General features: G+C 41.0%; 1 protein-coding gene, 1 non-coding gene and 1 pseudogene across 2 annotated transcripts; all 3 read left to right on the forward strand.

The window, feature by feature from the left end:
• The first annotated feature begins 13,008 nt into the window (after positions 1-13,008).
• Positions 13,009-17,749, forward strand: LOC147005113 (uncharacterized; annotated as a pseudogene).
• A 1,966-nt stretch (positions 17,750-19,715) lies between these two features.
• LOC147005114 (uncharacterized) lies at positions 19,716-42,385 on the forward strand. The gene is given in 6 exon segments (XM_085836216.1): positions 19,716-19,901; positions 35,122-35,146; positions 35,764-35,815; positions 36,400-36,495; positions 39,348-42,303; positions 42,305-42,385. Coding segments are annotated over 6 exon segments (3,297 nt in total). The 5' UTR covers positions 19,716-19,766; the 3' UTR covers positions 42,338-42,385.
• On the forward strand, positions 29,729-29,835 carry LOC147005115 (U6 spliceosomal RNA). The gene has a single exon (XR_015047058.1). It is a non-coding gene; the product is annotated as a U6 spliceosomal RNA (small nuclear RNA).
• Positions 42,386-72,089: the final 29,704 nt, after the last annotated feature.

Raw genomic sequence — 72,089 nt, forward strand, 5'->3', positions numbered from 1 at the left:
TCAGGAAGCTGAGAAAAGATCTACCTCAAGACCTAGCTGTACCACTCGTGGGCACATAACCAAAGGACTCTACATCCTACATATAGACACCCACTCAACGAGTCTCATTGCTGCTCTGTTCATAATGCACATAATTGGAACCAGCCTAGATGTCTTTCTTTTTTTATTATTTTATTAGATATTGTCTTTATTTACATTTCAAATGCTATCCCGAAAGTTCCTGCTCACTTACCCACCCACTCCCACTTCTTGGCCCTGGTGTTCCCCTGTACTGGGGCATATAAAGTTTGCAAGACCTAGGGGCCTCTCTTCCCAGTGATAGTCAACTAGGCCATCTTCTGCAACATATGCAGCTAGAGACACGAGCTCTGGGGGTATTGGTTAGTTCATATTGTTTTTCCACCTATAGGGTTGCAGACCCCTTCAGCTTTTGGGTACTTTCTCTAGATCCTACATTGGGGGCCCTGTGCTCCATATAAAGATGGCTGTAAGCATCCACTTCTGTATTTTCCAGGCACTAGCATAGCTTCATATGAGATATCTATATTAGGGTCCCTTCAGCAAAATCTTTCTGGCATATGCAATAGTGTCTGTGTTTGGTGGCTGATTATGGGATGGATCCCCGGGTGGGGTAGTCCCTGGATAGTCCATTCTTTCATCTTAGCTCCAAAATTTGTCTCTGTAACTCCTTTCATGGGTATTTTGTTCCCTATTCTAAGGAGGAATGAAGTATCCACATGTTGGTCTTCCTTCTTCTTGATTTTCTTGTGTTTAGCAAATTGTACCTTGGGTATTCTAAGTTTCTGGGATAATATCCACTTATCAGTGAGTGCATATCTAGTGACTTCTTTTGTGATTGGGTTACCTCACTAAGGATAATATCCTCCAGATACATCCATTTGCCCAAGAATTTCATAAATTCATTGTTTTTAAAAGCTGAGTAGTACCCAATTGTGTAAATGTTCCACATTTTCTGTATCCATTCTTCTGTTGAGGGACATCTGGGTTCTTTCCAGTTTCTGGCTATTATAAATAAGGCTGCTATGAACATAGTGGAGCATGTGTCCTTATTACCAATTGGAACATCTTCTGGGTATATGCCCAGGAGAGGTATTGCTGGATCTTTCGGTAGTACTATGTCCAATTTTCTGAGGAACCGCCAGACTGATTTCCAGAGTGGTTGTACAAGCTTGCAATCTCACCAGAAATAGAGGAGTGTCCCTCTTTCTCCACATCCTCGACAGAATCTGCTGTCACCTGAATTTTTTGATCTTAGCAATTCTGACTGGTGTGAGGTGGAATCTCAAGGTTGTTTTGATTTGCATTTCCCTGATGATTAAGGATTTTGAACTTTTTTTCAGGTGCTTCTCAGCCATTCTGAATTCCTCAGTTGAGATTTCTTTGTTTAGCTCTGTACCCCATTTTTAATGGGGTTATTTGAATTTCTGGAGTCCAGTGTCTTGAGCTCTTTGTATACAGAGCTCTTTGCATATTAGTCCCCTATCAGATTTAGGATTGGCAAAAATCCTTTCCCAATCTGTTCGTGGTCTTTTTGTCTTATTGACAGTGTCTTTTGCCTTACAGAAGCTTTGCAATTTTATGAAGTCCCATTTGTCAATTCTTGATCTTGCAGCACAAGCCATTGCTGCTCTGTTTAGAAATTTTTCCCTTGTGCCCATATCTTTGAGACTTTCCCCCACTTTCTCCTCTATAAATTTCAGTGTCTCTGGTTTTATGTGGAGTTCTTTGATCCACTTAGACTTGAGTTTTGAACAAGGAGATAGGAATGGATCAATTCACATTCTTCTACACGATAACCTCCAGTTGTGCCAGCACCATTTGTTGAAAATGTTGTCATTTTTCCACTGGATGGTTTTAGCTCCCTTGTCAAAGATCAAGTGACCATAGGTTTGTGGATTCATTTCTGAGTCTTCAATTCTATTCCATTGATCTACCTGTCTGTCGTTGTACCAGTAACATGCAGTTTTTATCACAATTTCTCTGTAGTACAGTTTAAGGTCAAGGATGGTGATCCACCAGAGGTTCTTTTATTGTTGAGAATTGTTTTTGCTATCCTATGTTTTTTATTATTCCAGATGAATTTGCATATTACCCTTTCTAACTCAGTGAACAATCGAGTTGGAATTTTTATGGGGATTGCATTGAATCTTTAGATTGCTTTTGGCAGGACAGCCATTTTGACTATATTAATCCTGTCAATCCATGAGCATGGGATATCTTTCCATCTTCTGAGATCTACTTCAATTTCTTTCTTCAGAGACTTGAAGTTCTTATCATACAGATCTTTCACTTCCTTATTAGAGACACACCAAGGTATTTTATATTATTTGTGAATATTGTGAAGGGTGTTGTTTCCATAATTTCTTTCTCAGCCCACTTATTCTTTGTGTAGACAAAGGCCATTGATTTGTTTGAGTTAATTTTATATCCAGCTACTGCACTGAAGCTGTTTATCAGGTTTAGGAGTTCTTGGGTGGAATTTTTAGGGTCACTTATATATACTGTCGTGTCATTTGCAAATAGTGATATTTTGACTTCTTCCTTTCCAATTTGTATTCCCTTGATCTCCTTTTGTTGTCAAATTGCTTTGGCTAGGACTTCAAGTACTATATTGAATAGGAAAGGAGAAAGTGGGCAGCCTTGTCTTGTCCCTGATTTTAATGGGATTGCTTCCAGTTTCTCTCCATTTAGTTTGATGTTGGCTACTGGTTTGCTATATATTGCTTTTATGATGTTTAGTTATGGGCCTTGAATTCCTTATCTTTCCAAGACTTTTATCATGAAGGGGTGTTGGATTTTGTCAAATGCTTTCTCAGCATCTAAGGAGATGATCATGTGGTTTTTGTCTTTGAGTTTTTTTATATAGTGGATTAGGTTGATGGATTTCCATATATTAAACCATCCCTGCATTCCTGGGATGAAGCCTACTTGATCATGATGGATGATCATTTTGATGTGTTCTTGGATTCGGTTTGCGAGGATTTTATTGAGTATTTTTTGCATCGATATTCATAAGTGAAATTGTTCTGAAGTTCTCTTTCTTTGTTGGATCTTTGTGTGGTTTAGGTATCAGAGCAATTGTGGCTTCATACAATGAATTGGGTATTATACCTTCTCTTTCTATTTTGTGGAATACTTTGAGGAGAGTTGGAATTAGGTCTTCTTTGAAAGTCTGAAAGAACTCTGCACTAAACCCATCTGTTCTGGCCTTTTTTTTTTTTTTTTTTGGTTGGGAGAGTATTAATGACTGCTTCTATTTCTTTAGGGGAAATGGGACTGTTAAGATCATTAATCTCATCCTGATTTAACTTTGGTACCTGCTATCTGTCTAGGAAGTTGTCCATTTCATGCAGGTTTTCCAGTTTTGTTGTGTATAGCTTTTTGTAGTACGATCTGATGATGTTTTGGATTTCCTCAGGATCTGTTGTTATGTCTCCTTTTTCATTTCTGGTTTTGTTAATTAGGATACTGTCACTGTGCCCTCTAGTTAGTCTGGTTAAGGGTTTATATATCTTGTTGATTGTCTCAAAGAACCATCTCCTGGTTTGGTTGATTCTTTGAATAGTTCTTTTTGTTTCCACTTGGTTGATTTCAGCCCTAAGTTTGATTATTTTCTGCTGTCTACTCCTCTTGGGTGAATTTGTTTCCTGTAGTTCTAGAGCTTCTAGGTGTGCTGTCAGGCTGCTAGTGTATGCTCTCTCTAGTTTCTTTTTGGAGGCACTCAGGGCTATAAGTTTTCCTCTTAGGACTGCTTTCATTGTGTCCCATAAGTTTGGATATGTTGTGGCTTCATTTTCATTAAACTCTAAATAGTCTTTAATTTCTTTCTTTATTTCATCCTTGACCAAGGAATCATTGAGTAGAGTGTTGTTCAGTTTCCACGTGGATGTTGGCTTTCTATTATTTATGCTGTTATTGAAGATCAGCCTTAGTTCGTGGTGATCAGATAGGATGCATGGGATAATTTCAATATTTTAGTATCTGTTGAGGCCTGTTTTGTGACCAATTATATGGTCAATTTTGGAGAAGGTACCATGTGGTGCTGAGAAGAAGGTGTATCCTTTTGTTTTAGGATAAAATGTTCTGTAGATATCAATTAAATCCACTTGTTTCATAACTTCTGTTAGTGTCCATGTGTCTCTGTTTAATTTCTGTTTCCATGATCTGTCCATTAGTGAGAGTGGGGTGTTGAAGTCTCCCACTATTATTGTGTGAGGTGCAATGTGTGCTTTGAGCTTTACTAAAGTTTCTTTAATGAATGTGGCTGCCCTTTCATTTGGAGCATAGATATTCAGAATTGAGAGTCATCTTGGAAGATTTTACCTTTGATGAGTATGAAGTGCCCCTCCTTTTCTTTTTTTATAACTTTGGTTTGGAAGTCAATTTTATTCGTTACTAGAATGGCTACTCCAGCTTGTTTCCTCAGACCATTTGCTTGGAAAATTGTTTTCCAGTCTTTCTCTCTGAGGTAGTATTTTCCTTTTTCCCTGAGGTGGGTTTCCTGTAAGCAGCAAAATGTTGGGTCCTGTTTGTGTAGCCAGTCTATTAGTCTATGTCTTTTTATTGAGGAATTGAGTCCATTGTTGTTAAGAGAAATTAAAGAAAAGTAATTGTTGCTTCCTGTTATTTTTGTTGTTAAAGTTGGCATTCTGTTCTTATGGCTGTCTTCTTTTTAGGTTTGTTGAAGGATTACTTTCTTGCTTTTCGTAGGGTGTAGTTTCTGTCCTTGTGTTGATGTTTTCCCTTTATTATCCTTTAAAGGGCTGGATTCATGGAAAGATATTGTGTGAATTTGATTTTATCATGGGATACTTTGGTTTCTCCATCTATGGTAATTGAGAATTTTGGTGGGTGCCTGGGCTGGCATTTGTGTTCTCTTAGAGTCTGCATAACAGCTGTCCTGCTTTCATAGTCTCTGGTGAGAAGTCTGGTGTAATTCTAATAAGCCTGCCCATATATGTTACTTGACCTTTTTCCCTTACTGCTTTTAATATTCTGTCGTTGTTTACTGCATTTGTTGTTCTGATTATTATGTGTCGGGAGGAATTTCTTTTCTGGTCCAGTCTATTTGGAGTTCTGTAGGCTTCTTTTATGCTCATGGGCATCTCTTTCTTTAGGTTTGGGAAGTTTTCTTCTATACTTTTGTTGAAGATATTTGCTGTCCCTTTAAGTTGAAAATCTTCATTCTCATCTATGCCTATTATCTGTAGGTTTGGTCTTCTCATTGTGTCTTGGATTTCCTGGATCTTTTTTGAGTTAGGATCTTTTTGCATTTTGCATTTTCTTTGTTGTGCCCATGTTCTCTATAGAATCTTATGCACCTGAGATTCTCTCTTCCATCTCTTGTATTCTGTTGCTGATGCTTGCATCTATTGTTCCTGATTTCTTTCCTAGGGTTTCTATCTCCAGATTTGTCTCACTTTGGGTTTTCTTTATTGTTTCTACTTCCCTTTTTAGGTCTTGGATGGTTTTGTTCAATTCCATCACCTGTTTGGTTGTGTTTTCCTGTAATTCTTTAAGGACTTCTACCTCTTTAGCAGTGTTCTCCTGTATTTCTTTCAGTGATTTATTAATGCCCCTTTTAATGTCCTCTATCAGCATCATTATAAGAGAGGCCCCTTGGTCTTACAAACTTTACATGCCCCAGTACAGGGGAACACCATCCCCCAGTACAGGGAAACACCAGTGCCAAGAAGTGGGAGTGGGTGGGTAGGGCAGCGGGGGTGTGGGTGGGGAGGGTATGGGGGACTTTCGGGATAGCATTTGAAATGTAAATGAAGAAAATGCCTAATAAAATATTGGGAAAAATAGATATGATTTTAAACCTGAGTCTTGCTTTTTGGGTGTGTTGGGGTATCCAGGACTGGCTGAGGTGGGAGTGCTGATTCTGATGATGGTGAGTAGTCTTGGTTTCTGTTAGTAAGATTCTTACTTTTGCCTTTCGCCATCTGGTAATCTCTGGTGTTAGTTGTTATAGTTGTCTCTGTTTGGAGCTTGTTCCTCCTTTGATTCTGTTAGCCTCTGTCAGCAGTCCTGGGAGTCAGTCAAGCTCTCTCCTGAGTCTCAGTGGTCAGAGTTCTCTCTGCAGGCAAGCTCTCCTCTTTCAGGGAAGGAGCCAGACCTGCCTCCTGGCTGAAGATGAATGCCCGAAACAGAGCCTGTCCCAGAAGATGTGTTGCCTCTGCAGTTCACGAACTGACCTGCGCAAACTGGTCTCTAAGGGACCCAGGACACAAGATGGCTCCCTCACCTCCTCCGGCAGTCAGAGCCCTACCAGGCAGACACCTCTCCTCTGGCAGGGAAGATGTCTGGATGTCTGAAGCCTGAAACAAGGTCTGTCCCAGAAGCTGTGTTGTTTCTGCCTGTCCCAGAAGCTGTGTGGCTTCTGTAGTCTGCACTCGTACCTGCGCAGACTGGTCTCTGAGGGACCTGGGGCACAAGATGGCTCCCTCACCTGCTCCCGCAGTCAGAGCCCTCTCAAATTCATTTTTAAATATGATATGAAGTAAAGGCCCAACTTCATTAATTTACATGTGGTCTTCAAGTTGTGCCTGAACCATTTATTAAAGTGAATTTATTTATTTTTTTCATTGAATGGTCATGGTGCCTTTGCAGAGAATCAGCTGATTTTCAGTGTTAAATTCCATTAACCCTAAAAGTCTGTCCCTATGCCAGTTGTACAAATATTTTTGATTACTGTAGTTTGTACACAGTTTTAAAAACAGAAACTGAGTTTTTAAAAATTTATTTATTATTATACTTAAGTACACTGTACCTGTCTTAAGACGCACCAGCAGAGGGTGTCAGATCTAATTATGGATGGTTGTGAGCCACCATGTGGTCACTGGGATTTGAACTCAGGACCTTCAAAAGAACAGTTAGAGCTCTTACCCTCTGAGCCATCCCACCAGCCCCCAGAAACTGAGTAATTTAACTATTCTTTTTTTTCAAGATTTCTTTTTGGCTCTTGAGGACCTTTGTGATTCCTTTATTTTTAGGACAGGGTCTCATTTCTGCAAAAAAGTTCATTGGTGTTTGGAGAGGTGGCCAAGCCCCTCAGTCAGCCAACAGGCTCTCCAGCGCAGGAGTGAGGATTAAAACGGAAAAGACAGTTAGACAACATTGTAACATGACCCCAGTCAATCCTGAGACTGAAGACAAATTTAATGTTTCCAATCCACTTTTATACCATTTTATTTTCATGCAAGTTTTAAGGGTGAGCAGTACAATAAGGAACTAGCAAGGCAGTAAGCAAAGTCCTGTGATTATTCCCGAGACAGCTGTTTAAAGGGGGCTAGTCATAATGATCAAAATAATTGAGCCCACTTCCTTGTTCAAACCCCAGATCTTGCCTGAAGCCTACTTCTTTTGTTTCACTCTAAGATTAAAATTCCTGCCTTAACCTACTTCTCTATTATAGCCTAAAGTTAAATGCTTGCCTAAACTTACTTCCTTATCATGCCCCATGTCAGATTCCTGCCTGAGCTTACTTCCTTGTCATGTCCAATGTCAGATTCCTGCCAAGTGGCACCCCAAAAGGCTCTCCACAGATAGGGATTATACAGCATCCCTATAGAATCTATAGATTGCTTTGATACTCTTGCAATTTTAGCATCAAACCTTCTAATCCTGAACAATGAACATCTTATTTACTACTCACTTTCTACAGCATTTTGTAGTTTTGCATCTCATGCCATAGCTAACTCCCACTAACCTACTAACTCCATTAACTACTGTTACCTTGTGGTTAGGATTACAACACTGGACCCAAGGCATGTTGAAGGAAGTTGTCTGGTATTTCTGATTTGTGAGTGTCTTTTTAAAAACCATGAATAGATGTTATAACTGGTGAAAGTGCCGATAATAATGAGCTTCTGAGAGCTTATCACTAAATAGGACATCTATATTACTCCCCTCAAGGCTCAGAAAACACTGTAGAAAAGGGGCAGAAAGAATGCAAGAAGTAAGAACTGAAGTGTTGCAGAATATTTTCTTCCAGACAGCTACCGCTATTGCACTCTTGTACTTTCAGGAATGAAAGTGGGGTAAGAAAGGGTTGTAGGTTGTAGAAAGGGGTCTTTTCCTGCACCATTGCTATGGCCATGGCAGTTCTCTGCTTTATTATTATGGTACAATGTACTGGTCATTATGTTAGGTTTAGACCATCATGCACTATTTTAATTTCACTGTGTAAATCTACTGTATATGGCACTGTGTTACAGGAGAACATTTTCAGATGTTAGGCTGAACATTGAGCTCAGATCCCCATTCCTCCCCACTTTGCTCCTCCTTTCTCCCCATTAGTTCCATTTACTCTTCTAGGTAATTTCGCTTCTACTTCAAAGGTCTGTTGACATAGGTGATTTTACACATCTATATAAAATCTAGGAATTACAAATGAGAAAAATCATTTGATGTTGGTATTTCTAAGCTGGCTTATTTTCCTTAATATGAGCTCCAGTTGCATCCCTTTCCCTGAAATGGTGTGACTTTGTTCTTCTTCATGACAGAAAGAATCCATTGTGTATGCACACATGTTTAAAATCCATTCCTCCACTGTTGTGACATAGTTGATTCTATAGCATAGTTTTGAACATTGCTGGAGTAAACGCTGACGTGCTGGTGTAGTTCGTCAAAAGACCCTTACTCACAAGGACCACAGAGACCACCGCCATCGCTGCAAAATGCATGAGGATTTTTATTGATCCAACATGTTGGAGACTCCCCTCTCAGCACACAGGCCAGAGGAGAGACCCAGAACAAAGAAAGAACACACTTTTTATACCTTTGTAAGGGGCAGATTTGAGCAACAGGGTTTTCATTGGTGTAGCAAGTAACCCTTTCAGGCATTGGTTGGTTTGTATAGTAACTAAGTAACCTTTTGGCCTAGTGACTCACTTTGTTTGCCCCCATGGTGGGTTATTATGATTTGGTCAGCAAAGTAATAGTACATTTTGAATTTATGGGTCAGTCACAGCTATTAATGTCACAGGAATTCTTGCAATAAGGTCAGGGTGGTTTGTGGAATTTGTCAGAATTCCGTGTGGGGTGGTGGTGGGGGGGAGGAGAATTGCTAATCTTGTTGTGATTATTTCTCTGAGAACAGCTAATATTGTTTTGGTAGCTTCAGGCTTAATCATTTTGACCGCTAAAACTATGTTTTTACATTTGTTTAGTCAGCCAGCTTCCTTATCTGGCTCTGTACTTTGCCTGTTAGTTCAGTTTGGAAAGTCCTTTTCGAAGGGGAAGGTACTGGGTGGTCTTGAATTCATTTTGGATATTACAGTGCAAGTTGCTGTCATAGCAACCATCCAAAGATTCTTTGAACGAATCCCAAATATTTATAATCATTGTCATTCTGTAAGTTCTGGCCATCCCAAAGTAGGTGTACTGTGTTTATGCTTGATGAAAATTTTCAGTTGATGTTAAATTTTTTAGTAGTTTCACTGTCTAAATCCAGATAGGCAGTTGTTTTCTTTTAGCACATAAAAGAATGTTATTCTGTTTCCTGGTGCCCAGTATTTCTAATAGCACACCAGTTCTTTGCCTCCTGCTCACTTGGATATGATAACTCTTATTTGGGGCAGGCTTTAGAACTCCTTTCCATACTTGGCATTTTTTAATGTACTTAATTCAGTATTTTGGGGGCTTCTGCAGTCATAACACTGACATATCAATGCTTCTTAGTTCTCACAACTTTCTAGTTATTAAGTCAAAGAACAGACTGCTTCAAAGTCATTTTAAGGGATGAGAAGATATGTCAGTTGGTAAAGTACGTGATTGCTTTGCAAGCATGAGGACCTGACTTTGCTCCCTACAGTTATGTAAGAGATCTGTGTTCTGAGGCACACACCTGTAATCCCAGCACCAGGGGTAGAGGGTAGAGACAGGTATTCTTGGGGTTCACTGCCCAGCCAATTTAGACTTCCTGACAATCCCCAGACCAAAGAGAGACCTTGTCTCAAACAAACAAACAAACAAACGGATGTGGGTGGCACCTGAGGAATGACACTTGAGGTTGACTTGGACCTTCGTGTACACAGGCCCCATAATCAGGCATACCTCTGCACATGTATCCTAACATGCAAACACACACACAGACGTGAAACTGACCAGTTTTTACATTCATGGGAAACTGAGCAGACAGTGCTGAGTTCCCTTATATTCCATTGTTACTGATCTGCAAGTAAGGTCTGGCTACATTCTCCCCTCTCTTTCCTTCGGGAGTTCTCATTACTGTATCTTCTGGGTTTTGGCTCTATTTTTCCTCTCCATCTACACACCATCCTTAAGATCTTTCATCACATGGAATTGAACAGGAGGCACTTTCGAGATGTGCTTTCATTCAGTAGCCCAGGCTGGCTGGAAACTTAGATATCCTAAGCTGGCTTTGAACTCATTCTAGTCCTTTTATGTCAGCCTCCAGAGTGGAGCACTTACAGGCACGCACCACCACAATCTGGTCTTGTGGTGGATTTGAAGCCTAAGATGTTAATCAAAGTATTCCCTTTACCTTTAATGATGGGACCATCAATCCAGACACTAAAATTTAAGGCCTGAATGTGTTTGAGGACCTCTTCTGATGTGAACTCAACACTATCAACAGTCTGCTAAGAGATAAACGTGCAGGTGTGCCTGTGAGGGAGAGCCTGGGTTCATTGAAATGGGAAGACCCACCCTAAATCTGGGCAGCATGGCTCCTTGGGCTTTGAGCATTAGAAGGAAGAAATAGAAACTGTGAACCACACAGTCAGCCTGCAGTTAACAGATTCTGGGGACACCCCTTTAGTTTTTATACTTTCCAGTGTGAAGGCCAATGTCCTCGCATTTCCCAAGGGCTAGAAGTAAATGGCAAATTTGCCATTTGGAGCTTCTAAGTGAGCATGTTAGGGGATGTCTTCTCCTGGATTGAAAATGTTATAGCTCAGTGGTTAAGAGTACTTGCTGTTCAAGCAGAGGACCCAGGTTCAACTCCCAGCATCCTCATGGTGGGTCACGTCCATCTGTAAATCTAGTTCCAGGGGATCTAAACCCTCTTCTAGATTCAGCACCAGGCATGCACGTGGTGTGCACACATACAAGCAAATGCTCACACATCAAAAAAGTTATGTTATGCCGGACAGTAGTGGCACACGCCTTTAATCCCAGCACTTGGGAGGCAGAGGCAGGCAGAGTTCTGAGCCTGGTCTACAGAGTGAGTTCCAAGACAGCCAGGTCTACACAGAGAAACCCTGTCTTGCAAAACCAAATGTGTGTGTGTGTGTGTATGTGTGTGTGTGTGTATAAAGTTATGCTATTATCAAATACTCATACATATTTATGGAACATAACAGTTTATTTATGCATTGTGTAATAGCTAAATCAAGCTAGCTAACACATTTTTCACTTTAGGTTTTTTTCATATATATGATGAGAAATTTAGATCGATTCTTTTAGCATTTATAGTTTTCAAAAAAGTTTTAATTAGTTAATTGTCCAAGGTGGTAAATATTTTTCTTTGATATTTTGTCTGTTGTAGTTTTTCACATTTGAATTCTTTAAAATTCACACTATTTTTCACACTTGAATTCGTTACACATTTGGTTTTTTGAGACAGGGTTTCTCTGTGTATCTATGGCTGTCCTCGAATTCATTTTTAGACCAGGATGGCCTCAAACTCAGAGATCCGCATACCTCTGCATTCTCTGAGCTGGAATTGAAGGCATGGCCACAATTGCCTGCCCTCGCTTAAATCCTTTTTATTTAAGGTTTATTTTTATTTCATGTGTATGAGCTTTTTCCTGCACGTGTCCATGTGCACCTCATGATGTCTGGTGCTTCCAGGGGTCATAAGAGAGCATCAGATCCTCTGAAACTGGAGATATAGTTATAAGCCACCATATGGATGCTGGGAACTGATCCTAGGTCCTCTGCAAGAGCAGCCAGTCAGTGCCCTTAACTGTTGAACCATCTCTCCAATCCCCTCTCATTTGAATTCTCAGTTCACTGAGAGTCCATCTCTGAGTCCCATATTGAGTAATTGCTGTCATCTTAGTTTCTTTTCTGTTGCTGTGACAGAACACCCTCACTAAAGTGACTTCACTGGAGGAAGGGTTCATTTCATCTCACAGTCATTCAAAGGTATGGTCTGTCAGGCCACCGTGGCAGGGGAAGAAGCCACAGCCGTAGGAGCTTAGGGTAGCGAAACACGGTTCATCCACAGTAAAGAATCACAGAGCATCGCGAAGGCCCGCGGTGGGTGTTGACGCGATGTGATTTCTGCCCAGTGCTCTGAATGTCAAAGTGAAGAAATTCAATGAAGCGCGGGTAAACGGCGGGAGTAACTATGACTCTCTTAAGGTAGCCAAATGCCTCGTCATCTAATTAGTGACGCGCATGAATGGATGAACGAGATTCCCACTGTCCCTACCTACTATCCAGCGAAACCACAGCCAAGGGAACGGGCTTGGCGGAATCAGCGGGGAAAGAAGACCCTGTTGAGCTTGACTCTAGTCTGGCACGGTGAAGAGACATGAGAGGTGTAGAATAAGTGGGCGGCCCCGTCCTCTCGTCGGGGTCGGGGTACGCCGGCCTCGCTTGCTGAAAGGACCCTGATATAGCTTTCTCTTGTGAGACTAGGCCGGGGGCCTAGCACAGTCAGCTTTTGTAATTTTTCTTGTGGGGCATTCACCAGAGAAGACTGGATGGACATGGCTGTAAGCCAACAGAAAGTCTTTATTAGCCACCAAACAACTCCAATGGATGTTCTTGATCCCAGGGTAGCCCCAAGCCTTTTCAGGGTAACCTTTAAAGCAAAAAACCATGTTCTGGGTTGACACACTTCAGTTATCAAGAACAATTAGCGAGAAGCAGAAGCCAAAAATTGAGGCTACTACATTTAGCGACTCCCAGAACTGTGGACTTTGATGGATTAGGCCTTTGTTTTAGTTTTTGGCAGGTGGTGCTATGTGGTGAGTTTTATGGCCTGAATGGCACTTCAGTCATGGAATGAGTTGTGCTAAGGTCTGGAGCCCTGCTACAACTTTAATTCCTGAGACCCTGGTGGAAAGTAAAAAACTTGGTAAGTGGACCACACACCATTATGCAGTAAAATCTTCAGATGTGAGCCTCAACTCAAGTTATTCTTTCCCAGAACCTGAAGGGCTGACGGAACAGCAACAAGCCTCAGAAGCAAGGGTGACCTCTGACACTTGTCATCAGGTCGAAGAATCTGCTGTGTTGTCATCAGTAGGAGTGACTCCAGCACCACTGAGCCAAACCTCAGAATCTATGGAGATGAGCTTACCACCACTCCAAAATACCCTTGAACCTAGGACCCAAGTTGTAAAAGACATGAAGGAAACTCCAGAATTACAAACTGAAATTAAAGATATTCTGAGTTGCTACCAGAATTAGAAGTGCCAGCCATAAACCCAGAAGTGATGGCCCCAGAACCACAGCCCGAGGATGTGGACTTTGCTCATGTAACGCCAGAACCATATTTACAAGTTACTAATTCATCAGAAATGAGTCTGTATGAATACACAGCAAGCACCAAATTGATATTGCCTAAAGTTGATAATACCCAGGGGACCATTGTAGAATCATATTCAGAAATGGGATCTCAGGGGTTGAATCTAGAACCAAGAGTGCAAATTGAGGAATCAGAGTCACTGGCAGAAAAAAAATTTGAAGAATTAACCCCTGAACCATCTGTACCAGTTGTAGAACTTACAGAGTTAACTACAGGACCCACATCACATATTAAAGATGTGATCCCAGGCCCATAGCTCCACAATGTAAAGTCTATGCAAATAGATACAGGATTAGAGTTACAAAGTGAGTTATCTGCAGATTTAGTACAACAGTCATCTCTAGGAGTGGTAGATCCTGAAAAGACAAAACCAGAGCCCAGTCTACAGAGTTTATCACCAAAGGAGTTGGTTGAGGAAACACAAATTCCAAGTGTGAAATTTGTGGATTTGAATCTGGGCCAAGAGATACCAATTGTCAAATTATGATTGATTCCAGGGCCACAACTGCCAAGTGTCAGATTTCCAAAGTTATATCAAGGGCTACCTCTTCAAGGGGAAAATCCAGCAAATTCTTTCTGGGGCCCCAATATTATAGTTTAAAATCTGATGAAGCAATATCATATTCCCCAGTGCTAGAATTCAGGTCATCTGGTTTTATTCCAGGGCCAAAGTTTCTAGAAGCACATCTACAACATGTGAAATCTATGGAAGTAAATCTAGGACCATGTTTACAAGATGTGAGATTTTCTGATTTGATGCCAAAACCTTAGCATCATGGCTTCAAATATACACAGTTCATACAAGGATTTCCACTTCAAGAGAGGACGTCTCAGGGATTTATTTCAGAATCACTTTGCCATTAAGCCAAGGGCCAAAGTTCAAAGATAGGAAGCTTGTTCTGCCTACACAAGGATCAGAGTTTCACAAAATGAAATTTACAACACATGCCACTGAACTAAACATCCACATGTGATATCTGAGGAGGTCAACACAGGACCTCGGGAACAAGATACCAAATTTTCTGAGCCTGCTTCAAGACTGAGACTTCAAGTGTCAAATTTGGGGAGCAAATCTCAGGATTGATGTGTGATAGTGGAAGTTCTATGACTCTAGAGTTGGGGATGCATGACCCCAAATTAGCAAAGATGATGACTGCAGGGCTACAGGATACAAGGCAAGTGAGCTTTAACTCAGGGCCATGGCTTCAAGATGTCAAATTTTTGGATGTAATACGAGGAACTCCACTTCAAGGTGTGGAAACTTCAGAGCTAAACTCAGGGCCACATTTAGAATGTGTAAAAAATTTTGAGTTGGCAACACAGCCAGAGAGGCAGGGGATGAAGCCAGAATTGATAGGACAAGAGTCCCCATTTCATGATGTAAAATATGTCACAAGGAATCAAGTACCAAGCTTTGAAGACAAAATGTCTTATAAAATGTTATCTGAGTCACAGGTGCAAATGGCGGAAACAATGAAATGGCTCCTGGGAGACACTTAGGAAAGGCAGATCATTCTGAGTTGATCAGAAGACCAGAGACCCAAGGCAGAGCATCTTCTGAATTGATAGAAGGACAACTTTTGGGACATATAAAACCTGTGGAGAAGAACACAGTCTCAAAGCAAGAAGCTCTGACATCTGTGGAATTAACACCAGGGCTACATTTGGGAGACATTACATCTACAAAGGTAAAGTCAAAGTCAGAGTAGAAGCAGGTCAGATCTACGCTGTCAACCCCAGGGATACAGGCAGGAGATAGAAAACTTGAATAGCTGCCTCCAGGCTCAAGTTCCAAGGTTATTACCTTCAAGGCCAAAAATAGAAAATATGAAATCTGTGATCTTAACTGTAGAAGAGTGTCTCAAGAGGATAAAATTTACTGTGGTATCCCCAAGTAGTTCCCTGAGAGGAGATATGAAGTCTGTGATGTTGATTCCAGGTTCAAGAATTCAAGAATTGAAAAACAAGGTGTTGGCCCGTAGTACACATGCTCAAGATGTAAATGCCATGGACTGGACACTTGAACTAAAGAAGCAAGAGGAAAGTACTGAGACTTTTGTACCAAGGATGCTGTTTCAAGAGAAGTCTATGGAGGTGTTTCAAGGACCTCAGCTGCAAAGTATAAAACCCAGGGAACTGACTTCACAGCCACAAATACAAGATAGGAAACCTGTGATTGCCCTATGTTTGAAAAAGCAAAGTCTAAAACATGTAACTGTAGCCAAAACACAAGGGGTCCAAGGAGTAAAATTGTAGATTTCACCTCAACACAACAAGGGTGTCAAGATACAGCACCCATGAACTTAACTCTTAAGTCTAGACAGGATGATCAGATAACTGTAAAGTCAGTAGTGTGAACAGGTGGGATTTTTGACCATAAAAACAGCTTTTATCTGAAAGTACATCGCCCATGGAGTCAGATCAAGAACCATCAGCAAATATGAAACCAAGAGATGATAACAATGCTAAGGTATAATTCAATGGTACAACCTCATTTGAATTGTCTACTGAGATGGTTGTTGAAAGTGTAAAAGCTGAAGAGTTCTGAAACAAACTACAGGTGCCAAGTACAAAACCTTGGCAGTTTACTCCAGGACTTCCAGATGCACTAAGAGAAAGCCTTGGAGGCAATGTTGGAACCATAGCTCCAAGGTGTGGAAACTGTGGCATTAAGTATAGAACCCCAACTGGGAAGCACCAAGACTTTCAATAGATACCAATATTTGAGTTTCAAAGTGAGAAAGGTATAGGGTCAAACTCAAGGTCACAGTCTCAAAAAGCCAGACCTACAGAACTGAAGCCACCTGTGCTATGGAGAAGTGTGAGGTCATCTGAACTGACGGACAGGTCAAAAATTCAAGGAGAAAAATCTGTAGCATTTCATCTTGTGCCACAGTTACAGGGAGTAAAAACCTCTCCATTAGCAATAGAGTTGCAGGAACCCAAAATGTTTAACTTGATTTCAGAGCCATAGCCTCAAGGAATCAAAACCAAGAAGATAAGTAAAGAGACACAGGCTCAAAAGTGTAAGATCTGTCCAGTGGATACCTCAACAGGAGTTCCCTGGTGTGAAGTTTTTAGGATCCAATAGTCGGTCACTATTACAAGGTGTCAAATGGACAGAACAGAAACCCTCCAGAAAATTGGGAGGAGGAAAGCCATCAGATGTGACTCAAGGGCCAAAACTACACGGGAAAATATCTGGGGATTTTAACCTCAGGCCACAAGGAGAGTGTGTGAAGATCCTCCAGTTGTCACCAGGACCAGAGCTACAAAAAGTGGGAATCTTTGCATCATCAACAGAACCACAGTCTCAGTGTGTGGAAACTGTGCCATTGCACCATGGACCACAGCTTGAAAATACAAAATCTGTCTTTTACAATAAGAAATATTTGCAGAATCTTGGGTTTCAGCCTCAAGGAATCACATCCAAAGAGTTAAAACCCTCAGTACAAGAAAGGGATGTGAAGACATCTGAGGAGTTGTTGATAAGGCTCAAGTCAGAAGGTAAAAAACCTTCTGGGTCAGCCTAGGAATACTTGCCTCATGGGTTCCAATCTATTTATTATAAATCTGAGATTCCATTAAGAAGTATGAAAACATGTGACCCAACCTTAAGTTAATGATCAGTAATATAAAATCAATGCCATTCAAAGCCAGATTCCATATAGATGACAGGAGCTCTCTTGATTTGACAGCTGGGGAGAGTCACAAGAAGCAAAACCCTTAAAGTCATCCCCAGGAATACAGCAGCTTCAAGACGTGACATCTTCAGTGTTTAAACAAGAGTCACAGTCTTCAGAATAGAAATCTGGGGTATTAGATCAATGGTCACAGTCACATAACAATAAAATTATAGGACTGAAAAGTGAAAAATCCTCTAGGTTGGCACTTCAGACAAAGTCTCAAGGTATGAAATCTGAGATGAAGTCTAAATACCAGGGGCAAAGTGCAAAATGTTCTGACTTGACACCTGAAACAAAGTCCCAAAATATGAAATTTAAGTTAAGTCCCAGCCTATCGTTGTAAAGTAAACCATTTTCTAATTCAATCATGGGGATCAAAATTCAAAGGGTCCAGCTAGACTCTGTACCTGGGCCACAGTCCCAAGTTATAAAATCAGATTCAATTCTGAAGTCAAAGCCTCAAGAAATGGAGATGGAAGACTGTGAATCAGGGCCACAATGACCAGATCTGAAATCGTTGAGGACGTAATGATCCATCAACATAATCCACTACATAAACAAAATCAAAGAAAAACCCCACATGATCATCTCATTAGATGCTGAGAGAGCATTTTGCAAAGTCCAACACCCCTTCATGATAAGTCTCGGAAAGATCAGGAATTCAAGGCCCATACCTAAACATAGTAAAAGCAATATGCAGCAAACCAGTAGGCAACATCAAGCTAAATGGAGAGAAACTTGAAGCAATCTCACTAAAATCAGGAACTAGATAAGGCTGCCCACTCTCTCACAAAAGAACACACATGATATTCACTCACTGATAAGTGGATATTAACCCAGAAACTTAGACTACCCAAGATACAATTTACAAAATACATGAGACTCCAGAAGAAGTAAGACCAAAATGTGCATACATTCCTTCTTAGAATGGGGAACAAAATACCCATGGAAGGAGTTACAGAGACAAAATTTGGAGCTGATATAGTAAAAAGGACCATCCAGAGACTGCCCCACCAGGGGATCCATCCCATAAACCACCACCAAACCCAGACACTATTGCATATGCCAGCAAAATTTTGCTGACAGGACCCTGATATAGCTATCTCTTGTGAGGCTATGCCAGTGCCTGGCAAATACAGAAGTGGATGCTCACATTTATAGGATCGAACACAGAGCACCAATGGAGGAGCTAGAGAAAGTACCCAAGGAGCTGAAGGGGTCTGCAACCCTATGGAAGGATCAACAATATGAACTAACTAGTACCACTCAGAACTGTGTCTCTCATTGCATATGTAACAGAGGATTGCCTAGTTGGCCATCAATGAAAGGAGAGGCCCTTGGTATTGTGAAGATCATATGCTCCAGTACAGGGAATACCAGGGCCAGGAAGCAGTAGTGGGTGGGTTGGTGAACAGGGCAGGGGCAGGGTATAGGGGACTTTGAGGATAGCATTTGAAATGTAAATGAAGAAAATATCTAATAAAACAATGAAAAAGAAAGAAAGAAAGAAAGAGAGAGAGAGAGAGAGAGAGAGAGAGAGAAAGAAAGAAAGAAAGAAAGAAAGAAAGAAAGAAAGAAAGAAAGAAAGAAAGAAAGAAAGAAAGAAAGAAAGAAAGAAAGAAAGAAAGAAAGTGTGAATAGTGGGGAAGGGGAGACTGCTCAATGGTTAGAGCACTGGCTGCTCTTGCAGTGGACTTGAGCTTAGTTCCAGCACCCACATAGCATCTCACAACTGTCTATAACCCCAGTTCCAGGGCATCTGATGCTGTCTTCTGACTCTCTTGAAAATACATGTGGCACACAAACATACATACAGGCAAAATATACTTCAACATAAAATACATTTTTAAAAAGAGATATTAAGGATAGGTGAGAAAGGGTAAGTGGTATTTACTGTTCTATTATTGCAGCTTCTGTGGTTACTCCAAAATAAAAAGTATAAATAACTTGGCAGTCAGACAGTAGGTCCTAGGATAAGGTGTTTCTACTACTCGATTTGATGCATCCCAGATCAACAACAACTAGGGAAAATGGAGACCTGTGGACTTAGAAAACCAAGCACCTCATAGTGTATGAGGGCTCCCATTCCAACTGTTCTAACTCTCTCTGACTCTGCTTGACTCTGCTTTCTAACCTGCAGTTTGAAATGTATGGCATGGGACCTAATCAAAACTTAGAACAGTGGCCAGCTCCAGAGAAGGTGACTCTGAACAAGCCACTTTGGAGGACTTTGAAACTTTGCCTCATCACTCCTTCCTTATTGACACTTTGTCAAGCTGAAACTCAGGAGATTTATAGATGGATTCTTCCCTGAGATTTGGGATATAAGGGCTCTGAGAGCCAGGAGCAACCCCAGGGAAGGTCATTGGCTGGAATGTACAATGACTGGCCTTACCTTGAAGTAGCTATTGTGATGTCATGTGGAGAAACTCTGGAGACAGAGACTCTTGAGTTGAGAGTTGAGTTGAGAGTTGAGTTGAGAGTTGAGTTGAGTTGAGTTGAGTTGAGTTGTTGTTGAGTTAAGTTAGTTTAGTTGGGATTGAATAATGGACCCATTTTGTGTCCTAGGTATCCCACTGCTGGACAAGTTCAGCCTTATTCTACTTACTTTCTTGGTTGGTAGCATCTGGGTGTTTTTTTCTAGGTATTGGAGTTGGACACAGGTGGCAGCCAAGACAGAGGTATGTGACAGCCATTCTCTCTCAAATCCCACTTCTCTCTGTGCTGGGCCCCTATAGGTTTGTATAAACGCTTAGCCTCTGGGCCATCTGAGGGAATGAGCTGTGGGTAGGGGGAGTTGATACAATTCCCATAGATGTCTTTCTCTTAATTCATTTCAAGCTTTAGGCCGGACATGGTGGAGCACACCTTTTATGTCAACTTGGGAGGCAGAGGCAGGAGGATCTCTGTGAGTTCAAAGTCATCCTGTTACACATAGTGAGATCCAGGAGAGCAAGGACTACTGTCTCATAAAAGCCAAGAAGGGAAGAGGAAGAGGGAAGAAATTAAAGAAGAGGGAAAGAAAGAAGAAAAAAGAAGAGGAATGAAAAAGAAAAAGTAGAACAAGGAGGGGGAAGTCAAGAGGAGGAGGTGGTGGTAATATTAGTAGTAGCTTTAGGATCATATTAAAAAGACACTGAGGAAGGGTGGATGAGATATTGAATAAGTGCTGCCCAGGAACTTTAGCTGAAGGGAGACATTCAGACTGACATACATAGAACTTTGGGGGAAATCATGTGATAAGAGTTAAGAGGGGCAGGGATATTGTCCATCATGTGGGAGGCAGAAAGCCAAGGGAGTTCACTTTGCAAAGAAAGATTTATACTCATATATGACAAAACAATGAAGATCTTGGGACATCAATTGCAAGTGGCAACTTTGTTGGTGTGGATTTTTATTTCCAATAGAAGAGGAATTATTTGCAGACATGATGCCCATGGTTAATGTTAGTAGGCCATGCCTCTTTTCTGAGTTTCCTCTCCTGTGAGTAGACCATGAGTGTCTGCCTCCCCATAGTCCTGTCATCTTGCCCAGACTTGACATGCCCACCTTTTTTTCTTTTAAGTCATTCCAGTGAGTGTGTTATATCTCCTTGTGGTTCCATGTTCATTCCCCCATGACTAGAAATGGTGAGCAACTTCTCACATTTTCTATCCATTTGGAAATTCTCATGTAAACTGCCTATTCAATTCATCTGTGCACTTTTAATTTGTGTATGTGCATGCCTGTCTGGATGTGTTGATGCATTTGGCATTGTTCACATGTGGAGGTCAGAGGAGAATTTTGTGGAGTTTCTTCTATTCTTTTATCTCTATGTTGGTTCTGAGCTCAGGTCACCAGGCTTGGACGGCAAGTGTCTTTACCTTCTGAGCCATGTCACTTGGTTGTCCTAATGGTTGGGTAGTTACTGCTTTATACAGTGATTTGAAAGACCTCATTGAATATTACAAACAGGAGTTCTCTGCTAAGTATAGATATTAGATAGCACATAGGAATTCTTTAATTTCATATTTACATCTAAGATTCATATCAAGTTACTTTCTGTGGATGCTGTGAGGTAGGAATTGAAGCCCTTCCCAAGTTCTAGTTAGCTATTTAGTCTCTCTAGTAGAGCAGAAGGGTAAGATGAGTGAGCCACTTAGACACTAATACAAACTGAACACACACACACACACACACACACACACACACACACACACACTCATGTTCTCACGCAGGGAAAATACTTGTACCCATAAAATAAAAATAAATCATTAAAAAAATTAAAACAAAGAGATAGAGTCTCAGGATCCAAGCTAGCTTTGATGTCACTATGGATCCCAGGTTGGCCTCAAATTTGTGACCATTCTGGGTCAGGTTGCTGCCTGCAGGGATTCCATCTGCATGCCATTGCACCCTGCATCCAACCAGAAATCTGAAGTGCCATGCTAATTGTTTATTTGAGGTTTTGATTGAGATTCACATGGAATTTATGTTTCAGATGAAAGATAATTGACATGCTAAGAAAAGAATCTTCAATTCATGGATATCTTTGTTTCATTTATTTTGATTTTCTCTCAAATATATTGATTTTATTTATTTGTGTGTGTGTGTGTCTGTGTGTCTGTGTGTGTGTGTGTGTCTGTGTGTGTGTGCACACCCTAGGAATCCAGAAGAGGTTGTCAAACCATTGGAACTGAAGTCACAGGTGATTGTGAGCTGTCTGAGATGGATACTGGGGACTGAACGCAAGACTTCTGCAAGAGCAAAATGCGCTGATAACAACGGAGTCTTCTTTCTAGCTGTATTGGAATTTCAGTAACATTTAGCTCTCATTATATAAAGTTTGTCATACATTTTATTCGTGTATGATTATGAGAGAAAGATACAGAAAAGGAAGTGGAAGTCAAGGAAAGAGAGATGAAGGGAGGGAGGGAGGGAAGGATGGAAAGAGAGAGAGAGAGAGAGAGAGAGAGAGAGAGAGAGAGAGAGAGAGAGAGAGAGAGAGAGAGAGAATCTCGAAGTATGTAGGGATAGAAGGATAGAACTCAGGTGGTCAGACTTAACATCAATGTTCATTGAGCCATCTAGCTGGCTCCAATATATAGTTTTAATTACAGAGAGTTTTGAAGCTATAGCAAGAAATGTGTGTGTGTGTGTGTGTGTGTGTGTGTGTGTGTGTGTGTGTGTGTATTAGTTGGGGATCAAATTCAAGTCATTTCTCATGCTAGGCAAAGCACTCTAATACTGAACTACATCTCTGGTCCATTTTTCTTTGATTTTTATTAAGGACAATTTCAGGCAAATCAAAGGCACATATAATTGGTAATGCACCTAGCATATGCAAGGCACTATGACCTATTCTCAATATCAGGGAAGAAAAGTTTGTCTGATGACTCCTCACTGCCTGTCACTCTCTTTCATCCCTTGCTACATTATTTAAAACAAACCACAGATAATTTCATGATAAATATTTTAGTGCATAGAGTTTGAGTTTCTGCCTCCACTCTGCAAGGAAAAAAAGAACAAGAACGATGGATTATTATAATATCATTACTACATGTAAAATGTAACAACAAAATGTGAACAGTTCCTTAATACCTCACACACACACATCTGTGTTTAAATTCCAGTAGTCATGTAGTGACATGAATTATTATTTAGCAGGATTCAATATCACATGTTGAGATTAAACGCCATGTTTCTTGACTCCTTTAGTCTACAGATTCTCTCATTTTCCCTTCTATTTGTTCCATTTATGTAGTAGAAAAAAGTGTCATATCTCTAGATTTCACAGTCAACATTTTGTTGATCAAATACCCATGATGGGTAGTCATGTATATAAGGGTAGTGCTAGCTGGGCTTAGAGGATTATCAAAGAAACAAATAAAACATGAAATTGGAAGGTGGACATTTGTGGGGGGTGTGGGAAAAGCATGGAGGGTAGGAGAGTATGGTTATATTTTATTGTATACATGCATACAATTTTAATTAGGAAAAAATATAACACCCCCTTCACGTGATTTGACACATTCTGCTGCCTCTGGTACTTCCTGTGAGTTGGGATTTCTCCAAAACTCTTCTATAAATGCATTTGCCAGGGGAGCAGGATTGGAAAAGTGTAACCTTCAAGAGAGACTAATTGTTCTCTTTCTAGACTGGGTAAGGTCTTGCAGGCATGGCTCCTTCCTCTCTGAGGACCAGGTTAGCTGCCACAGGAGTTGGAATCTCGTTGTCTTACACATCCATCCACTGGTTCTTCTGCCTCTGCTCTAAGCTGAAGCTATGCAGAGACCCCATCCAGAGCTAAGGACATGCTAGCACTAGGCTTTTAGGCTTCCAGAACCATGAAGTCAAATAAACCTCTTCCCTTCATAAATAAGCCGATCACAAGTACATGAACATGAATCAGGAGGAAGTTGGATCTAAGATTTACCAGAATTTGTTTTCTGATGGGAAAGGAGGCCATATTTCATAGAAGATGATAATCATCAGGAAGTATAGAATGTCTGGGTTGGCTTGACATTTTACTTTTTCTATTTACCTATTTAACTTCTGTCTGTCTGTCTGTGATTTTCTTTCTTTCTTCCTTTCATTCTTCCTTTCGTTCTTTCTTTTCATCTATCTAACTTTCTTTTTTTCCTATTTTTATTAGGTATTTTCTTCATTTACATTTCAAATGCTATCCTAAAAGTCCCCTATACCCTCCCTGCCACCCTGCTCCAAAACCCACCCACTCCTGTTTCTTATCCCCGACATTCCCTTGTACTGGGGCATATGATCTTCACAAGACCAAGAGCATCTCCTCCCATTTATGGCCAACTAGGCCATCCTCTGCTATATATGCAACTAGAGACACAGCTCTGTGAGAGTACTGGTTACTTCATATTGTTGATCCTCCCATAGGGTTACAGACAGTTTCAGCTCCTTGGGTACTTTCTCTAGCTCCTTCTTTAGGGGCCCTGTGTTCCATCCAATAGATGACTGTGAGCATCCACTTCTGTATTTGCCAGGAACTGGCATAGCCTCACAAGAGATAGCTATATCAGGATCCTGTGAGCAAAATTTTGGTGGCATATGCAATAGTGTCTGGGTTTGGTGGTTGTATATGGGATGGATCCCTGAGTGGGGCAGTCTCCGGATGGTCCTTTCTTCCATCTCAGCTCTGAACTTTGTCTCTGTAACTCTTTCCATGGATATTTTTTTTAACAATTCTAAGAAGGAACGAAGTATCCACACTTTGGTCTTCCTTGTTCTTTTTTTTTTTTTTTTGGTAAATATTTTATTAATATTTTCTTTTTTATTATACATTTTCTTCCTTTACATTTCAAATGCTATCCTCAAAGCCCCCTATACTCTCCCCAACCGCCCTGCTCCCCAAGCCACCCACTCCTGATTCCTGGCCCTGGCATTCCCCTATACTGGGGCATGATCTTTCTTGAGTTTCATGTGTTTTGCAAATTGTATCTTGGATAGTCTAAATTTCTGGGTTAATATCTGCTTATCAGTGAGTGCATATCATGTGTGTTCTTTTGTGCTTAGGTTACCTCACTCAGGATGATGTCCTCCAGATCCATCCTAAGAATTTCATAAATTCATTGTTTTTAATAGCTGAGTAGTACTCCGTTGTGTAAATGTACCACATTTTCTGTATCCATTCCTCTGTTGAGGGACATCTGGATTCTTTCCAGCTTCTTGCTATTATAAATAAGGCTGCTATGAACATAGTGGAGCATGTGTCCTTATTACAAGTTGGAAAATCTTCTGGGTATGTGCCCAGGAAAGGTATTGCAGGATCTTCTGGTAGTACTATGTCCAATTTTCTGAGGAACCGACAGACTGATTTCCAGAATGGTTGTACAAGCTTGCAATCCCAACAGAAATAGAGGAGTGTCCCTCTTTCTCCACATTCTCGCCAGCATCTGCTGTCACCTGAAGTTTTGATCTTAGCCATTCTGACTGGTGTGAGGTGGAATCTCAGGGTTGTTTTGATTTGCATTTCCCTGATGATTAAGGATGTTGAACATTTTTTTCAAGTGCTTCTCAGCTATTTGGTATTCCTCAGTTGAGAATTCTTTGTTTAGCTCTGTACCCCATTTTTAATCAGGCTATTTTCTGCAGTCCATCTTCTTGAGTTCTCTCTCTATAGATAGATAGATAGATAGATAGATAGATAGATAGATAGATAGATAGATAGATAGATAGATAGATAGATATAGATATTATATATAGATATTAGTCCCCTATCTGATTTAGGCCTTTTGGTCTTTTTTGTTGTTGTTGTTGTTGTTTTGGTTTTTTGAGACAGGGTTTCTCTGTTTCTCAGCCCTGGCTGTCCTGGACTCACTCTGTAGACCTGGCTTTCCTCGATTTAGAAATTGCCTGCCTCTACCTCCCAAGAGCTGGGATTAAAGGTGTGGGCCACCACTGCCTGGCGGCCTTTTGTCTTTTGCCTTACAGAAGCTTTGCAATTTCATGAGGTCCCATTTGTCGATTCTCTATCTTACAGCACAAGCCATTGCTGTTTTGTTCAGGAATTTTCCCTCTGTGCCCTTATTTTGAGGCTTTCCCCCACTTCTCCTCTATAACTTGCAGTGTCTCTGGTTTTATGTGGAGTTCTTTGGTCCATTTAGACTTGAGCTTTGTACAAGTAAATAAGAATGGATCAATTTGCATTCTTCTACCTGATTACTGACAGTTGTGCCTGCACCATTTGTTGAGAATGCTGTCCTTTTTCCACTGGATGGTTTTACCTCCCTTGCCAAAGATCAAGTGACCATAGGTGTGTGGGTTCATATCTGGGTCTTCAATTCTATTCCATTGATCTGTCTGTCACTGTACCAGTACCATGCAGATTTTATCACGATTGCTCTGTTGTACAGCTTGAGGTCAGGCAAGGTGATTCCCCCAGAGGTTCTTTTGTTGTTGAGAATAGTTTTTGCTATCCTAGGTGTTTTGTTATTCCAGATGAATTTGCAAATTACCCTTTCTCAGTGAAGAATTGAGTTGGAATTTTGATGGGAATACATTGAATCTGTAGATTGCTTTCGGCAAGATAGCCATTTTGACTCTATTAATCCTGCCAATCCATGAGCATGGGAGATATTTCCATCTTCTGAGATCTTCTTCTAATTCTTTCTTCAGAGTCTTGAAGTTCTTGTCATGCAGATCTTTCACTTCCTTAGTTAGAGTCACACCTAGGTATTTTATATTATTTGTGACTGTTGTGAAGGCTGTTTTTTCCCTAATTTCTTTTCACCCTTGTTTATCCTTTGTATAGAGAAAGACCACTGATTTGTTTGAGTTAATTTTATATCCAGCTAGTTCACTGAATCTTTTTATCAGGCTTAAGAGTTCCCTGGTGGAATTTTTAGATTCACTTATATATACTATCTTATCATCTGCAAATAGTGATATTTTGACTTCTTCCTTTCCAATTTGTATCCCCTAAATCTCCTTTTGTTGTCTAATTGTTCTGACTAGGACTTCAAGTACTATATTGAATAGGTAGGGAGAAAGTTGGCAGCCTTGAAGTGGGATTGCTTCAAGTTTCTCTCCATTTAATTTGATGTTGGCTACTGGTTTGCTGTATATTGCTTTTATGATGTTTAGGTATGGGCCTTTAATTCCTTACCTTTCTAAGACTTTTATCATGAAGGGGTGTTGGATTTTGTCAAATGCTTTCTCAGCATCTAAGGAGATGATCATGTGGTTTTTGTCTTTGAGTTTGTTTATATAGTGGATTACATTGATGGATTTCCACATATTAAACCATCCCTGCATTCCTGGGATGAAGCCTACTTGATCATGATGGATGATCATTTTGATGTGTTCTTGGATTGGGTTAGCGAGTATTTTATTGAGTATTTTTGCATCGATATTCATAAGGGAAATTGGTCTGAAGTTCACTTTCTTTATTGGGTCTTTGTGTGGTTTAGGTATCAGAGTAATTGTGGCTGTATAGAATGAATTGGGTAGAGTACCTCCTGTTTCTATTTAGTGGAATCGTTTGAGGAGAATTGGAATTAGGTCTTCTTTGAAGGTCTGATAGAACACTAAACCCATCTGGTCCTGGGCTGTTTTTGTTTGGGAGACTATAAATGACTGCTTCTATTTCTTTGGGGGAAATGGGATTGTTGAGATCATTAATCTGATCCTGATTTAATTTTGGTACCTGTTATCTGTCTAGAAATTTGTCCATTTTATCCAGTTTTTTTTAGTTTTGTTGAGTATACCTTTTGTAGGATCTGATGATGTTTTGAATTTCCTCATATTCTGTTGTTATGTCTCCCTTTTCATTTCTGATTTTGTTAATTAGGATACTGTTCCTGTGCCCTCTAGTTAGTCTGGCTAACGGTTTATCTATCTTGTTGATTTTCTCAAAGAAGCTGCTCTTGGTTTGGTTGATTCTTTGAATAGTTCTTTTTGTTTCCACTTGGTTGATTTCAGCCCTGAGCTTATTTCCTGCTGTCTGCTCCTCTTGGGTGTATTTGCTTCCTTTTCTTCTATAGTTTTTTGGTGTTCTGTGAAGCTGCAAGTGTATGCTCTCTCTAGTTTGTTTTGGAGCCACTCAGGGCTATAAGTTTTCCTCTTAGGACTGCCTTCATTGTGTCCCATAAGTTTAGGTATGTTGTGGATTCATTTTCATTAAACTTTAAGAAGTCTTTAATTTCTTTATTTCTTCCTTGATCAAGGTAACATTGAGTAGAGTGTTGTTCAGCTTCCACGTGAATGTTGGCTTTCTATTATTTATGTTGTTATTGACGATCAGACTTAGTCTGTGGTGATCTGATAGGATGCATGGCATCATTTTAATATTTTTGTATCTGTTGAGGCCTGTTTTGTGATTAATTATATGGTAAGTTTCTAGAAGGTACCATGAGGTGCTGAGAAGAAGGTATATCTTTTTGTTTTAGGATAAAATGTTCTGTAGATATCTGCTAAATCTACTTGTTTTATAACTCCTGTTAGTGTCCATGTGCCTCTGTTTAGTTTTTGTTTCCAGGATCTGTCCATTGATGAGAGTGGGGTGTTGAAGTCTCCCAGTATTATTGTGTTAGGTGCAGTGTGTGCTTTGAGCTTTACTAAAGTTTCTTTAATGAATGTGGATGCCCTTGCATTTGGAGCATAGATATTCAGAATTGAGAGACATCTTGGAAGATTTTACCTTTGATGAGTATGAAGTGCCCCTCCTTGTCTTTTTTGATAACTTTGGTTTGGAAGTCAATTTTACTCAATATTAGAATGGCTACTCTAGCTAGTTTCTTGGGACTATTTGCTTGGAAAATTGTTTTCCAGCCTTTCCCTCTGAGGTAGTGTCTATCTTTTTCCCTGAAGTGGGTTTCCTGTAAGCAGCAAAATGTTGGGTCCTGTTTGTGTAGTCAGTCTGTTAGCCTATGTCTTTTTATTGGGGAATTGAGTCCATTGATATTAAGAGAAATTAAAGAAAAGTAATTGTTGCTTCCTGTTATTTATGTTGTTAGAGTTGGGATTCTGTTCTTACAGCTGTCTTCTTTTAGATTTGTAGAAGGATTACTTTCTTGCTTTTTCTAGGGCATCATTTCCATCCTTGTGTTGTTGTTTTCCCTTTATTATCCTTTGAAGGGCTGGTTTCATGGAAAGATACTATGTGAATTTTGTCTTGTCATGAAGTATCTTGGTTTCCTCCATCTATAGTAATTGAGAGTTTTTCTGTGTATAGTAGCCTGGGCTGGCATTTGTATTCTCAAAGGGTCTATATAACATCTGTCCAGGATCTTCTGGCTTTCATACTCTGGTTAGAAGTCTGATGTAATTCTAATAAGTCTGCCTTTATATGTTACTTGACCTTTTTCACTTACTGCTTTTAATATTCTATTCTTATTTAGTGCATTTGATGTTCTGCTTACTATGTGTCAGGAGGAATATCTTTTCTGGTCCAGTCTATTTGGAGTTCTGTAGGCTTCTTGTATATTCATGAGCATCTCTTTCTTTAGGTTAGGAAAGTTTTCTTCTATAATTTTGTTGAAGATATTTACTGGCCCTTTAAGTTGAAAGTCTTCATTTTCATCTACTCCTATTATTCGTAAGTTTGGTCTTCTCATTGTGTCCTGGATTTCCTGAATGTTTTGAGTTAGGACCTTTTTACATTTTGCATTTTCTTTGATTTTTGTGTCTTTGGTCTCTATGGAATCTTCTGCACCTGTGTTTCTCTCTTCCATCTCTTGTATTCTGTTGCTGATGTTCGCATCTATGGTTCCTGATTTCTTTCCTAGGGTTTCTATCTCCAGAATTGTCTCCCTTTGGGGTTTGTTAATTGTTCCTACTTCCCTTTTAAGATCTTGGATGGTTTTGTTCAATCCATCACCTGTTTGGCAACAGGCATCCGAACCTACTGAGCCATTTTGCTGGTTCCCACGTGATATCTTATTGTTTAGGTGGCTGTTTTCCTTACTAATGCATGTCTCTAGAGTACAGGGTTCATATTTATTGTTAGGCTCAGTATGCCACACAGTAATCTAGAACTTAGTTTTTAAAAAAACACGTAATCGTGCTTGCTTCGGCAGCACATATACTAAAATTGGAATGATAAAGAGAAGATTAGCATGGCCCCTGCACAAGGATGACAAGCAAATTCGTGAAGCGTACCATATTTTTACAGATGTTATACAGACACTAAAAGAACACAAATTCCAGCCCAGGCTACTATACCCAGCCAAACTCTCAATTAACATAGATGGAGAAAACAAAGTATTCCACGACAAAACCAAATTCACACATTATCTCTCCACGAATCCAGCTCTTCAAAGGATAATAACAGGGAAAAAACCAATACAAGGACATGAACCACACCCTAGAAACAACAAGAAGGTAATCCCTCAACAAACCTAAAAGAAGACAGCCACAAGAACAGAATGCCAACTTTAACAACAAAAATAACAGGAAACAACAATTACTTTTCCTTAATATCTCTTAATATCAATGGACTCAACTCCCCGATAAAAAGACATAGACTAACAAACTGGCTACACAAACAAGACCCAACATTTTGCTGCTTACAGGAAACTCATCTCAAAGAAAAGGATAGACACTACCTCAGAATGAAAGGCTGGAAAACAATTTTCCAAGCAAATGGCATGAAGAAACAAGCTGGAGTAGCCATTCTAATATCTGATAAGATTGACTTCCAACCCAAAGTCATTAAAAAAGACAGGGAGGGACACTTCATACTCATCAAAGGTAAAATCCTCCAAGAGGAACTATCAATCCTGAATATCTATGCTCCAAATACAAAGGCAGCCACATTCATTAAAGAAACTTTAGTAAATCTCAAAGCACACATTGCACCTCATACAATAATAGTGGGAGACTTCAACACACCACTTTCACCAATGGACAGATCATGGAAACAGAAACTAAACAGGGACACAGAGAAACTAAGAGAAATTATGAATCAAATGGATCTGGCAGATATCTACAGAACATTCTATCCTAAAACAAAAGGATATACCTTCTTCTCAGCACCTCATGGTACCTTCTCCAAAATTGACCACATAATTGGTCACAAAACAGGCCTCAACAGATACAAAAATATTGAAATTGTCCCATGCATCCTATCAGATCACCATGGACTAAGACTGATCTTCAATAACAAAATAAATAATAGAAAGCCAACCTTCACGTGGAAACTGAACAACACTCTTCTCAATGATACCTTGGTCAAGGAAGGAATAAAGAAAGAAATTAAGGACTTTTTAGAGTTCAATGAAAATGAAGCCACAACATACCCAAACTTATGGGACGCAATGAAAGCATTTCTAAGAGGAAAACTCATAGCTCTGAGTGCCTCCAAAAGGAAACTAGAGAGAGCACACATTAGCAGCTTGACAACACACCTAAAAGCACTAGAACAAAAGGAAGCAAATTCACCCAAGAGGAGTAGACGGCAGGAAATAATCAAACTCAGGGGTGAAATCAACCAAGTGGAAACAAGAAAAACTATTCAAAGAATCAACCAATCAAGGAGCTGGTTCTTTGAGAAAATCAACAAGATAGATAAACCCTTAGCCAGACTCACTAGAGGGCACAGGGAAAGCATCCTAATTAACAAAATCAGAAATGAAAAAGGAGACATAACAACAGATCCTGAAGACATCCAAAACACCATCAGATCCTTCTACCAAAGGCTATACTCAACAAAACTGGAGAACCTGGATGAAATGGAGAAGTTCCTAGACAGATAACAGGTACCAACGTTGAATCAAGATCAGGTTAATGATCTAAACAGCCCTATATCCCCCAAAGAAATAGAAGCAGTCATTAATAGTCTCCCAACTAAAAAAAGCCCAGGACCAGATGGGTTTAGTGCAGAGTTCTATCAGACCTTCAAAGAAGATCTAATCCCAGTTCTTCACAAACTATTCCACAAAATAGAAACAGAAGGTACTCTACCCAACTCATTCTATGAAGCCACAATTACTCTGATACCTAAACCACAAAAAGACCCAACAAAGATAGAAAACTTCAGACCAATATCCCTTATGAATATTGATGCAAAAATCCTCAATAAGGTTCTTGCTAACCGAATCCAAGAACACATCAAAACAATCATCCATCCTGACCAAGTAGGTTTCATCCCAGGGATGCAGGGATGGTTCAATATACGGAAATCCATCAACGTAATCCAATATATAAACAAACTCAAAGACAAAAACCACATGGTCATCTCCTTAGATGCGGAAAAAGCATTTGACAAGATCCAACACCCATTCATGATAAAAGTCTTGGAAAGATCAGGAATTCAAGGCCCATACCTAAACATGATAAAAGCAATCTACAGCAAACCAGTAGCCAACATCAAAGTAAATGGTCAGAAGCTTGAAGCAATCCCTCTAAAATCAGGGACTAGACAAGGCTGTCCACTTTCTCCATACCTATTCAACATTGTACTTGAAGTCCTAGCCAGAGCAATTCGACAACAAAAGGAGATCAAAGGGATAAAAATTGGAAAAGATGAAGTCAAAATATCACTTTTTGCAGATGATATGATAGTATATATAAGTGACCCTAAAAATTCCACCAGAGAACTCCTAAGCCTGATAAACAGCTTCGGTGAAGTAGCTGGATATAAAATTAACTCAAACAAATCAATGGCCTTTCTCTACACAAAGAATAAACAGGCTGAGAAAGAAATTAGGGAAACAACACCCTTCTCAATAGTCACAAATAATATAAAATATCTTGGCGTGACTCTAACTAAGGAAGTGAAAGATCTGTATAATAAAAACTTCAAGTCTCTGAAGAAAGAAATTATAGAAGATCTCAGAAGATGGAAAGATCTCCCATGCTCATGGATTGGCAGGATCAACATTGTAAAAATGGCTATCTTGACAAAAGCAATCTACAGATTCAATGCAATCCCCATCAAAATTCCAACTCAATTCTTCAACGAATTAGAAAGTGCAATCTGCAAATTCATCTGGAATAACAAAAAACCTAGGATAGCAAAAACTCTTCCCAAGGATAAAAGAACCTCTGGTGGAATCACCATGCCGGACCTAAAGCTTTACTACAGAGCAATTGTGATAAAAACTGCATGGTATTGGTATAGTGACAGACAAATAGACCAATGGAATAGAATTGAAGACCCAGAAATCAACCCACACACCTATGGTCACTTGATCTTTGACAAGGGAGCTAAAAACATCCAGTGGAAGAAAGACAGCATTTTCAACAAATTGTGCTGGCACAACTGGTTGTTAACATGTAGAAGAATGCGAATTGATCCATTCCTATCTCCTTGTACTAAGGTCAAGTCTAAGTGGATCAAGGAACTTCACATAAAACCAGAGACACTGAAACTTATAGAGGAGAAAGTGGGGAAAAGCCTTGAAGATATGGGCACAGGGGAAAAATTCTTGAATAGAACAGCAATGGCTTGTGCTGTAAGATTGAGAATTGACAAGTGGGACCTCATGAAACTGCAAAGCTTCTGCAAGGCAAAAGACACCATCAATAAGACAAAAAAACCACCAACAGATTGGGAAAGGATCTTTACCTATCCTAAATCAGATAAGGGACTAATATCCAATATATATAAAGAACTCAAGAAGGTGGACTCCAGAAAGTCAAATAACCCCATTAAAAAATGGGGCTCAGAACTGAACAAAGAATTCTCACCTGAGGAATACCGAATGGCAGAGAAGCACCTGAAAAAATGTTCAACATCCTTAATCATCAGGGAAATGCAAATCAAAACAACCCTGAGATTCCACCTCACACCAGTCAGAATGGCTAAGATCAAAAATTCAGGTGACAGCAGATGCTGGTGAGGATGTGGAGAAAGAGGAACACTCCTCCATTGTTGGTGGGATTGCAAGCTTATACAACCACTCTGGAAATCAGTCTGGCGGTTCCTCAGAAAATTGGACATAGTACTACCGGAGGATCCAGCAATACCTCTCCTGGGCATATATCCAGAAGATGTCCCAACCGGTAAGAAGGACACATGCTCCACTATGTTCAAAGCAGCCCTATTTATAATAGCCAGAAGCTGGAAAGAACCCAGATGTCCCTCAACAGAGGAATGGTTACAGAAATTATGGTACATTTACACAATGGAGTGCTACTCAGCTATTAAAAAGAATGAATTTATGAAATTCCTAGCCAAATGGATGGACCTGGAGGGCATCATCTTGAGTGAGGTAACACAATCACAAAGGAACTCACATAATATGTATTCACTGATAAGTGGATATTAGCCCAAAACTTAGGATACCCAAGATATAAGATACAAATTGCTAAACGCATAAAACTCAAGAATAATGAAGACCAAAGTGTGGACACTGTGCCCCTTCTTAGAATTGGGAACAAAACACCCATGGAAGGAGTTACAGAGACAAAGTTTGGAGCTGTGATGAAAGGATGGACCATCTAGAGACTGCCGTATCCAGGGATCCATCCCATAATCAGCTTCTAAACGCGGACACCATTGCAACACTAGCAAGATTTTGCTGAAAGGACCCAAAGATAGCTGTCTCTTGTGAGACTATGCAGGGGTCTAGCAAACACAGGAGTGGATGCTCACAGTCAGCTATTGGATGTATCACAGGGCTCCCAATGGAGAAGCTAGAGAAAGTACCCAAGGAGCTAAAGGGATCTGCAACCCTATAGTTGGAACAACATGATGAACTAACCAGTACCCTGGAGCTCTTGTCTCTAGCTGCATATGTATCGAAAGATGGCCTCGTCGGCCATCACTGGAAAGAGAGGCCCATTGGACTTGCAAACTTTATATGCCCCAATATAGGGGAATGCCAGGGCCAAAAGAATGGGAATGGGTGGGTAGGGAAGTGGGGGGGGGCACTATGCGGGACTTTTGGGATAGCATTGGAAATGTAATTGAGGAAAATATGTAATAAAAAATATTAAAAATTAAAAAAAAAACACGTAATCACATAACGTTGCCAAGCTTTGGAACCAATATTTAACTCCTATGACCTTCAAGGTAGATGGAAGGAACTGACAATTGCAGGTTGTCTTCTACTTCTCTATGCCTCAGTATGTACTACACACACACACACACACCCGTAATTTTTTTAAATGAGTGTGTATATGCATTTGCAAATGTGGAGGTATGTGGGAGAACTTATGGAAACTGCTTCACTCCTTTTACTAGGAGAGCTCCTGAGGTGGAACCCAGGTCCTCAGGCTTGGTATCAAGCACCTTTGCCTGCAGAGCCATTTTGCAGTTTCCTTATTATATTTAATGAATTATTCAAAAAAAATTAGTAACTAGTGATATGATTATAGAAGATAGCTTAGTTGATACCTGATATAAAACATGTCAATATCCCATGTGTAAGGTAAGATGTATTGTCAATAAAATCTCCAATCTATAACATAAACCTAACTTGCTATTTTTGTATATGTATTTTTCTCTAGGCTGAAGAGATCAAGGAACCCACAGGTCAGAATGACTCTATCCCTTATTGTTAGCTGAAGGCTGATGATATCAGCTAGTGTATCTTTCTGCTTTAAGACTCTGGTCTTTGACAGAATGTGGAAGAAAGCTGAAAAAGAGGCTGTGACTAGAGTTACCATCTTTCTAACATCTTCACTTCCAAAGTCATGGAAACAGCTCCATAGCTCCTCCACTGTCCCTTTTCCCCAAGCTTCTGTGTCCTTATATTTTCATGGAAAGCCCAAAATATGGGAAAGAAACTGGGTGGGTCAGGAGAATGGACAAAGAATAGCTACCAAGAGTTTGACAAGGGAGGTCTGTTACCTTTATTCCTCTACTATGGATCAAAGGTAGACATCTTTACAGGAAAAGATGTATCAGGATCTCTGTGTCTCCCTCGGCTACGTTCCCATTCCCATGTTTCTAATGGGGGCACTTCTGGTCCATGATGGGGACAGCAGAGAGCATGGACTTTTAATATGTTGATAGCTGTGCTGTGCCACTAATTACCTACATGGCTGGCATGACTCCATTTTTGCCCTCATGATTGTTACATGAAGGGGGTTCTGTTGGACGATATCAGTAGTCACTATGCTAAATAGTTTCTTTACTTCTATTACCAGTTTCACAAATGGACGACTCCAGAATGAAATTTGTGGAAGATGATCTCCTTAGGTAAGTGGAGTCTGTCTTCAGACTGTGCTACTGACACTTTCACGACAACTTGATACAAGCTCGAGTCATTTTGATAGAGGGACCCTCAATTGCTCCTTCCAGATTGTCTTGTGGGCAAGCCTGTGATTCATTTCCTTAATTGATGATTGATGTGGGAACATCCAGCTCACTGTGGTGATGCCACCCCAGGCTGGTGGTCGCAGGTGACATAAGAAGGCAGGGTGAGCAAGCTATGAAAGCTAACCCGTAAGCAGAGCCCATGTGTCAGCTCCTGCCTCATGGATCCTGCCCTGAGTTCCTACCCTGAATTCCCTCTGCAATGGAGTATGGCTTGAAAATTGGAAGGTGAAACTAACCCTTTACCTGCAAGCAGATAATGGTCACGGTGTTTCATCACAGCAATAGAAACCCAACTAAGACATCACTTTAATTGTAAGTGCTAGAAGTATAAATACCTGGTAGTTTTACTTCATTTACTATGAGAGCAATTGTCTCGTTTCTAAACTAACTTTCTATTCATATTGGATAGCTTAGTGATACTTTGATATCACTTCAGTTCCATTGACCTATCCTAATGTGTTCAGTATTTCAGGCCTTCCTATGGGCTCCAGAGAGTACTATATATTATGGTCAATGGAGAAGAGCTTTCAAAATATCTTCCAACATCTGGAAAATGCAAGGTCAGTAAACATAGTTTCTGGGTAGGGGGTAGAGAAATATTAAAATAAAAGAAAGGAAGGAAGAACAGTAAAGGCAGAGAGAAAAGAAAAAAATTGAGTCATAAGGAAGTTTTTTTTTAGATTTATTTATATTTTTCTGTGTAAGAGTCTTTTGCACACACCTATATCTGTGTACCACATGCCTGTCTGGTACCCGCAGAGGTCAGAATAGAATACATGATCTCCTGGTTCTGGGGTTCCTGATGTTTGTGAACCACTATGTGGGTGCTGAGAATCACATCTGAGTCTTCGGGAAGAGCAGACACTGCTCCTAACTACTGACCCATATCTCTAACTCCCAAAGCAGTGATGTTGGTTTCTTTTTTTTTTTTTTAGATAAAATTTTATTTATTTATTTATTTATTTATTTATTTATTTATTTTTGTTTTTTTGAGTCAGGGTTTCTCTGTCTAGCCCTGGCTGTCCTGGAACTCCCTTTGTAGACCAGGCTGGCCTCGAACTCAGAAATCCGCCTGCCTCTGCCTCCCAAGTGCTGGATTAAAGGCATGTGCCACCACGTCCAGAAATATATTTATTTTTAACACATGCACATGTGTAACACATGTATGCAGATGTCAGAGGGCAAACCACAGGAGTCAGTTCTGTAACATGCGGATCTTAGGGTCTGAACTGAACTCAGGTCACCCAGCTTAATGGCAACTTTAATGGGAACTCTCTCTCTCTCTCTCTCTCTCTCTCTCTCTCTCTCTCTGTTTCTCTCTCTCTGTGTGTGTGTGTGTGTGTGTGTGTGTGTGTGTGTGTATGTATGTGTGTGTGTGTAAATCTTAGGTATCATTCCTTGGATCTATCCATCTTGTTTTTGAAATAAAGTCCCTCAGTGAGAGACTCACTAATTAGCCTTGACTGGCCAGTGATCCCCAGGGATGTACTTGTCTAGCACTGGGGCACCATGTGCTTGCTCATATTATCATGTTTGCTCTCAGGATAGGGCCCAGCTTCTCTATCTGTGTGCTGTTCACTTCACTGGCTCATCTCCCTTGCTCCTGGTAGAGGGATTCTTTTTTTTATTATTTTTTATTAGATATTTTCTTCATTTACATTTCAAATGCTATCCCAAAAGTCCCATATGCCCCCCCACCCTGCTGCCCTACCCACTCACTCCCACTTCTTGGCTCTGGCGTCCCCTGTACTTGGGCATATAAAGTTTGCTAGACCAAGGGGACTCTCTTCCCAATAATGGCCGACTAGGCCATCTTCTGCTACGCATGCAGCTAGAGATATGAGCTCTGGGTGTACTGGTTAGTTCATAATGTTCCACCTATAGGGTTGCAGACCCCTTCAGCTCTTGGGCACTTTCTCTAGCTCCTACATTGGGGACCCTGTTTGTTCCATCCTATAGATGACTGTGAGCATTCACTTCTGTATTTGCCAGGCACTGGCAAATCCTCACAGGAGACAGCTATATCAGGGTCCTTTCAGCAAAAATCTTGCTGACATATGCAGTAGTGTCTGCGTTTGGTGGCTGATTATGGGATGGAACCCTGGGTGGGGCAGTCTCTGGATGGTCAATCCTTTCATCTTAGCTCCAAACTTTGTCTCTGCAACTCCTTCCATGGATATTTTATTATTCTAGGGAGGAATGAAGTATCCACACGTTGGTCTTCCTTTTTCTTAATTATCTTGTGTTTTGTAAATTGTATCTTGGGTATTCTAAGTTTCTGGGCTCATATCCACTTATCAGTGAGTGCATATCAAGTGACTTCTTTTGTGATTGGGTTACCTCACTCAGGATGATATCCTCCAGATACGTCCATTTGCCAAAGAATTTCATAAATTCATTGCTTTTAATAGCTGAGTAGTACTCCATTGTGTAAATGTAACACATTTTCTGTATCCATTCCTCTGTTGAGGGACATCTGGTTTTTTCCAGCTTCTGGCTATTATAAATAAGGCTGCTATGAACATAGTGGAGCATGTGTCCTTATTAGCAGTTGGAACACCTTCTGGGTATATGCCCAGGAGAGGTATTGCTGGATCAACCGGTAGTACTATGTCCAGTTTTCTGAGGAACAGTCAGACTGATTTCCAGAATGGTTGTACCAGCTTTCAATCCCACCAGCAATGGAGGAGTGTTCCTCTTTCTCCACATCGTTGCCAGCATCTGCTGTCACCTGAATTTTTGATCCTAGCCATTCTGACTGGTGTGAGGTAGACTCTCAGGGTTGTTTTGATTTGCATTTCCCTGATGATTAAGGATGTTGAACATTTTTTCAAGTGCTTCTCAGCTATTTGGTATTCCTCAGTTGAGAATTCTTTGTTTAGCTCTGTACCCCATTTTTTAATGCGGTTATTTGAATTTCTGAAGTTCAGCTTCTTGAGCTCTTTGTATATATTGGATATTAGTCCCCTATCAGACTTAGGATTGGTAAAAATTCTTTCCCAATCTGTTGGTGGCCTTTTTGTCTTACTAACAATATCTTTTGCCCTACAGAAGCTTTGCAATTTTATGAGGTCGTATTTGTCGATTCTTGATCTTAATGCACAGGCCATTGCTGTTCTGTTTAGGAACATTTCCCCTGTTCCCATATATTCGAGGATTTTCCCCACTTTCTCCTCTATAAATTTCAGTGTCTCTGGTTTTATGTGGGGTTCTTTGATCCACTTAGACTTGAGCTTTGGTAGAGGGATTCTTTACAGAAGTAACTGATGCTTGTGAATGGCATCCCTTTTCCACCCTCACCTCCTTTTAGCCAAAAATATTTTGGACTTGGAATTACCACTGTCTTCCTTTGTCCTAATTTTCCCACTACTGATTCAAAAGAAAATGAAAAGAAAACTCTCTTTGTTTTCAGAGCAACACTTTTGGAACCGGATTTACCAGAATCCCATGGTACATCTTCTTCCTCCATCTCTGACACTGTGGCTCATGTGAGTGTCCCACATTGCCGTTACTGTAAAAATTGGAAACGTTCTACTGACTACAGCATGTCCTCTGAATCCTCCAACAGCTCGATCCTGTCTTATCTTCCAATCTTTCCTGAAAGAACAACTTGGAAAATCCAGGGCAATATTGTCCCTGATTCCCTGGTAAAGGAATTGCCCAAGTCCAGGAACCAAAGCATACCACTGTCTACCTTCCAGCTGACCGACACTGAGAAGTCAGAACTTTTCCAGAATTTTGCTGAATTTCCTCCCTTACAAGCTAATGGCTCTTTTATTAGCTCTAATTTACAATCCCTAGATCCGTTAGTCAGAAGAGAGCTGCAAGGAAATATGTCTCAGAAGGTTTCTACTCTGCAGAAACAAGTGGTACCTCTGCCTGTGAAGAAGTCATGGAAAACACTCAATCATCTGATGGATGTACAAGGAGTTCCTGAACAAGAGATCCCCCACACTCAGTTACCTACACCCATCCCTCAGAGCACCGAGCCAAGTACCAACAGATCTTCAGGTGTCCCATCGATTCATCTACATGTGAACATCGGGGACAATTCTGAAGTAAATAGGACAGAAACCAGAATGTCATGGCCACTTACCTCCAACAAGCAGTTAGCATCTGAGAATGAGCACCAAATCATTAGATACAATCCTTTAGTTATATCAATGGACACACCATCTTCCAGAAATGTAGAAGTTAATGCAATTCAGGTAGAAACCACTTTACAGAAAAAGGATCCAAAGCACGTGTTAGAGCTGAATACAGAGCAGAGGGTCCTAGGTCTTCCAGAAGAAAGGATAAAGTCACATAAGGCACAAGGAACTAAGGCAAAGCTGACACCCAAGCCACCATGTTCAGCCACAGACAGAATAAAGGTCACTCCGATGGCATTGCTTCAGGTTATGGATTCAATGGGAATAATCCCAGATTCACATTCAGAGGTAACAGACCCTGTGGGGAAATCAAAAGATAAGAGTGACTTATCACAGCCATCAAACCAAGCTCATACAGTGAGTATACCTCCCAAGTCATCAAATCCGGTAATTGAATCCAAAAACTTAGTAAATCCTGAGCATCAAGCAAGTGAACCAAAGATTACTAACCCATCAGAAATGAGTCTGTATGAATTCACAGTAAGCACCGAATTGACATTGCCTGAAGTTGATCATACCGAGGGGACCATTGTAGAATCATATTCAGAAATGGGATCTCAGAGGTTGAATCTAGAACAAAGAGTGCAAATTGAGGAATCAGAGTCACTGGCAGAAAAAACCTCTGAACCATCTGGACTAGTTGTAGAACCTATAGAGTTAACTACAGGACCCACACCACATATTATAGATGTGATCCCAGGGCCACAGCTCCACAATGTAAAGTCTATGCAAATAGATACAGGACTAGAGTCACAAGGTGAGTTATCTGTGGATTTAGTACAACAGTCATCTCTAGGAGTGGTAGATCCTGAAAAGGCAAAACCAGAGCCAGAGCTCCAGAGTTTATTGCCAAAGGAGTTGGTTGAGGGGACACAGATTCCAACTGTGAAATCCGTGGATTTGAATCTGGGCCAAGAGCCGCTAGTTGTCAAATCACCATTGATTCCAGGGCCACACCTGCAAAGTGTCAGATTTCCAAAGTTATATCAAGGGCAACTTCTTCAAGGGGAAAATCCAGCAAATTCTATCTCGGGCTCCTCATATTATAATTTAAAATCTGATGAAGCAATATCATATTTCCCAGTACAAGAAATCAGGTCTTCTGGTGCTATTCCAGGGCCAAAGATTCTAGAACCACATCTACAACATGGGAAATCTACTGAAGTAAATCTAGGACCATGTTTGCAAGATGTGAGATTTTTTGATTTGATGTCAAAACCTAAGCACCCTGGCTTCAAATATACACAGTTAATAAAAGGTTTTCCGCTTCAAGAGAGGACATCTCAGGGACTTATGCCAGAATCATTTTGGCCATTAAGCCAAGAGCCAAAGTTCAAAGATAGGAAGCTTGCTCTGCCTACACAAGGATCAGAGTTTCACAACATGAAATTTATAACACAAGCCACTGAACTACAGCATCCACATGCGATATCTGAGGATGTCAGCACAGGACTTCAAGAACAATATACCAAATTTTCTGAGCTGGTTTCAAGACCGAGACTTCAAGAGGTCAAATTTGGGGAGCAAATCTCAGGATTGATGTGTGATAGTGGAAGTTCTATGACTCTAGAGTTAGGGATGCATGACCCCAAATTAGCAAAGATGATGACTGCAGGGCTACAGGATACAAGGCAAGTGAGTTTTAACTCAGGGCCATGGCTTCAAGATGTCAAATTTTTGGATGTAATACGAGGAACTCCACTTCAAGGTGTGGAAACTTCAGAGCTAAACTCAGGGCCACATTTAGAATGTGTAAAAAATTTTGAGTTGGCAACACAGCCAGAGAGGCAGGGGATGAAGCCAGAATTGATAGGACAAGAGTCCCCATTTCATGATGTAAAATATGTCACAAGGAATCAAGTACCAAGCTTTGAAGACAAAATGTCTTATAAAATGTTATCTGAGTCACAGATGCAAATGGTGGAAACAATGAAATTGGCTCCTGGGAGACACTTAGGAAATGCAGATCATTCTGAGTTGATCAGAAGACCAGAGACCCAAGGCAGAGCATCTTCTGAATTAATAGAAGGGCAACTTTTGGGACATATAAAACCTGTGGAGAAGAACACAGTCTCAAAGCAAGAAGCTCTGACATCTGTGGAATTAACACCAGGGCTACATTTGGGAGACATTACATCTACAAAGTTAAAATCAAAGTCAGAGCTGGAGCATGTTAAATCTATGCTGTCAACCCCAGGGATGCAGGCAGGAGATAGGAAAGTTGAGGAGCTGCCTCCAGGCGCCAGCTTGAAGGGTTTAAAACATAGGTTACTTCCTTCAAGGCCAAAAATAGAAGATAGGAAACCTGTGAACGTAACTGTAGAAGAGTGTCTCAAGAGGATAAAATCTACTGTGGAATCCCCAAGTAGTTCACTGAGAGGAGATATGAAGTCTGTGAAGTTGATTCCAGGTTCAAGAATTCAAGATTTGAAAAACAAGGGGTTGGCCTGTGGTACACATGTTCAAGATGTAAATGCCATGGACTTGAAACTTGAACCAAAGAAGCAAGAGGAGAGTCATGTGACTTTTGTACCAAGGATGCTGTTTCAAGAGAAGTCTAAGGAGGTTTTTCAAGGGCCTCAATTGCAAGGTGTAAAACCCAAGGAACTGACTTCACAGCCACAAACACAAGATAGGGAACCTGTGATCACCCTATGTTTGAAACAGCAAAGTGTGAAACCTGTAACTTTAGCCAAAACAAAATCAAAACCTGCAAATATGAAACCCACAGATGAAATGAACTCTAACTTACAATTCAAAGGTGCAACCTCATTTGAATTTGCTACTGCTCCAGTTGTTCAAAGTGTAAAACCTGATAAGCTCCAAACAGGTAACTGTAGCCAAACACAAGGGATCCAAGGAGTAAATTCTTTTGTATACACTGCAGGGCAAAATCCTCTGTGTGAAAATTCTAATAGGTATAATCTTGGGCCACTTTTTCAAGGTATGAATTTTTGTACATTTCCATCACCACAAATTCTGTGTGTAAATCCTGTTTGGTGCAATACTAGAATACATTTGCAAGATATAAATTCTTCTGCATGTACTCTAAGTCAAGAATCTCAGTCTGTAAATTCTATTGGCTACAACCCTGGGCCACATTTACAAGCTCCAAAACTTCAACAACAACACTTGAAAGATATGAAGTCTGAATTAACTCCAGGGTCAAACAATTTGGGTATAGCACCTATGGAATACAACCCTGGTCCACAAAGTCAAGATATGAATTCTTCTGGGTTTAATCCTGAGTCAAAACCTCAGTGCATAAGTTCTGTAAAGCCCAGTTCAGGGCCACAGTTGCAAAGCATAAAGTCCTTTGAGTTGACCCCTGACTCAGAGTCTCAAAGTACAAAATCTGTTCTGTTAAACTCTAGATCACCTTCTCAAGGTGTGGGTTCATCTAACTTAATGCCAGGGGCAAAGTTTCAAAAGAACCCACTTTTGAAGAACCAGCATGGGTCATGGCAGCAAAGTGCACAACCTATATTAAGTTTGAGGCCTCAGTCAAATGGTGTGAATTCTGTGGCTTTACCAAGGTCACCACCTGAAGATAGAAAGTTTCCAGCCAGGAGCACACAAATATCGTTTTGTAAAAGTGCTGTAGAACTGACAACTAGCTGTGGTCTGAACGACTTGAGCAATAAGTTGTTTTTTCCAGATCCTTGTGTTCAAAACCTTCAAACTGTCCAGTTGAACCCAGTGCCACAGTCTCAAAGTGTGAGTTCTTCAGAATTGATGCCATGCCACAGTTCACAACATCCTATGTCTTCCCTTGCACCAAAGCCATGTTTTCAAGATACAAACCCTAAGGAGCTGATAATAGGATCCAAACAGGAAAGTCTGAATTGCCAACTCTTTCCTTCAGAGGAGAAACCAATGATGGTATTGGCACCACAGTCCACCAGGAAGCTCTTAGCAGGACCAGCACTGACTAGTGTCAAATTTTCAAATTTGTCACTGAAATCACAGCAGCAAAATACAAAATCTTTGGCATTTACTTCAGAGCCAAAATGGCAAGGTATAAAACAGGTAAAATTGCCATCAGTGTCTCTGCCAGAACCAGGAAAATCTGTGGAGTCACCACCAAAGTCAATTCTTCAAAACATGAAACCTGGGAACCTAATGCCCCAGACAATTGATTCTGTCACAAAATCTGCTAAAGTCATATATAGACCAGAGCGACAGGTGGTGGACTTTGCAGGGTTGAGCATGAAGTCTATGTGTCAAGTCCCTAAATTGAATTTTACTTCACCACCAACTTATCAAGATGTGGGATCTTTAGAAATGACTAAAGAGTTGGGACATAAAAACAAAGAAATGATGGAGAAATCTGTGAGGTTGAGCTCCAACCCAACACATAAAGTCATAGAATCACTAGAGATGCCCCTGAAGCTAGATCTTCAAGTACCAGAATATTTTGATCTGACTCCAACACTAAGTGATCAAGATTCAAAATCCTCAGAACTAAACCAGGTCCCAGAAACTCCTGAGTTACATTCTTGGTCATGGCCTCAATTTCAAGATTTCAAGGAGTTACACATAAAAGAAGTTACAGAATCTGAGAGAATGGCCCTCAATGTCAAGAGTCATGTTGCAGACAGGATAGAGGTGACTTGTGAAACAATACAGCCAGGGAAAGAATTTCTTAGAATGACTCCAAAGCCAGTAAATAGAGAGCCTGGATTTGTAGAAAAATCTCCAAGGCCATGTCCTCAAGACTTAGGACCTCTGGGGGTGGGCTCTAAGAAAAGATCTCAAAGGGAACAATCTGTAGTATCAACACCAAGGCCATTCTGTCACATCCCAGATTTTGTTTCAAGAATAACACCAGGGCCAGGAACTCAGATTCCCAAATCTAAAAATTTGGCCTCTATGCTGTGGCTGCAAAAAGAATGCTCTGAGTTGTCATGCAAGCAAACCAGTCAAGTTGAGGGAAATACAGACTCTGTAGAGCTCACCTTTGGTACACGGCAGCCAGGAGAGGTAGCGGCTAAGCTAACAGAACCTCAGAATCTGAGCCTGGAAAGTGCAAGCATCACTCCAATAGAATCACTGGATCAAATGGTAAACTTTGTAGCCATTAATCCAAAGCCAGGAGATCAAGTGACAGAATCTGCAAAGACACCCCTTCCAGTTCCTCAATCAGTTGCCCTCCCCAAAGTTTCTGCAAACGTGGAAGAGATTCCTGGACCACCACTTCAAGTTGTAAAGTCTGTGAAGATTCCAGAGAGTACCCGTCAAAAGTCAAAATTCAATGATTTGACTCCCAGAATACATGATGTGAGAAGTTCAGAATTTTCTCCAAGCCTTTGGCTACAAAATGTGCAATCCAATAAATTAACCCTAGCACCAACACATCAGGTTTTAGAAATAAAACAACAACCAGGCTTTCAAATTATAAAGACTGTATTAAATCCCAAACCACTGGTTCTGATTGTAAAATCTGAAGAAGTGGCATCAGGACTCACCATGAGATCAAGTATTAAAATAAAGGAGTGTTTGAATTTACACCCAAGACCACATCTTCAAGGACTGTTAAAACTTGCAGGATTAACTTCAAAGGCAGATATTCAAGTGACTTCTGCAGAATTAATATTTCAGCAAACATCCCCCCTTAAGGAACCTACATTGTTAACTCATGAACAAAGGCTTCAGGCTGAAAAATCTCTAGGCCTCAAACCAGAATCTCCTAAAGTAATGAAAATCGAGGATTCAAATCAGAATAAAGACTCAGAGATGATCACATCAGTAAAATTACAGGTAGAGAATTCCTTATCTTGTTTCATACACAGTCCTTCAACCCCATTTCTTTCCAGCATTGATAAAACAACCGAATTAGGGCACCTTCAGGGTTCTGGGGTGCCTAAAGATTTAAGAGATTTTGATATGGAAAACCTTGGTTTGGGAATTTTGCAGTCCTCAAAGTCCTACACAGACACTATTATAATAAAATCTTCAGTTCTTCCCTTGGTCCTTCCAAATCTACCCTCTGATAAGACAGGGGACACCAAGGGAAACCCATATCCTGAGATCTGGAGTATGAATGTCTTATCTAAGGAAGGAATTGAAAAGGGCCAAATGGAGGAATTCCAGAGGTATTCTTCATATTCATTCAAACTACTATCAGAGGAGTTTCAGGCTGGATTAGGGGCTCGAAGAAGCTCTATCCATTCTTTCTTGGGCATACAACAGAATGTCTGGGAAAGTCATGTCTGTAGGCAGCGACTACCTAGGAAATACCTCTCCAGTATGCTAATGCTGGGGAATATCCTGGGAACCATTAGGGAAAGGAAGCCTTGTTCTCAGTCATTTTTACCAGAAGGATCCACTATGGACATCTGCCAGTCTATTCATAATTTATTTGGGGTTCCAGCTGAACTAATGGAATTTTCTCAAAGCCTGCTAGAGATGGTTCCAAGGACTGTTTCTCAGACTTCAGTGGTTAAAAACTATATTCAGAGACGTATTTTATGCCACAGTAATGAGAAAAGAATGCCTTTAAAGATGTGGACACGGGGCTCCACATCTTCCATAATACAGCAATACTCTGGTAGTAGACTGGGAGTCAAGAAAACAAGCTCAAACCTCAGCAATATACTCCAGGATGTCACTGAGCATGTGTCTGTCTCATGTACTGGGGCCAGGTTTCCTGCCTTGACGAAATCAGAGTCTAACTCTGGGATACTTTACACTAGGGAAGGTTCTCTTTCCAGGGAGCAGAGTAAAATTTCACCATGTGAAAATTTTACTAGGACTTCTGAGTCTCAGCATTCCCTCAGGACAGGTTCTTTCTCCCAGTCCAAGACAGATATCTCAGAACAGTCCCAACTGCTAAAAGAACTACAGAGGAAAATAGCAGGAAAACTCCTAAGAAGTCAAATACAGCACAATGTCCCTCTTCCTCTAGCGTCAGGTCTTGTCCTAAAGTATCCCATCTGCTTACAATGTGGTCGATGTTCAGTATTTAATTGTTGTCATCATTTACAGTCTGCTTTTGGACCGTACCTTCTCATCTACCCACAGCTCCACCTTTTAAACACCCCTGAGGGCCATGGTAGTGAGATTCAGTTGCATCTTAGATTTAAATTACAAACTAGGAAAAGACCTCAAGTCTCAAAGTATCATCCAAGAAACCGAGCAGATCCATGGAAGGGTGCTCCATCACCATCACGAAGGAAATCCAGACTCTCTACACCAGCATCCAAGAGTCCTAGAAGAGATTTCCAGTCCAGTTCTTCCCTGTCTCCTACTTCTGTACAAGTCCACACTCAACAAAAGCAATGGTGCAGCCGTAGTATGGCAGGAAACACAACAGCCAAAGACTCTGTGTTCTGTCAGGGTCATGACTTATCAGAGAGTGAATACAGAAGCAATCTGGATGAAAGATCTGTTAAATCAAGCCCAAGAAAGACTTCTGTCTTAACACATCCAATGAAGAAAATCATCAAGGGACCTCAAACACAAATCACAAGGCTCTACAAAATCAGTACAAGCACAAAAGGCAGTCATCCTAGAACATTGAGGGGTCTATCAAGAAGCAAAATGGAAACCACCCAAACAAGCACTTCCAAGAGACAGCCTAAGAAATCCTCCCAATCCAAATTTATCCAATCGCTTTTTCACAGCCTAAGGCAAGCATTCCAAGCAGCACACACAACTGTGAATTTTATAGGACAGAAACTTCAGTACAAGATGAGGCCAGATAATTTGTGGTCAATCAAAAACTTGCACCCCAAACAAAGATCTGAGGATTATGGCTTAATGGGAGATAGCCATGCAGCCAGGACACCAGTTGTCAGGTACAGGTTATCAAGCTCAACCCCTAAGCAAAAGGACAAATTTCAGGGAGCAAGTGAGTACTGTAGACAACCTCAAAAGCCCAAAGAAGCAAGCTCTCTCCTACCCAGACCCTTGCAATTGCAGAAGATCTTGGCTTGGGGAAGAGATGTCTTTAACCAAGCAACTTCAGTCCCAGAACCTTTGAAGAGAGTTCAAAATGTCTACAGTATGGCAACAAAAAGCTGTAGTGATGAAATATCCAGTCTAAAGTCTAAAATAGGAGCCAAATTTCAGGCCCAAGAGAGAATTGTATCTAACCCTCTCTTGAAGGGAACCCTGCAGAGTCACTTGGGAAAGAAACCCATTAACAAGAAAGAACAACAAGGCTTCTTCATGGAGAGAACCCTGAATAAGCCACCTGAAAGGATCCATCGCAGGCTTCCTCAGAGAATTCACTGGCAAAGTCCTTATGAGAGGAGGCAACACAGTCCTTCTTGGAGAAGGCATAGTAGTCCCACTGACAGAACCCTTAGAAATCTTTCTGAGAGGTTTCATCGCAGTCCCTCCCAGAGAAAGAGTCTTAGCTCCTCTCTAAGAACCTACCACAGTCTCTCTGACAGACTTCATAACAGTCCCTCAAGGAGGAGCCCTCACAGTCCCTCAAGGAGGACCCCATTCAGTCCCTCAAGGAGAACTCCTCGAAGTTCCTCAAGGAGAAGTCATCACATTCCCTCAAGGAAGCACACTCAAAATCCCTCTGGAAGTAGCCATCACAGTCACTCGGGGAGTAGTCATCCAAGTTCATCACAGAGAAGCCCTCCTAGGCCCTCAAGAAAGAATCCAAGAAGTCCTTCGAGGATGAGCCCACACAGTCCCTCAAGGAGGACCCCACTCAGTCCCTCAAGCAGGAGCACTCACAGTCACTCACGGAGGACCCCATGCAGTCCCTCAAGGAGGAGCCCTCACAGTCCCTCAAGGAGGACTCCACTCAGTCCCTCAAGGAGAACTCCTCGAAGTTCCTCAAGGAGAAGTCATCACATTCCCTCAAGGAGGCACGCTCAAAATCCCTCTGGAAGTAGCCGTCACAGTCGCTCAGGGAGTAGCCATCCAAGTTCACCACGGAGGAGCCCTCCCAGGTCCTCAAGAAAGAATCCAAGAAGTCCTTCGAGGATGAGCCCTCACAGTCCCTCAAGGAGGACCCCACTCAGTCCCTCAAGCAGGAGCACTCACAGTCACTCACGGAGGACCCCATGCAGTCCCTCAAGGAGGAGCCCTCACAGTCCCTCAAGGAGGACTCCACTCAGTCCCTCAAGGAGAACTCCTCGAAGTTCCTCAAGGAGAAGTCATCACATTCCCTCAAGGAGGCACGCTCAAAATCCCTCTGGAAGTAGCCATCATAGTCGCTCAGGGAGTAGCCATCCAAGTTCACCACGGAGGAGCCCTCCCAGGTCCTCAAGAAAGAATCCAAGAAGTCCTTCGAGGATGAGCCCTCACAGTCCCTCAAGGAGGACCCCACTCAGTCCCTCAAGGAGAACTCCTCGAAGTTCCTCAAGGAGAAATCATCACATTCCCTCAAGGAGGGACACTCAAAATCCCTCTGGAAGTAGTCATCACAGTCGCTCAGGGAGTAGCCATCCAAGAACTGCAGGGAGAAGTCACTCCAGGAGGTGCCCTTGCAGCCCTCGGGAAGGATGCTGACATCAGGACCCATGAAACCTCTGACATCACATAGGCACAACTTCACACCTGTTGCCAAGGTAACAGTCACCATATTACCAGAATCCACTTGGATCATCTCCCACCTTTTGCTATGACTATGTCACCATCCATATATAAATAAAAGCCCCCTTGATCTCTCTTTCTCTCCCTCTCCTTCTCTTTCCACCACCACCTTGCCCCTCTTTCTCTCAATAAACCTCACATGGAACTGTTTGGCATGGTGTGGTCCTTCTGAAGCCTGGCCAAGATCACAACATTTTCATTCATGGTGCTTCAGAACCAATGGGGGCTAGATATCCTGATAGCTAAAGAAGGTGATCTTTGCCTGTTCCTCCATGAAGAATGCTGTTTCTACGTCAACCAATCCAAAATAGTGATAAAATCCAGGAGCTCCAGTCAGACATAAAGAATTTCAGGCTCTTCCGGCCTGAACAGCACCAGGGTAGCTAGAGCGCAGGGTCGGCTGACACCCGCCAGGTACCCACGACCCCCGCCACAGGATTTTGAGACTTCTGGTGAGTGGAACACAGCTTCTGCTCCAGTCCAATCACGCGGGACCTGAGACTGCTTTGGCTGGGGAGGCAGAAATCCAGCCAGAGTAGGGCCACAAGCCTCTTCCGGTCAGAACAGCACCAGGGTAGCTAGGGCGCAGGGTCAGCTGACACTCGCCAGCTACCCACAACACCCACCACAGGATCTTAAGACTTCTGGTGAGTGGAACACAGCTTCTGCTCCAATCCAATTGCGCCCGGGACCTGAGACTGTATTAGTTAGGGAAGCAGAAAACCGGCCTGAGTAGGGCCACAGGCCTCTTCCGGCTGGACCAGCACTGGGGTAGCTAGAGCACAGGGTCGGCTGACACCCGCCAGCTACCCACGACCCCGGCCACAGGATTTTGAGACTGCTGGTAAGTGGAACACAGCTTCTGCTCCAGTCCAATCACGCGGGACCTGAGACTGCTTTGGTTGGGGAGGCAGAAATCCGGCCTGAGTAGGGCCACAAGCCTCTTCCGGTCAGAACAGCACCAGGGTAGCAAGGGCGCAGGGTCGGCTGACACTCGCCAGCTACCCACAACACCCACCACAGGATCTTAAGACTTCTGGTGAGTGGAACACAGCTTCTGCTCCAATCCAATTGCGTGCGGGACCTGAGACTGCATTAGTTAGGGAAGCAGAAAACCGGCCTGAGTAGGGCCACAGGCCTCTTCCGGCCGGACCAGCACAGGGGTAGCTAGAGCACAGGGTAGGCTGACACCCGGCAGCTACCCACGACCCCTGCCACAGGATTTTGAGACTTCTGGTGAGTGGAACACAGAGTCTGCTCCAATCTTTAAACAGTGACAACGATAACAACTAACCCCAGAGATTACCAGATGGCGAAAGGTAAACGTAATAATCTTACTAACAGAAACCAAGACCACTCACCATCATCAGAACCCAGCACTCCCACTTCGCACAGTCCAGGGCACCCCAACACACCGGAAAAGCTAGACACGGATCTAAAAGCATATATCATGATGATGGTAGAGGACATCAAGAAGGACTTTAATAACTCACTTAAAGAATTACAGGAGAACATGGCTAAAGAGTTACAAGTCTTTAAAGAAAAACAGGATAACACAATCAAACAGGTAGAAGTCCTTAAAGAAAAACAGGATAACACAATCAAACAGGTAGAAGTCCTTAAAGAAAAACATGATAACACAATCAAACAGGTAGAAGTCCTTAAAGAAAAACAGGAAAACACATCCAAACAGATGATGGAAATGAACAAAACCATACTAGACCTAAAAAGGGAAGTAGACACAATAAAGAAAACCCAAAATAAGGCAACACTGGAGATAGAAACCCTAGGAAAGAAATCTGGAACCATAGATACGAGCATCAGCACCACAATACAAGAGATGGAAGAGAGAATCTCAGGTGCAGAAGATTCCATAGAGAACATCGGCACAACAATCAAGGAAAATGTAAAACGCAAAAAGATCCTAACTCAAAACATCCAAGAAATACAGGACACAATGAGAAGACCAAACCTATGGATAATAGGCATAGATGAGAATGAAGATTTTCAACTCAAAGGACCAGCAAACATCTTCAACAAAATTATAGAAGAAAACTTCCCAAACCTAAAGAAAGAGATGCCCATGAACATACAAGAAGCCTACAGAACTCCAAATACTGGACCAGAAAAGAAATACCTCCCGACACATAATAATCAGAACAACAAATGCACTAAATAAAGATAGAATACTAAAAGCAGTAAGAGAAAAAGGACAAGTAACATATAAAGGCAAGCCTATCAGAATTACACCAGATTTTTCACCAGAGACTATGAAAGCCAGAAGATCCTGGACAGATGTTATACAGACACTAAAAGAACACAAATTCCAGCCCAGGCTACTACACCCAGCCAAACTCTCAATTAACATAGATAGAGAAACCAAAGTATTCCACGACAAAACCAAATTCACACATTATCTCTCCACAAATCCAGCGCTTCAAAGGATAATAACAGGAAAAAACCAATACAAGGACAGGAACCATGCCCTAGAAACAACAAGAAGGTAATCCCTCAACAAACCTAAAAGAAGACAGCCACAAGAACAGAATGCCAACTTTAACAACAAAAATAACAGGAAACAACAATTACTTTTCCTTAATATCTCTTAATATCAATGGACTCAACTCCCCGATAAAAAGACATAGACTAACAAACTGGCTACACAAACAAGACCCAACATTTTGCTGCTTACAGGAAACTCATCTCAGAGAAAAAGATAGACACTACCTCAGAATGAAAGGCTGGAAAACAATTTTCCAAGCAAATGGCATGAAGAAACAAGCTGGAGTAGCCATTCTAATATCTGATAAGATGGACTTCCAACCCAAAGTCATTAAAAAAGACAGGGAGGGACACTTCATACTCATCAAAGGTAAAATCCTCCAAGAGGAACTATCAATCCTGAATATCTATGCTCCAAATACAAAGGCAGCCACTTTCATTAAAGAAACTTTAGTAAATCTCAAAGCACACATTGCACCTCATACAATAATAGTGGGAGACTTCAACACACCACTTTCACCAATGGACAGATCATAGAAACAGAAACTAAACAGGGACACAGTGAAACTAACAGAAGTTATGAATCAAATGGATCTGGCAGATATCTACAGAACATTCTATCCTAAAACAAAAGGATATACCTTCTTCTCAGCACCTCATGGTACCTTCTCCAAAATTGACCACATAATTGGTCACAAAACAGGCCTCAACAGATACAAAAATATTGAAATTGTCCCATGCATCCTATCAGATCACCATGGATTAAGGCTAATCTTCAATAAAAAAATAAATAATAGAAAGCCAACATTCACGTGGAAACTGAACAACACTCTTCTCAATGATACCTTGGTCAAGGAAGGAATAAAGAAAGAAATTAAGGACTTTTTAGAGTTCAATGAAAATGAAGCCACAACATACCCAAACTTATGGGACGCAATGAAAGCATTTCTAAGAGGAAAACTCATAGCTCTGAGTGCCTCCAAAAAGAAACTAGAGAGAGCACACATTAGCAGCTTGACAACACACCTAAAAGCACTAGAACAAAAGGAAGCAAACTCACACAAGAGGAGTAGACGGCAGGAAATAATCAAACTCAGGGGCGAAATCAACCAAGTGGAAACAAGAAGAACTATTCAAAGAATCAACCAATCAAGGAGCTGGTTCTTTGAGAAAATCAACAAGATAGATAAACCCTTAGCCAGACTCACTAGAGGGCACAGGGAAAGCATCCTAATTAACAAAATCAGAAATGAGAAAGGAGACATAACAACAGATCCTGACGACATCCAAAACACCATCAGATCCTTCTACCAAAGGCTATACTCAACAAAACTGGAGAACCTGGATGAAATGGAGAAGTTCCTAGACAGATACCAGGTACCAAAGTTGAATCAAGATCAGGTTAATGATCTAAACAGCCCTATATCCCCCAAAGAAATAGAAGCAGTCATTAATAGTTTCCCAATCAAAAAAAGCCCAGGACCAGATGGGTTTAGTGCAGAGTTCTATCAGACCTTCAAAGAAGATCTAATCCCAGTTCTTCACAAACTATTCCACAAAATAGAAACAGAAGGTACTCTACCCAACTCATTCTATGAAGCCACAATTACTCTGATACCTAAACCACAAAAAGACCCAACAAAGATAGAAAACTTCAGACCAATATCCCTTATGAATATTGATGCAAAAATCCTCAATAAAGTTCTTGCTAACCGAATCCAAGAACACATCAAAACAATCATCCATCCTGACCAAGTAGGTTTCATCCCAGGGATGCAGGGATGGTTCAATATACGGAAATCCATCAACGTAATGCAGTATATAAACAAACTCAAAGACAAAAACCACATGGTCATCTCCTTAGATGCGGAAAAAGCATTTGACAAGATCCAACACCCATTCATGATAAAAGTCTTGGAAAGATCAGGAATTCAAGGCCCATACCTAAACATGATAAAAGCAATCTACAGCAAACCAGTAGCCAACATCAAAGTAAATGGTCAGAAGCTTGAAGCAATCCCACTAAAATCAGGGACTAGACAAGGCTGTCCACTTTCTCCATACCTATTCAACATTGTACTTGAAGTCCTAGCCAGAGCAATTCGACAACAAAAGGAGATCAAAGGGATAAAAATTGGAAAAGATGAAGTCAAAATATCACTTTTTGCAGATGATATGATAGTATATATAAGTGACCCTAAAAATTCCACCAGAGAACTCCTAAGCCTGATAAACAGCTTCGGTGAAGTAGCTGGATATAAAATTAACTCAAACAAATCAATGGCCTTTCTCTACACAAAGAATAAACAGGCTGAGAAAGAAATTAGGGAAACAACACCCTTCTCAATAGTCACAAATAATATAAAATATCTTGGCGTGACTCTAACTAAGGAAGTGAAAGATCTGTATAATAAAAACTTCAAGTCTCTGAAGAAAGAAATTATAGAAGATCTCAGAAGATGGAAAGATCTCCCATGCTCATGGATTGGCAGGATCAACATTGTAAAAATGGCTATCTTGACAAAAGCAATCTACAGATTCAATGCAATCCCCATCAAAATTCCAACTCAATTCTTCAACGAATTAGAAAGTGCAATCTGCAAATTCATCTGGAATAACAAAAAACCTAGGATAGCAAAAACTCTTCTCAAGGATAAAAGAACCTCTGGTGGAATCACCATGCCGGACCTAAAGCTGTACTACAGAGCAATTGTGATAAAAACTGCGTGGTATTGGTATAGTGACAGACAAATAGACCAATGGAATAGAATTGAAGACCCAGAAATGAACCCACACACATAAGGTCACTTGATCTTCGACAAGGGAGCTAAAAACATCCAGTGGAAGAAAGACAGCATTTTCAACAAATGGTGCTGGCACAACTGGTTGTTAACATGTAGAAGAATGCGAATCGATCCATTCCTATCTCCTTGTACTAAGGTCAAGTCTAAGTGGATCAAGGAACTTCACATAAAACCAGAGACACTGAAACTTATAGAGGAGAAAGTGGGGAAAAGCCTTGAAGATATGGGCACAGGGGAAAAATTCCTGAATAGAACAGCAATGGCTTGTGCTGTAAGATCGAGAATTGACAAGTGGGACCTCATGAAACTACAAAGCTTCTGCAAGGCAAAAGACACCATCAATAAGACAAAAAAACCACCAACAGATTGGGAAAGGATCTTCACCTATCCTAAATCAGATAAGGGACTAATATCCAATATATATAAAGAACTCAAGAAGGTGGACTCCAGAAAGTCAAATAACCCCATTAAAAAATGGGGCTCAGAACTGAACAAAGAATTCTCACCTGAAGAATACCAAATGGCAGAGAAGCACCTGAAAAAAATGTTCAACATCCTTAATCATCAGGGAAATGCAAATCAAAACAACCCTGAGATTCCACCTCACACCAGTCAGAATGGCTAAGATCAGAAATTCAGGTGACAGCAGATGCTGGCGAGGATGTGGAGAAAGAGGAACACTCCTCCATTGTTGGTGGGATTGCAAGCTTGTACAACCACTCTGGAAATCAGTCTGGCGGTTCCTCAGAAAATTGGACATAGTACTACCGGAGGATCCAGCAATACCTCTCCTGGGCATATATCCAGAAGATGTCCCAACCGGTAAGAAGGACACATGCTCCACTATGTTCATAGCAGCCCTATTTATAATAGCCAGAAGCTGGAAAGAACCCAGATGTCCCTCAACAGAGGAATGGATACAGAAATTATGGTACATTTACACAATGGAGTGCTACTCAGCTATTAAAAAGAATGAATTTATGAAATTCCTAGCCAAATGGATGGACCTGGAGGGCATCATCTTGAGTGAGGTAACACAATCACAAAGGAACTCACACAATATGTATTCACTGATAAGTGGATATTAGCCCAAAACTTAGGATACCCAAGATATAAGATACAATTTGCTAAACGCATGAAACTCAAGAAGAATGAAGACCAAAATGTGGACACTGTTCCCCTTCTTAGAATTGGGAACAAAACACCCATGGAAGGAGTTACAGAGACAAAGTTTGGAGCTGTGATGAAAGGATGGACCATCTAGAGACTGCCGTATCCAGGGATCCATCCCATAATCAGCTTCTAAACGCGGACACCATTGCATACACTAGCAAGATTTTTCTGAAAGGATCCAAATATAGCTGTCTCTTGTGAGACTATGCAGGGGCCTAGCAAACACAGGAGTGGATGCTCACAGTCAGCTATTGGATGTATCACAGGGCTCCCAATGGCGAAGCTAGAGAAAGTACCCAAGGAGCTAAAGGGATCTGCAACCCTATAGTTGGAACAACATGATGAACTAACCAGTACCCCGGAGCTCTTGTCTCTAGCTGCATATGTATCGAAAGATGGCCTAGTCGGCCATCAATGGAAAGAGAGGCCCATTGGACTTGCAAACTTTATATGCCCCAATGCCAGGGCCAAAAGAATAGGAATGGGTGGGTAGGGTGTAGGGGGCGCTATGGGGGACTTTTGGGATAGCATTGGAAATGTAATTGAGGAAAATATGTAATAAAAAATATTAAAAATTAAAAAAAAAAATAATTTCAGGGAATGTGAGACCTTCAGTTCTGGGAAAACCCTATATGGAAGTGGATATTTCCTTTTGTAATGCCTTTTCTAGTCATACTCCAGGTGTTGTGATTTGCTTCCTGCCTCATTAATAATGTTTCTACATTCCTTCAATGACTAATACAAAAAAATTTCTACACAAACTATTAATCAGCTCCTGTTACAGGATTACCAGCCACTGCCCACAGAAGAGCCACTGTCCACAGAGGAACCTGATGGGAAACTTAACCAAGTGGATCTGATGGTGAAAGTCAGCTACACCCCCAAATTGACCACTCCTCCAGACAGCAGGAAGCAGCTTAAGAGAAATAACACCCTCACTCCCTTTTCACCATTGGCTTCCTTCTCCCCATTTAATCCTCTCTCTCTCTCTCTCTCTCTCTCTCTCTCTCTCTCTCTCTCTCTCTCTCTCTCTCTCTCTCTCTCTCTCTCTCTCTCTCTCTCTCTCATTTTAGAATTACTTAGTAAAAAGCAAAGACTGTGTGTAATACATGTTCTCCAGGTATAAAAACCTCAGTAAATACTTGTTGAGTAAGTAAATTCTAGAATTGCTGTAGTAACTCAAACTTAATATAGGTCTATACTTCAATAAAATTCTGGGATTCTTTCCTTAGTATAAATTCTGCATTTTTAAAATTAGATATTTTCTTTATTTACATTTCAAATGTTATCCCTTTTCCTAGTTTCCCCTCCAAAAATCCCCTATCCTCTTCCTCCTCACCCTGCTCCCCAGCCCACCAACTCCTGCTTCCTGGCCCAGGCATAAACCTGGCATAGAACCTTCACAGGACCAAGGGCCTCTCTTCCCATTGATGACTGACTAGGCCCTCCTCAGCTACATATGCAGCTAGAGCCATGAGTCTCTCCATGTGTTTTCTTTGATTGGTGGTTTAGTCCCAGGGAGCTCTGCTCTGGGGTTACTGGTTAGTTCATATTGTTGTTCCTCCTATGGGGCTGCAAACACCGTCAGCTCCTTGGGTACATTCTCTAGCTCCTTTATTGGGGACCTTGTGCTGCATCTAATGGTTGACAGCATCCACTTCTGTATTAGTCAGGCACTGGTAGAGCCTCTCTGGAGACAGCTATATCAGTCTCCTGTCAGCAAGCTCTTGTTGGCATCTGAAATAAGGACTAGGTTTGGTGGTTGTTTATGGGATGGACCCCAGATTGGCCAGTTTCTTGATGGTCATGCCTTCAGTCTCTGCTCTGAACTTTGTCTATTTAACTCCTTCCATGAGTATTTTGGTCCCCTTTCTAAGAAGGAGCAAAGTATCCACACTTTGGTCTTCCTTTTTGAGTTTCATGTATTTTGCAAATTGTATCTTGGGTACTCTGAGATTCTGGGCTAATATCCATTTATCAATGAGTGCGTACTATGTGTGTTCTTTTCTGATTGGGTTATCTCACTTAGGATGATATCTTCTGGATCCGTCCATTTGTCTAAGAATTTCATGAATTCGTTGTTTTTAATAGCTGAGTAGTACTCCATTATGTAAATGTACCACATTTTCTGTATCCATTCCTCTGTTGAGGGACATCTGGGTTCTTTTCAGCTTCTGGCTATTATAAATAAGGCTGCTATGAATATAGTGGAGCATGTTTCCTTATTGCAAGTTGGAACATCTTCTGGGTAAATACCCAGAAGTGGTATTACTGGATCTTCCAGTACAACTATGTCCACTTTTCTGATGAACTGCCAAACTGATTTCCAGAGTGGTTGTACCAGCTTTCAGTCCTACCAGCAATGGAGGAGTGTTCCTCTTTCTCCACATCTTCAGAAGGATCTGCTGTCACCTGAGTTTTTGATCTTAGCTATTCTGACGGTTGCGAGGTGGAATCTCAGGGTTGTTTTGATTTGCATTTCCCTGATTAAGGATGTTGAATATTTTTTCAGCCCTTCAGTAGTCCTCAGTTGAGAATTCTTTGTTTAGCTCTGTACCCCGTATTTCAATAGGGTTATCTGGTCCTCTCGAGTCCAACTTATTGACTTCTTTATATATATTGGATATTAGTCCCCTATCGAATTTAGGATTGGTAAAAATCCTTTCACAATCTGTCAGTGGCCCCTTTGTCTTATTGATAGTTTCCTTTGCCTTACAGAAGCTTTGCAATTTTATGAGGTCCCATTTGTTAATTCTTTTTTAATTATTCTTTTTATTAAGGTTTATGTATATGAATACACTGTAGGTGTCTTCAGATACACCAGAAAAGGGCATCAGATACCATTACAGATGGTTGTGAGCCACCATGTGGATGCTGGGAATTGAACTCAGGACCTCTGGAAGAGCAGTCAATACTCTTAACCACTGAGCCATCTCTTCAGCCCCCCATTTGTCGATTCTTGATCTTACAGCACAAGCCATTGCTGTTCTGTCCAGGAATTTTTCCCCGTGCCCCTTTTGTTGTTGAGGATAGTTTTTGTTATCATAGGTTTTTTGTTATTTCAGATGAATTTGCAAATTGCCCTTTCTAACAGTTAAGAATTGAGTTGGAATTTTGATGGGGATTGCATTGAATCTGTAGATTGCTTTCTGCAAAATAGCCATTCTTACTACATTAATTCTGCCAATCCATGAGCATGGGAGATCTTCCCATCTTCTGAGATCTTCCGATTTCTTTCTTCAGAGACTTGAAGTTCTTATCATGCATATCTTTCACTTCCTTGGTTAGAGTCACACCAAAGTATTTTATATTATTTGTGACTATTTTGGAGGGTGTTGTTTCCCTAATTTCTGCCTCAGCCTGTTTATTCACTGATTGAGTTAATTTTGTATCCATCTACTTCACTGAAGTTATTTATCAGGTTTAGTAGTTCTCTGGTCGAATTGTTGGGGTCACTTATGTATACTATCATATCATCTGCAAATAGTGATATTTTGACTTCTTCCTTTCCAATTTGTATTTCTTTGACCTCTTTTTGTTGTCTAATTGCTCTGGCTAGGACTTCAAGTACTATATTGAATAGGCAGGGAAAAAGTGGGCAGCCTTGTCTAGTTCCTGATTTTAGTGAGATTACTTCAAGTTTGATGTTGGCTACTGGTTTGCTGTATATTGCCTTTATTAGGTTTAGGTATGGGCCTTGAATTTCTGATCTTCCCAAGATTTTTATCATCAAGGTGTGTTGGGCTTTTTCAAATGCTTTCTTAACATCTAACGAGGTGATCATGTGTTTTTTGTCTTTGATTTTGTTTTTATAGTGGATTACATTGATGGATTTCTGTATATTAAACCATCCCTGCATCCCTGGGATGAAGCCTACTTGGACATGATGGATGATCATTTTGGTGTGTTCTTGGATTCGGTTTGTGAGAATTTTATTGAGTATTTTTGCATCGATATTCATTAGACAAACTGGTTTGAAGTTCTCTTTCTTTGTTGGGTCTTTGTGTGGTTTAGGTATCAGAGCCTTTGTGGCTTCATAGAATGAATTGGGTAGAGTACCTTCTGTTTCTATTTTGTGGAATAGTTTGAGTAGTTGAATTAGGTCTTCTTTGAAGGTCTGATCAAACTCTGCACTAAACCCATAACGTCTTGGGCTTTTTTTTGGGGGGGGGGTAGGAGACTATTAATGACTGTTTCTATTTCTTTAGAGGATATGAGACTGTTTAGATCGTTAATCTGATCCTGATTTAACTTTGGTAACTGGTATCTGTCTAGCAAACTGTACATTTCATCTACGTTTTCCAGTTGTTTTGAGTATTGGCTTTTGTTGTAGAATCTGATGATTTTTTGGGTTTCCTCAGATTTTGTGGTTATATCTCCCTTTTCATTTCTGATTTTGTTAATTAGAATACTGTTCCTCTGCCCTATAGTTAGTCTGGCTAAGGGTTTATCTATCTTGTTGGTTCTTTGAATAGTTCCTTTTGTTTCTACTTGGTTGATTTCAGCCCTGAGTTTGATTATTTCCTGCCATCTACTCATCTTTGGTGAATTTTCCTCTTTTAGTTGTAGAGTTTCTAAGTGTGCTGTCAGGCTGCTAGTGTATGCTCTCTCTAGTTTCTTTTTGGAGGCATTAAGGGCTATGAGTTTTCCTCTTAGGACTGCCTTCATTGTGTCCCATAAGTTTGGGCATGTTGTGGCTTCATTTTCATTAAACTCTAAAGTCTTTAATTTCTTTATTTCTTCCTTGACCAAGGTATCATTGAGTAGAGTGTTGTTCAGTTTCCACGTGAATGTTGGCTTTCTATCATTTATGCTGTTATTGACGATCAGCCTTAGTCTGTGGTGATCTGATAGGATGCATGGAATAATTTCAACATTTTTGTATCTGTTGAGGCCTGTTTTGTGACTGATTATATGGTCAATTTTGGAGGAGTTACCATGTGGTGCTGAGAAGGTATATCCTTTTGTTTTAGGATAAAATGTTCTGTAGATATTTATTAAATCCATTTGTTTCATACTTTTGTTAGTGTCCATGTGTCTCTCTATAGTTTCTGTTTCCAGGATCTGTCCATTGGTGAGTGTTGGGTATTGAAGTCTCCCACTATTATTGTGTGAGGTGCAATGTGTGCTTTGAGCTTTACTAAAGTTTCTTTAATGAATGTGGCTGCCCTTTTATTTGGAGCATAGATATTCAGAATTGAGAGTTAATCTTGATAGTTTTTATCTTTGATGAATATGAAGTACCCCTCCTTGTCTTTTTTGATAACTTTGGGTTGAAAGTCAATTTTATTCTATATTAGAATGGCTACTCCAGCTTGTTTCTTCGGACCATTTGCTGGGAAAATTGTTTTCTAGCCTTTCCCTCTGAGGTAGTGTCTGTCTTTTTCCCTGAGGTGGGTTTCCTGTAAGTAGCAAAATGTTGGGTCCTGTTTGTGTAGCCAGTCTATTAGTCTATGTCTTTTTATTGGGGAATTGAGTCCATTGATGTTAAGAGAATTTAAAGAAAAGAAATTGTTGCTTCCTATTATTTTTTTTAATATTTTTATTACATATTTTCCTCAATTACATTTCCAATACTATCCCAAAAGTCCCCCATAGCGCCCCCCACTTCCCTACCCACCCATTCCCATTCTTTTGGCCCTGGCATTCCCCTATATTGGGGCATATAAAGTTTGCAAGTCCAATGGGCCTCTCTTTCCATTGATGGCCGACTAGGCCATCTTTCGATACATATGCAGCTAGAGACAAGAGCTCCAGGGTTCTGGTTAGTACATCATGTTGTTCCAACTATAGGGTTGCAGATCCCTTTAGCTCCTTGGGTACTTTCTCTAGCTTCTCCATTGGGAGCCCTGTGATACATCCAATAGCTGACTGTGAACATCCACTCCTGTGTTTGCTAGGCCCCGGCATCGTCTCACAAGAGACAGCTATATTTGGGTCCTTTCAGCAAGATCTTACTAGTGTATGCAATGGTGTCAGCGTTTAGAAGCTGATTATGGGACGGATCCCTGGATACAGCAGTCTCTAAATGGTCCATCCTTTCATCACAGCTACGAACTTTGTCTCTGTAACTCCTTCCCTGGGTGTTTTGTTCCCAATTCTAAGAAGGTGCACAGTGTCCACACTTTGGTCTTCATTCTTCTTGAGTTTCATGCGTTTATCAAATTGTATCTTATATCTTGGGTATCCTAAGTTTTGGGCTAATATCCACTTATCAATGAATACATATTGTGTGAGATCTTTTGTGATTGTGTTACTTCACTCAAGATGATGCCCTCCAGGTCCATCCATTTGGCTAGGAATTTCATAAATTCATTCTTTTTAATAGCTGAGTAGTACTCCATTGTGTAAATGTACCATAATTTCTGTATCCATTCCTCTGTTGAGGGACATCTGGGTTCTTTCCAGCTTCTGGCTATTATAAATAGGGCTGCTATGAACATAGTGGAGCATGTGTCCTTTTTACCGGTTGGGACATCTTCTGGATATATGCCCAGGAGAGGTATTGCTGGATCCTCCGGTAGTACTATGTCCAATTTTCTGAGGAACCGCCAGACTGATTTCCAGAGTGGTTGTACAAGCTTGCAATCCCACCAACAATGGAGGAGTGTTCCACTTTCTCCACATCCTCGCCAGCATCTGCTGTCACCTGAATTTTTGATCTTAGCCATTCTGACTGGTGTGAGGTGGAATCTCAGGGTTGTTTTGATTTGCATTTCCCTGATGATTAAGGATGTTGAACATTTTTTCAGGTGCTTCTCTGCCATTCGGTATTCCTCAGGTGAGAATTCTTTGTTCAGTTCTGAGCCCCATTTTTTAATGGGGTTATTTGACTTTCTGGAGTCCACCTTCTTGAGTTCTTTATATATATTGGATATTAGTCCCTTATCTGATTTAGGATAGGTGAAGATCCTTTCCCAATCTGTTGGTGGTTTTTTTGTCTTATTGATGGTGTCTTTTGCCTTGCAGAAGCTTTGTAGTTTCATGAGGTCCCACTTGTCAATTCTCGATCTTAGAGCACAAGCCATTACTGTTCGAATCAGGAATTTTTCCCCTGTGCCCATATCTTCAAGGCTTTTCCCCACTTTCTCCTCTATAAGTTTCAGTGTCTCTGGTTTTATGTGAAGTTCCTTGATCCACTTAGACTTGACCTTAGTACAAGGAGATAGGAATGGATCGATTCGCATTCTTCTACATGTTAACAACCAGTTGTGCCAGCACCATTTGTTGAAAATGCTGTCTTTCTTCCACTGGATGTTTTTAGCTCCCTTGTCGAAGATCAAGTGACCGTAGGTGTGTGGATTCATTTCTGGGTCTTCAATTCTATTCCATTGGTCTATTTGTCTGTCACTATACCAGTACCATGCAGTTTTTATCACAATTGCTCTGTAGTAGAGCTTTAGGTCCGGCATGGTGATTCCACCAGAGGTTCTTTTATCCTTGAGGAGAGTTTTTGCTATCCTAGGTTTTTTGTTATTCCAGATGAATTTGCAGATTGCACTTTCTAATTCGTTGAAGAATTGATTTGGAATTTTGATGGGGATTGCATTGAATCTGTAGATTGCTTTTGTCAAGATAGCCATTTTTACAATGTTGATCCTGCCAATCCATGAGCATGGGAGATCTTTCCATCTTCTGAGATCTTCTAGAATTTCTTTCTTCAGAGACTTGAAGTTTTTATTATACAGATCTTTCACTTCCTTAGTTAGAGTCACGCCAAGATATTTAATATTATTTGTGACTATTGAGAAGGGTGTTGTTTCCCTAATTTCTTTCTCAGCCTGTTTATTCTTTGTGTAGAGAAAGGCCATTGATTTGTTTGAGTTAATTTTATATCCAGCTACTTCACCGAAGCTGTTTATCAGGCTTAGGAGTTCTCTGGTGGAATTTTTAGGGTCACTTATATATACTATCATATCATCTGCAAAAAGTGATATTTTGACTTCATCTTTTCCAATTTTTATCCCTTTGATCTCCTTTTGTTGTCGAATTGCTCTGGCTAGGACTTCAAGTACAATGTTGAATAGGTATGGAGAAAGTGGACAGCCTTGTCTAGTCCCTGATTTTAGAGGGATTGCTTCAAGCTTCTGACCATTTACTTTGATGTTGGCTACTGGTTTGCTGTAGATTGCTTTTATCATGTTTAGGTATGGGCCTTGAATTCCTGATCTTTCCAAGACTTTTATCATGAATGGGTGTTGGATCTTGTCAAATGCTTTTCCGCATCTAACGAGATGACCATGTGGTTTTTGTCTTTGAGTTTGTTTATATATTGGATTACGTTGATGGATTTCCGTATATTGAACCATCCCTGCATCCCTGGGATGAAACCTACTTGGTCAGGATGGATGATTGTTTTGATGTGTTCTTGGATTCGGTTAGCAAGAACCTTATTGAGGATTTTTGCATCAATATTCATAAGGGATATTGGTCTGAAGTTTTCTATCTTTGTTGGGTCTTTTTGTGGTTTAGGTATCAGAGTAATTGTGGCTTCATAGAATGAGTTGGGTAGAGTACCTTCTGTTTCTATTTTGTGGAATAGTTTGTGAAGAACTGGGATTAGATCTTCTTTGAAGGTCTGATAGAACTCTGCACTAAACCCATCTGGTCCTGGGCTTTTTTTAGTTGGGAGACTATTAATGACTGCTTCTATTTCTTTGGGGGATATAGGGCTGTTTAGATCATTAACCTGATCTTGATTCAGCTTTGGTACCTGGTATCTGTCTAGGAACTTGTCCATTTCATCCAGGTTCTCCAGTTTTGTTGAGTATAGCCTTTGGTAGAAGGATCTGATGGTGTTTTGGATGTCTTCAGGATCTGTTGTTATGTCTCCTTTTTCATTTCTGATTTTGTTAATTAGGATGCTTTCCCTGTGCCCTCTAGTGAGTCTGGCTAAGGGTTTATCTATCTTGTTGATTTTCTCAAAGAACCAGCTCCTTGATTGGTTGATTCTTTGAATAGTTTTTCTTGTTTCCACTTGGTTGATTTCACCCCTGAGTTTGATTATTTCCTGCCGTCTACTCCTCTTGGGTGAATTTGCTTCCTTTTGTTCTAGTGCTTTTAGGTGTGTTGTCAAGCTGCTAATGTGTGCTCTCTCTAGTTTCCTTTTGGAGGCACTCAGAGCTATGAGTTTTCCTCTTAAAAATGCTTTCATTGCGTCCCATAAGTTTGGGTATGTTGTGGCTTCATTTTCATTGAACTCTAAAAAGTCCTTAATTTCTTTCTTTATTCCTTCCTTGACCAAGGTATCATTGAGAAGAGTGTTGTTCAGTTTCCACGTGAAGGTTGGCTTTCTATTATTTATTTTGTTATTGAAGATCAGCCTTAGTCCATGGTGATCTGATAGGATGCATGGGACAATTTCAATATTTTTATATCTGTTGAGGCCTGTTTTGTGACCAATTATGTGGTCAATTTTGGAGAAGGTACCATGAGGTGCTGAGAAGAAGGTATATCCTTTTGTTTTAGGATAGAATGTTCTGTAGATATCTGCCAGATCCATTTGATTCATAATTTCTGTTAGTTTCACTGTGTCCCTGTTTAGTTTCTGTTTCCATGATCTGTCCATTGGTGAAAGTGGTGTGTTGAAGTCTCCCACTATTATTGTATGAGGTGCAATGTGTGCTTTGAGCTTTACTAAAGTTTCTTTAATGAATGTGGCTGCCTTTGTATTTGGAGCATAGATATTCAGGATTGATAGTTCCTCTTGGAGGATTTTACCTTTGATGAGTATGAAGTGTCCCTCCCTGTCTTTTTTAATGACTTTGGGTTGGAAGTCAATCTTATCAGATATTAGAATGGCTACTCCAGCTTGTTTCTTCATGCCATTTGCTTGGAAAATTGTTTTCCAGCCTTTCATTCTGAGGTAGTGTCTATCCTTTTCTCTGAGATGAGTTTCCTGTAAGCAGCAAAATGTTGGGTCTTGTTTGTGTAGCCAGTTTGTTAGTCTATGTCTTTTTATCGGGGAGTTGAGTCCATTGATATTAAGAGATATTAAGGAAAAGTAATTGTTGTTTCCTGTTATTTTTGTTGTTAAAGTTGGCATTTTGTTCTTGTGGCTGTCTTCTTTTAGGTTTGTTGAGGGATTACCTTCTTGTTGTTTCTAGGGCGTGGTTCCTGTCCTTGTATTGGTTTTTTTCTGTTATTATCCTTTGAAGGGCTGGATTCGTGGAGAGATAATGTGTGAATTTGGTTTTGTCGTGGAATACTTTGGTTTCTCCATCTATGTTAATTGAGAGTTTGGCTGGGTATAGTAGCCTGGGCTGGAATTTGTGTTCTTTTAGTGTCTGTATAACATCCGTCCAGGATCTTCTGGCTTTCATAGTCTCTGGTGAAAAGTCTGGTGTAATTCTGATAGGCTTGCCTTTATATGTTACTTGGCCTTTTTCTCTTACTGCTTTTAGTATTCTATCTTTATTTAGAGCATTTGTTGCTCTGATTATTATGTGTCGGGAGGTATTTCTTTTCTGGTCCAGTCTATTTGGAGTTCTGTAGGCTTCTTGTATGTTCATGGGCATCTCTTTCTTTAGATTTGGGAAGTTTTCTTCTATAATTTTGTTGAAGATGTTTGCTGGTCCTTTGAGTTGAAAATCTTCATTCTCATCCACTCCTATTATCCGTAGGTTTGGTCTTCTCATTATGTCCTGTATTTCTTGGATGTTTTGAGTTAGGATCTTTTTGCATTTTACATTTTCCTTGATTGTTGTGCCGATGTTCTCTATGGAATCTTCTGCACCTGAGATTCTCTCTTCCATCTCTTGTATTCTGTTGCTGATGCTCGTATCTATGGTTCCAGATTTCTTTCCTAGGGTTTCTATCTCCAGTGTTGCCTCATTTTGGGTTTTCTTTATTGTGTCTACTTCCCTTTTTAGGTCTAGTATGGTTTTGTTCATTTCCATCATCTGTTTGGATGTGTTTTCCTGTTTTTCTGTAAGGACTTCTACCTGTTTGATTATGTTATCATGTTTTTCTTTAAGGATTTGTAACTCTTTAGCAGTGTTCTCCTGCAATTCTTTAAGGGATTTTTGTGCTTCCTCTTTATTGTCTTCTGCCTTTTTATCAGTGTTCTCCTGCATTTCTTTAAGTGTGTTATTAAAGTCCTTCTTGAAGTCCTCTATCATCATCAGAAGATATGCTTTTAAATCCGTGTCTAGCTTTTCCGGTGTGTTGGGGTGCCCTGGACTGGGCGAAGTGGGGGTGCTGGGTTCTGATGATGGTGAGTGGTCTTGGTTCCTGTTAGTAAGATTATTACGTTTACCTTTCGCCATCTGGTAATCTCTGGGGTTAGTTGTTATCGTTGTCACTATTTAAAGATTGGAGCAGAAGCTGTGTTCCACTCACCAGCAGTCTCTAAATCCTGCGGCGGGGGTCGTGGGTAGCTGACGGTACCCCGGTGCTGGTCCAGCCGGAAGAGGCCTGTGGTCCTACTCAGGCCGTTTTTCTGCTTCCCTAACTAATGCAGTCTCTGTTCCCGCGTGCAATTGGATTGGAGCAGAAGCTGTGTTCCACTCTCCAGAAGTCTTAAGATCCTGTGGTGGGTGTTGTGGGTAGCTGGTGAGTGTCAGCTGACCCTGCGCCCCAGCTGCCCAGGTGGTTTTCTGACCGGAAGAGGGTTGTGGCCCTATGTAGGCCGGATTTCTCTCTCCCCAACCAGAGCAGTCTCAGGTCCCGCGTGATTGGACTGGAGCAGAAGCTGTGTTCCACTCACCAGCAGTCCCAAAATCCTGCGGCGGGGGTCTTGGGTAGCTGGCGGGTGTCAGGCAACCCTGCGCTCCCGCTACCCTGGCGCTGATCCGGCCGGGTGAGGCCTGTGGCCCTACTCAGGCCTGTTTCTGCTTCCCTAACTAATGCAGTCTCAGGTCCCGCGCAATTGGATTGGAGCAGAAGCTGTGTTCCACTCACCAGCAGTCCCAAAATCCTGCGGCGGGGGTCGTGGGTAGCTGGCGGGTGTCAGGCAACCCTGCGCTCCAGCTACCCCGGCGCTGATCCAGCCGGATGAGGCCTGTGGTCCTACTCAGGCCGGTTTCTGCTTCCCTAACTAATGCAGTCTCAGGTCCCGCGCAATTCGCTTCCTATTATTTTTATTGATAAAGTTGAGATTCTGTTCTTGCAGCTGTCTTCTTTTAGGTTTGTTGAAGGATTACTTTCTTGCTTTTTCTAGGGTGTAGTTTCCATCCTTGTGTTGCTGTTTTCCCGTTACTATCCTTTGAAGGGCTGGATTTGTGTAAGATATTGTGTGAATTTGGTTTTGTCATGGAATACTTTGGTTTCTCCATCTATGGTAATTGAGAGTTTTGCTGGGTATAGTAGCCTGGGCTTGCATTTGTGTTCTCTTAGGGTGTGTGTAACATCTGTTCAGGATCTTCTGACTTCATATTCTCTGGTGAGAAGTCTGGTGTAATTCTAATAGGCCTGCCTTTATATGTTACTTGACCTTTTTCCCTTACTGTTTTTAATATTCTATCTTTATTTAGTGCATTTGTTATTCTAATTATTATGTGTAGGGAGGAATTTCTTTTCTGGTCCAGTCTATTTAGTCTATTTGGAGTTCTGTAGGCTTCTTGTATGTTCATGGGCATCTTTTTCTTTAGGTATGGGAAGTTTTCTTCTATACTTTTGTTGAAGATATTTGCTCTCCCTTTAAGTTGAAAATCTTCATTCTCATCTATGCCTATTATCCATAGGTTTGGTCTTCTCATTGTGTCCTGGATTTCCTGGATGTTTTGAGTTAGGATCTGTTTGCATTTTGCATTTTCTTTGATTGTTGTGCCCATGTTCTCTATGGAATCTTCTGCACCTGTGTTTCTCTCTTCCATCTCTTATATTCTGTTGCTGATGCTTGCATCTATGGTTCCTGATTTCTTTCCTAGGGTTTCTGTCTCCAGAGTTGTCTCACTTTGGGTTTTCTTTATTGTTTCTACTTCCCTTTTTAGGTCTTGGATGGTTTTGTTCAATTCCATCACCTGTTTGGTTGTGTTTTTCTGTAATTCTTTAAGGACTTCTACCTCTTTAGCAGTGTTCTCCTGTATTTCTTTAAGTGAATTATTAATGCCCTTCTTAAAGTCCTCTATCAGCATCATTAGATATGATTTTAAATCAGAGTCTTGCTTTTCAGGTGTTTTGCAGTATCCAGGACTGGCTGAGGTGGGAGTGCTGGGTTCTGATGGTGGTGAGTGGTCTTGGTTTCTATTAGCAAAATTCTTACGTTTGCCTTTCGCCATCTGGTAATCTCTGGCATTAGTTTTTATAGTTGTCTCTGGTTGGAACTTGTTTCTCCTGTGATTCTGTCAGCCTCTGTCATCAGTCCTGGGAGTCCAGCTCTCTCCTGAGTCTCAGTGGTCAGAGTACTCTCTGCAGGCAATCTCTCCTCTTGCAGGGAAGGTGCACAGAGGTCTGGCATTCAGACCTGCCTCCTGGCTGAAGATGAATGCTGGAAACTGGGTCTGTCCCAGAAGCTGTGTCGCTTCTTCAGTCCACACTCTCACAGGTGCAGGCTGGTCTCTGAGGGACCTGGGGCACAAGATGGCTCCCTCACTGCTCCGGCAGTCAGAGCCCCCCCAGATGTCTTTCAATGCAAGAATGGATAAAGCAAATTACACAGTGGAATACTACTCGTCTGTTAAAAAAATGAAACCATTAAATCCCAGGTAAAAGGATGGAGTTAGAAAAAAATCATCCTGAGTGAGGTAATCCAGACCCCCAAAGACAAATATGGATGTATTTGCTTCTATGTGGACATTAGCTGTTAAGTCTTCAATAAGCAAGCTATAATCTGTAACCACAGAGGTTAGGTATAGAGTAAGGGACTAGGGGGAGGCATGGATCTCTCTAGGAAGGGAAAATAGAAGAGTTATGGATGTATGGGAGGGTGGAACAAGAGGCTCAAGAGGGGGAGGAAAGGGGCAAGAGAAGGACTAAAGGGAGGGACAGTTAAGACTAAGGGACAATTAAGGAGCTGTATGGAAACCCAGTATAGTAGAAGTTCATTTCTCCACTTTTACTGAAAATAGACTTTTTTCTCATATAATATATTCTGACTATGGTTTCCCCTATTTCTACTCCTTGTTTTCCCCTGAAGTGTGTAATTATTAAAAATCAATCTACACTAGTGCTAGCTACTCACTGGCAGCCAGGACTCCCAAGTGCTGGTCAGCCCATTTCTTGTGGTCAGCTTGCTACCAAACTGCTTGTATTTTTCGTCATCTCTCTCTCACGGCTAGTCTGCCAAGACTGGTTCTAAACCCCAAGTCCCATATAAAGAAATCTCTAGAGGCTTATAATTTATCAGTCAGATTCATAATAATAAATTCTCAACCCCCAAAATGTCCGTCTACACAAAGAACTCAAAACTCAAAGCTGTACACCTAGATGAGGCAAATGTACCCTACATCACTCTATTGTTCTTTTATGATATCCATAGCTACCTGTGGCTGTTTCAGGCCATGTGGATCTGGTTCTTCATTCTCATCCATCTTCTGTCCCTTCCCCTCCCCTCCCCTCCCCCTCCCTTACCTATCCCCCCTACCCTACCCTACCCTACCCTCCCTATCCCCCCTCCCCTCCTCTCCCCTCCTCTCCTCTCCCCTCCCTACCCTCTCCTCTCTTTCTCTGTCCTCTCTGTCCCTCTCACACCCAGAAGGTCCACCTTCTCTTTGCCCAGGACTGGCTTCTTGTTATCTTTATTATCCAATCAATTAATTAGGAGAAAATTCTGCTACATTTCCTTCCATGCTACATTACATTCCACACTTTCCTTCCCATCCAGATCTACTCTCTTTCTGTTTCTCATTAGAAAATAAACAGCCTTCTAGAAGATAATAGTAAAATAACACAAATAAAAATTTGATATGGTAAAACAAACCTAACATACCTAAGCTAGACAAGAAAAAAAAAAAAGAAGGGAAAAGAATCAGAGGGAAGGCACAAGAATCAGAGATCCACTCATTTGCACATTTGAAATCCCATTAAAAACGCTAAACTGGAAGCCATAACACAAACACTGAGGCCTGGTGCAGACCCACTAGGCCCTGTGCATGCTGTGTCAATCTCTGTGAGTTCCCATGCACTTTGCTCAGTTGGCTTAGAGGCCTTGTTCTCTTGGTGTCCTCCATCCCCTCTGGTTCTTAAACACTTCCCATCCCCTCTTCCACAGGGTTCCCTGAGCCCTGAAGTGGGGGATCTGGTGGAGACATTCCATTTAGGGCTTAGTGTTCCAAGGTCTCTCATCCTCTGAATGATGTCTGGCTGTGGGTCTCTGTATTGGTTCCCATTGCTGCAGGAGGAAGCTTCTCTGATGATGGCTGAGCAAGGTGCTGATCTATGTCATTTTATTGCTGCTTTTTGGGGGGTTGGTTTGGTTTTAGACAGTAGTATTTGGTTTTACCCTTGATCCCTGGGTTGTCTGGTCTCTGGTTCTTGGTCACCCAAGCAGTGTCGGGTATGCGTTCCAGTCAATGGAGTGGGCCTTAACTCCATCAGATATCAGTTGGTTACTCCCATAAGCTTCCTGCCATCATTGCCCTTCAGGCAGAACACCATTGTAGATCAAAGGGTTTGGGAATGACTCGGTGTTATTGTTTCTCTTTTGGTACTGTGCAGAATACCATCCTATACCAAAGATACTAGGACATAGGATGAAGGCTCCATGTAGGCACCAGCTTGACTTCTCCATGATCAGTGAGTTATGTACGTTTGTCTTCAGCAATGGGGCCTTGCTGTCAGTTTGTAGAGAACAACCTACTGTATTTTCAACAATCTGGGCTGTTTGCGGATTCCCATGGACCCCTTTTGCTAACAACTCCATTAACTGTAACCCAATACTGGAAGCTTCATTTGGTGACAAGAGATGGCTAGTTGGGATTTTCTCCTCATTATTTGGTGATTTCATTTAGATCACTTTCATGTGAACCTTCTCCTGAATCAGATTTCCACACTATCCTTCAAGTGACCATTGATTTTAGCTGT

This window comes from Mus caroli, unplaced genomic scaffold (assembly GCF_978045245.1).
Source record: "Mus caroli unplaced genomic scaffold, Mus_caroli_1 scaffold_4, whole genome shotgun sequence".
In the NCBI taxonomy this organism is placed as follows: domain Eukaryota; kingdom Metazoa; phylum Chordata; class Mammalia; order Rodentia; family Muridae; genus Mus; species Mus caroli.